Source organism: Miniopterus natalensis, chromosome X, assembly GCF_054644295.1.
Source record: "Miniopterus natalensis isolate mMinNat1 chromosome X, mMinNat1.hap1, whole genome shotgun sequence".
In the NCBI taxonomy this organism is placed as follows: Eukaryota; Metazoa; Chordata; class Mammalia; order Chiroptera; family Miniopteridae; genus Miniopterus; species Miniopterus natalensis.
Window position 1 is genome coordinate 27,440,872 of NC_142103.1, and position 72,089 is coordinate 27,512,960.

Here is a 72,089-nt window from a genome sequence, read left to right on the forward strand (position 1 = left end):
ATGATCTGTAGATTAACATGACTAATAGAAAACTGGCTGTAACTCACATTATTAAGTGTTGCTCCATCCAGGAAAGGGCAACAGTGGAAATCATGTAGGAAGGTTAATGCTGAGATAGCAATGGATGGTATTCAGGAGTGAAAATGGATAACTAATGTTAGCACCTGTGTTCCCCTCTCTAATGTCTAGAAAAGAGAAGCCAGCACTGGGTTTCTCAATTGGCACTGCTCTAACTTTAATATGCCTTACCTGGGGATCTTATTAAAATTCTAATTCCTATTGGGTGGGTCTGTGGTGAGGCCTGAAGTTCTTCATTTCTAACAAGCTTGCAGATGATACTAACACTGCTGGTCCATGCACCCACACTTTGAATAGCAAATGTCTAAAACAGAGATCGGCAACATATAGTGCTTGTGTTTGTACAGCCTGTGAGCTAAGAATGGTTTTTTGATTTTTTTTTCAAATGGTTAGGGGGGGAATCAAAAGAAGACTAATATGTTCTGACGTGAAAATTATGTTAAATTCAAATTTCAGTATCCATAAATGGAGTTTTATTTTAACACAGCATGCCCATTTGTTTACATATTGTGTATGGCTACTTTCTAGCTGAGTTGGGTATTTGCAACAGAGACCTTATAACCCACAAACCTAAACTACATGGACCTTTACAAAAAAAGTTCCTTGACCTCTAGTCTAAAGGATTAATGAAGGTGATTATGCTGTATCAGTCCATGGAGAGAAGGGCTTTGAGTTAGGGAGAGGGAAGCCACTGAGCCTGAGAAAGAGCTTATACTCCCTCCCACTGAGACTGGAAGAGGTCAAAGAAATGAATGACAAAGTCAGTGCACTGTGTGTGGACACAGTACCCCAGACACATCAGCAGTTAAAAGGGCAATATCTCTGGGCAGTATCTTTGAGCAGCAGCGCCTAAACACAGTTAACAGGTACCTGTCAATGGCAACCTCTGGGAGTCCAAGCAACAACAATGAAGGTGAAACCACAAAGAACTAAGAACCAGGTCCTCATCTGATTTTCTGGCACAACAAAAACCCAGGACTCTTCAGTAACCTCATGAAGGGATGTAGGAAACCCCCAAAATAACTGAGATTTAATTTCCTGCCCATACAACATGTTGGGGGCTCTGAAAAGATTATATTTCATTTATAAGACACAGCTTGCCTGTATTAGTTGGCAAGGGCTGCTATAATAAAATATCATGAACCGGGTGCTTAAACAACAGAAATGTATTTCCCACAGTGCTGGAGGCTGAGAAGTCCAAAATCAAGGTGCTAGAAATATAGGTTTCATTCTGATGCCTCCCCTCTAAGCTTGTAAAGAGACCTCCATCTCACTGTGCACTCATATGACCTTTTCTTTGTGTATATTTGTGGCGAGAGGTAGGGAGGGAGGGGGCAGATGGAAGCGGGAGAGAGAGAGGAAGCAAGGGAGAGAGGGAGACAGGACAAGGGAGAGGGAAAGAGGGAGGGAGAGGGAGTGGGAGGAGATCCCAAGGGCACACTCCAGCAAGCACATGAGTGAAAGAGCGCTCTCTAGTGTCTCTTGTTATAAGGACACTACATCCTAACTGATCAGGATCTCATTTAACCTTAATTACTTCCTTATAGGCTCTATCTTCAAATACTGCGACATTGGGGGTTAGGGTTTCAACATATGAATGGGGGGACACAGTTCAGTCCTAACATTGCCCTTAGTGATGTGAACTAAAACTCATACCTACTATATCCGTTTATATCCCTGATCTTATAAGTAGACAGAGATAACTAACTTCTGGTCTGATTTAATATGAGGATGAAAAGAAGTACCCTTATCTTAAGCTATCTCCTCCATTGACCTGCCACTCATCCCCATATCCGATATCAGAATTATTACTTTAAGTGAACATTACATGTTCAAAGGTCCAGGTCAAACTATAAATCCACTAAATAGAAGAATTGCAGTTGACCCTAATGGCAGAGAAAACTCCCTAGATCTGGAGGGCACAGCCCAATGTAGCCTTGATAGAAAATACAGTATTACAGATAAGAGCATGCACTCTCAGCCAGACTGCCATTTGCCCAGCTCTTTGACCTTGAACAAGTCATTAACCACCTTGTGCCTCAGTTTCTCATCTATAAAATTGGATTAAACATAGTAACCTGTTAGGGTTGTTGGAAAAATTAACCAAATTAATATGTACCAAGTGCTTAGAACAGAGCCTGGTATCCAGTAAGTACTCTGTGGCCATTAGTCATTATTTTATCTTTTTTTAACTTATTGGGGTGACAGTGGTTAATATGAACATATAGGTTTCAGGTATGGGTTTCTGTTTTACAAGATCTGTATATTGCTCTTTGTGTTCACCACCCAAAGTCATATCTTCTCTCATCACCATATATTAAGAACCCCTTCCCTCTGGCAACCACTACACTGCTGTTCATTATTTTATCTTAAAGATTTGAGGGAATATTGCATTCTACTCCAGAATGTATTCAAATTAGTTGCCACCATAAAAAATGACAGTACAAGGGGAAGCTATACAAACTCCCTGACACACTGCCATGTACATCCAAGATTTGCACAGTCCTGGCACCACACTGCAAAGTATGAAGCCAAAGACAACCTTGGGAAATTGAGGGAGAGATACCAAGGAAGCTCAGGCAAAGGAAGGAGATCTGAGAAAAATGTAGATCTTGGAATGTTGTCCAGAAAGGCCCAGTCTAGATAAAACAACTGCTACAAGGTGGGGACAGTGTAAGGGCACTGTGAGCCTGGGAAGAGGGCTGTGGTTGGAGAGTGCTGACCTTTCTTGTCAGTCCCAATGTCTGAGTTTCTCTGGGGCAGAAAGCTCTTTCAGCAGTCCCAACCCAGACAAACTCCGCCCCAAACAACTTTTTCTGAAATATCCAGATACTAAAGAGTTTGCCACCAAAAAAAAAAAAGGCCATTTTCTTTTTCTGGAAAAAAGTGATGTGATCCAGAAATAGCAGCCGAGATGCTGTTGTCTTTCATTCAGAAAAAAACAAAGAAAATTATCCTTAGGAGATGCAAGCCCATGTACAATAGACTTATGGGCAAAATATTTGCCGGGCTGAGTAGGCCCTTAGCTCAGTATGCAAATGAGTTGAATCAAAAGGGAGAGAGAATCAAAACAGCTGTTCTGTTTTATTTCTCTCTGCGTTGACCAGGAGTAAACGATTTTTCAAGTGGTTAAAAAAAAAATACATTACTCTATAGCTATATTGCTCCTGCTGCAAAGGCAGCCTTCACACTTAGATTTCTTATTGTTCCATCGTCCTGAATACATGTAATTATTCTAAGTCTGGTATTATCTGTTATGCACAAACAGCAGAGTATCTTTCTGAACTTCTGTCCTGTACCACAATGACCTACCAAAAATAAAATCCACAAAATAGCATAAAGTGAAATGGTACTTCCATATCTGGTGCAAATTTGGGGGGGGGAGGCTACATCCCCAACCTCTCTCTGCCCCCACTTATGTACATGGACACACGCACATGAGTGCATACATTCACTCACAATCACACACCTCGAGAGCCATATACTTCCCTCAGGACTTGAGAAAGGAACATAATTACAGTCCCCGAAACTCCTTGCACTACATCATGCTTGGACTGGACCGTAGGCATGAAGCCTGGAAAGCAATAGGCTTGCCTTAGAACTGCCTCAAGAGCCATATGTGCCTTGGTTGCAAAGCCAACTATGATTTCCTCCTGTGCACATTGTTCAATACATGTTTTTGCACAGGCAGCCGTGGATGTGAAAGTCATTTTTCAAGATCTCAGATCCTCAGATGTACGTATTTATACTCATAGCAGTGCTACAGAAGTTTCTATTGAGAGAGGGACATCTTGTGGATGATCTTAGAACTGAACATTTTTGGAAGGCAAGCCAGTAGTAGGAACAGCACCTGTGATGATAACAGCAGCCACCCTTTTATAAGCACTTTCTATATGCCAGGCATGGTACTAGGAACTTCATTCTCCTTGTCTATTTCAGTTAGCCCTCAGAGTAAGCCTGGGAAGTAGGGATTCATTTTCCTCATTATGCAGACAGAAAAACTGAGGCCTAGAGAGATTAAATAACTTACCCGAAGCCTCACCTCTGGTAAGTGGAAGAGCCAGGATTCAAATTCAGGCTTTACTGGCTCAAAAGTTAACTTGCTTTCCTTACGTTATAAAATCCCCACTACATTTAGCAGAAGTGTGAGAATTCACACTACATAGTTTATTGGTTAAGAGAGTGGGCTCTGGAACCACACTGTTTGAGTTTGACTCCAACTCTCCTGGATGTCCTTGACAGAAGACATATGCAGATGACCCTAGATGCTTATTTCCTCCCCCCTTTTGGTAGTTTGACCAAGAGCTGGCTCAGCTGCACTGAACCTGACTGCAGAGAGGCAAGGCCTTTGGCTAATGTTGCCATTCCTGGTAGGTAAGGCTATTCCCAGGGCCTTTGCTATGCAGATCCTGGTGTTCCATATGCCTGTTCCCCAGTGAGGTCCCTAGGCTGAGAGAGTCTTAATTATATTCCTTGTCACTTAAAAAACTAGGTGTTCCCTAGCTCCTCTTAAGCTAGCCTATGAATATGTAATGTGAGTTGGGGACAGAGTTCACTCTCATAACTTGGAGTACTCTCTGTCCCAAGTATAGGGTGCTGACCCAGGCAGACCCTACCCCTGCTGGAACCTTGGCCACAATACATACAAAACATCTATGCCCAGCCTGTCCTGTGGCATGATGAGAATTCAAAGGACTGCTTACACTGATACTTCTTCGTTTGTAAATACTGCCGACACAGAAACCCTATGTTTTATCTGTACTGTGTGGTAGTAATGGTATATGCCCATGACCCCATTACATGACAAACCCTGAACGTTTTATTTGACCTTCTTGTATATTGGTTCCCTCATCCATAAAAGGGATGATATGAGAATATGTATATTGTAAGGGTTGTTAAGTGAATTGATAAGTATACAAACTATACAAGAGTAAGTACTCAATAAACATTAGCAATTAGTATGGCTATATTCAAAGTAGGATCTTAGAGATCATTGACTTCAGCCCTCTCTTTATAGATGAGTCCTAGAAAATAGAAGGAAATTTAAATAAATGGGCATAACTCGTTAGTGATAAAATGAAGACCTCAGATCCTTCTCTCCTAGTCCATTGTGATTCAAAATGTATACATGTAAACAGAACTTTGTAAATTGAGTCAGATACTAAACATCCTAAGGGTGTCAACTACTTAAAAGAATCCTCAATGAGTCTTTTTCCAATGTGATAAGCACCTCTCACTTACCCTTCCTTCTACCCAGCCAGATCTCCCCCATCCTTTAAAACCCAGCCCAGAACATCAACTCCAAGAAGCCCTTCCTCCCTCCAGCCTCCCTCCTCTCCTCCTTCTCTGGATTCTTGCAGCAGCACATATCATCTCTGCTACACCACTTAACACTTAATACTCCCTTGTACTCTTTTGTTGTTTCATACTGCTGATTTCTTCTGTCCAGCCAGACCGTAGGTTCCCCAAGGGTAGAGACCATTTCCCCTTCTTCATCTGTATTTCCACAGGCCCTAGTATTAAGCCAAGAGATTCTTGGTAGATGTTCATTATTTCCTTACTGGAGAGAGAGAGAGAGAGAGAGAGAGAGAGAGAGAGAGAGAGAGAGAGAGAGAGAGAGAGAGAGAGAGAGAGAGAGAATAAAATCAAAGCAAAGTACACCTGGGCCACACTACACAGAGAGCTGGATGTACACAATGCCAAAACACACATGTGAGTCAATCAGGCACTCACTCAGGATGGTCTTTAGATACTGGGCTGGCTTTTAGGCCACATTTATACAGGTGTCCCCCACTCACATGACATTCCTATATTCTGTAAATCCTATTCATTCAATGCTTTTCAACAATTTCAAAATAAAGTGTGTCAGGTTCTGTCCCAAACATTTTACACATATTAATTCATTAACTCCCTACACTAAAATACTACTATTAGTTCCATTTTTAAAATGGAAAAACTGAGGCTCAGAATGGTAAATAACTTTTGCAGGATCACATAGCTAATAAGTGACAGAATCAGAATTCAAATCCAAGGTACCTGGTTCTAGAGACCACACTTTTATCCATTTTGCTAGAGGGCCTTAAACACTATGCTATATTTGTGATTTGGTTTTCTGCAGGCATAGACAAATTTGAGTTTGTGTTTGCACACTAAGCTGGTTGTACTGGCATCAGGTTAGAGAGTCTGAGTATTATTTTCCACTTGGGACAGCCACAGAGCCAGGATCACTAGACAGGGAACAAGTAGAGACAAGAGCTATGCAGTCACTAAAACTCAGAGCTTGAAGCACATAAGGATTCTGGGACAGACAAACTGATGGTAGCGTGAAGGTATGGCATAGACCAGCAAAGTACCATACAGCGTGGTTATCAAATTTGAGTGGGCTTCAGGATCCCCTGGAAAGAATGTCACAACACAGATTGCTGGACCCTTACCCCAGATTTTCTGATTCACTAGGTCTTGGGTACCACCTGAGAATTTGTATTTTTTACCAGTTCCCAAGTGATGCTGATGCTGAAGCCCCAGGGACTACACTTTGAGAGCCACTGAGAATTCCAGGTAAGAGGCAAAGCTCTAGCCTATCCATGAGGATACGAGATAACTGACAACTTTCAGTTAAAAAAGATGGAGATGGTGAGAAGGCACCAGCTAAGAGTTTATCCTCACATCATATATTGGGCCTTACCTGCTTCATAGCCTCTACTTTGTACCTGAAGGTTCTGTCCTACTCCTATGTAAAAGACAAATCCTGACTATGAGTAAGATGGACTTAATTAAAGGGCTTCCTTCATCAATATCCTGGGCATTAACAATAAGTAACACTGAGAAATCAGTTTCTGTCTTAGTCTCAATTCCTGTTCTGTGTAATCTAATATCCCAAACATCTATAAAGGAAGTCCTGCTTTGTTGATATCAGCCCCACCCAAGAACTGGGACTTCTGTCTCTGACTCACCTCAGTAACTGATGTGATGCTACCTACTGTCTGGCATGCCCAGTGTTGACTGTGGGTCAAACACTTTAACTTCTAGGAGAGCAAAAGTCTACTTTTTCCCATACTAAGGAGAAGAATCCCTTGTATAGATCAAGATATTGTCAGCACCACAAAAATCTCCTTTGGCAGGATTCCCAAATGCAAAGGTCTCTGGTGAGAAGAGTGAAGGGATTAGTTTTCACCTTTTCTTTTAGCCTCAAAAGGTTGGTACAGAAAGATAGAATAGACAGTCCTCCTGCTAGAGGCCTTTGGAAGGCCAAGGGGAAGAGGGTAGGGTCCAAGAGAAAGGAAAAAAGGCACAAACTGCTTACATTTGCTCTGCTCTTAATCTTCAGGAAAATCTCTCTCATTTTCTTTCTTCCCTTCCCTCATTTCAGAATGGTGGGAACTAGATGGTTAAATGGATTGGACTAGGAAGATGTTGGCAGGTAAAAGAGGCCTAGAGTACCCTTCCAGTGGAGGCTTCATGCTAAACCAACAGTTCTCAAGGCTCATGAATGGTTCAAGCCAACTCTCCCAGAGTCATATAGCACAGGAATCTGGGGATAAAAGCCCCAGCAATTAGTGAAGAACATGCATTTGCATATAGTGTACCTTCTATGTTTTATATTACTTAAAACCCTAGCAGAACAAAAGCAGTAGGTGACTGGAAGAGATTTGGAAACCAGATTCAAGATATGCTGAAGTCAAAGTAGCATTGACTATTTAAGTGACATCTCTAAGCTTTAGTTTCCTCACCTCTAAAATAAATATAGTAATATTCCTTATCTCACAGAGTTGTTGAGAGGGTCAAATAATACATAAAAGTATTTAGCTGAGCACAGTATTGAGCACATAGTAAGGGCTTTATAAGTGGTGTCTGTTGCTATTTATTATTATTATTTTTTCTCAGTGCTTTTGGACCGAGATGGGCCCCTGACTTGCTATGTGATATTCATCTTACTCTAGGTTTCAGTTGTTTTATCTCCATCAAGGAATACAAATATTTGCTCTACCCACCTCCCCAGTATGTGGTAAGAACAAATCCAACTGTACATATGCTTAGAAAAAAAAAGAGAAGAGCCCAATCCGAATGTCAGGTAGTAAGGAATGTTGTTACTTGACTTCTAGTAATCATTCTCATGAAAAATAATTTAATAAAACAGTGAACCCAGTATAGGTCAGTACCATTGCCCTGTTATCTCCATAAATCATCTTAAGATGGCAGGTTTCTGTGTTGATTTGCAACTCATTTTATGTTGCCTTTCATAGACTTCTTAATTAAAAACTTCATTAAGCTAGAGCTCCAATCTCATTTACTGAAAACTGGGCAGGAAACTTTGTTCCAACTCTGAGTAGGAAAAAACATGCTATGAAATGTGGCTAAAGATGCAAGCAGGGGCCAGAACAGACCATTCAGGCTCTTACAGACCATAGGAACTATTGTCTTTATACTAAGGGCAATGGAAGGTAGTGCAGGGTCTTAATGTGAAGGAGAGAGGGGAATGGTGACAACATGATTTGCTTTACTCTGGATGCTATAAGGAAAATGGATTTAAGGGAAGCGTGAGTAGAGGTCAAGGGACTAGTTGGTAGGCTACTGCAGTTGTCAAGGTGACAGATGTTGGTGTTTTGGTCTAGAGGACATTAGTGAGGATGGAGAGATTTGAGAAATCATCTAGAAGGTAAAATCAACAGGATTTGGTGAGGGGTTTCATGTAGGTGGGAGGGGAGAGAGACCAAGAATGACCCCACCAGCAGCACGAGGTTTCTGGTTGGAGCAACTAGATAGATCATGAGATCTTTCACTGATATAAAGAGCACTAAAAGGGAAACAGGTACAATTTGGACTATACTGAGTTTGAGGTCACTGTGGAACTCTAAGTATATAGGTAGATATATAGGGATATAACTCAGAAAAGAGAGATCTGCACTGAAGGTATGTTTGGTATACATTTATTCCTGTCACCAACTATTTTCCTGAATCATAACCTGGGTGTGCTGACTGTATTTACTTCCCACTCTCAACTATACCCTTCTAGTGCCTATACCAACAAGTGTTTACATCTAATCCAAAGTGTTTGCCCCTCCCAGGCTTTTACTGCTACAAAAGTTAACTAAGCCATGGCCAATTGTGCCCACTAAGTGTGTCCATATCATGATGTCTACAAGACAAATCAGGATGAGTTAGGGTAGTAAGTAGTGATGGTTAATGTTCTATACAAAAAAGTGATCCCAAACAGAAGTTAACTAGCAGTTTAGAGTGTGAGGCATATGTTTATACATCTTGAATTCTGAAGCTAAACCTGACATCCAGAAATCCAAAGCCAGGAAGAAAGGACAAGCAGAACCTTAATGAGCATACACATTGGTGGTGGCTTCAACAGGGACACATAGGGAATGAGGTGAGAGCAGAGACCAGGTAATAATGTCTTGGGCATCAGTGTATGCTAGCACCTTTTGCTAGTAATTTATTTTAACTATTGAAACATCTTTATATTGCATTATTATGCATATATTTACATGAATCATCCTAAGACCCTGAATAGAATAGCATGATAACTCTATACTTTCTATAATAAAAGAATATGAGTAGACAGGAGGGACTCAGGCATGTCCTAAAGTTGCATTTACCTGAGTGCTGAGTACTCAAATGACAAGGAGTGATTAGCAGAAATGAAACAAAAACAAGGACATAATTAGCAACACACATGCACACACAAGCAGAGATGTGCACCCAAGGACACATGCACAGTACTTAAGAAGATTTTATCAAAGTGGACTGTTTTCCTTCCAAAAGTCAGTCAATTATTCCAGTCTTAGATTATAGCAGAACTTCCCAACCCTGAGTTGTGGGGACTTAGTGTGCAACAGAAGTGTTACAGTTTTGCTGAGATATCATCCTATCCACCTTCAAGACACTTGGGGGGAGCCTGCGGCTGGGAGCAACCTCTCTTATTGACATCACTGTGCCCTACAAATATTCTTTTGTTTTCTGTGACATTAAAAGACTTGGGAAGCACTGGATTATAATGTATATTCATTTTCTTCTTTCCTACAAATTATCAGCCTGAAAGTCTTATACACACACTTAGCTGACATATTCTTTGTATGTATTGATTTTTTTCATTTGGGGCTGTTTTGGGGAAGGCTGATGAACATGCAAATTGGCTCAAGCACCTACCTGCTTTCCCTTTACTCCTCAACTGATAGTACAGTGCAATGTTTCCAAAGAATGTATAGTGCAGGAGTAGATTTGAGATGGTACCCAGATGAATAATGTATGTACACACACACACACCCCTCCAAAACACATGATTTTCAAGATATCTTTGCTTAAGTAAAGGCAAAAATAGTTTTAAAAAATATTATTAGGAAAAAAATCAGGTAAGATAGTAGAGGCAGTAGCTAAATTACAATGACTGAATTTTGGAGGCCCTAAGCTAATGTAAAGTGCACATAGGCTTTCAAGTCAACAGACCAGGGTTCAAATACCTAGTTTGCTACTTAAAAGCTGTGTGCCGTTGAACATATTTCTTCAGCTCTCTGAGCCTCGGTTTTGCCTTCTACAGGTTAGTGGTAATAAGATTGTTGTGACAATTAAATAAAATAACATACATAGTCCATAATATAGTACCTAGCATATAATAAGAGTTCAGGAAAAGTTGGTTCCCTTCTCCTAGTACCTAATCGTGTTATTTTACTTAAATCACTCACTCATTGGAAATCAAAGCTGACCCCAATAAGAAAGCACCCAAAACTCTGACTGGGTGCTTCAAGATAACAACCTCAGGGCTTAAAGTGCTGTATACAGCAAATTTAGATCTGCCTAGATAATTATGTTCAAACTTCGACATTTTAGGTAGGAAGTTTTTTTAGCCGAAAGTGAAATTTAAAATTTGAACTTGGCTCTGGATAAGAAATCACTGAATTTTCCTTCTCTTTGGAGAATTCTCTGTTTGTTTTCATCAAGCCTTTCCATAGATTTGTGAGTTCACAAACTCTCATGAGATAGTAGCTATTTGCTTTTTAGGAAATTTTTCACATTAATGACATAAAGGCATCAAGAACTCAAAGGAGAAAATTCTGACCACTTTGGGCCTCATAAGTCCCTATGCAGTATCATCTGGAACCTTGATTTCCTTATGAAGCAAGTCAGAATAATAGCTTACATGTTGGGAGTGCTTCACATACACCATCTCTGTCTGACTCCATCTCCTTTGCAGGGGTCCAGGGAAACCTTTGCTGGTAGATCCTTTTGCCCAAAACATCAAGAGACACCACACTCCAAGGAGCAAGCAGAGCTGAGAATTAAGTGGAGAGTGGTGCCTTATAAACCAAGAGAATCCAGGAAAGATTATCAAAACCTATGAAACCAAATACAATATTTGTAAAAAAGAGCAATGCCAGAAATTGGAGGGCCAGTCATATAAGAGTGGGGCGTTAGGGACAACAATGGAAAGGAGGGACTGGACCTGGACAAATGAATAGGAAAAGTGCTGTTTTCGTGGCTAGGTTTAAAGGGCTAAGGCCAAATATTTTCTGTTAACTTTACCCCACTTTTTCTGTTGTATTCAATATCTGAAATGCTCTGTATATAGTAGAGAGATGGAATAGTACAAGCCGCCATGTACACCTTGAGATCAGCCTTATGCAATATCAACTTGACTGTGAGTTCCTTGAAGACAAGGCTGCATCTCATTTGATACCTAACCAACTGCCAGGATCAAGATCACTTCTGTTGGTCTCCCATCTTTCCAACAATCTCACTTTCTGCTCCCCGCCCCCCCATACATGCCAAACATACTGCATCTCCACTTGTACAGTGCATGGGTGATTCAAAGTTATTAATTCCAAAGCTGAACTTATATCTCCACCTTAAAAGAAACCTGCTCCTCCAACGATTCATGCCAGAAACCGGGGAGTCATCATTGAATGCTCTCTCTCTTTTACCTACCATTTCCAAGAAGTCGTTAAAGTACTATCAACTCTATCTTTTCCTTCTCTCTTTCTTTCAATCTCTCCTCTCTCCCCCCTCCAACAGTTCCCAAAAGTAATTGTGCACCAGAGTAACCTGGGAGGACATTTTTTTTTTTAATATATCTTCATTGATTTCAGAGAGAGGAAAGGAGAGGGAGAGAGAGAGATAGAAACATCAATGATGAGAGAGTCATTGATTGGCTGCAGCCCACAACCCGGGCATGTGTCCTGACCGGGAATCAAACCCTGATTGCCTGGATCCTAGGTCGAAGCTCAACTGCTGAGCCATGCCCAGCTGGCCTGGGAGGACATTTTTAAAATGCAATTACATAGGCCCTGGCAGGTGTGGCTCAGTTGGTTGAGTGTTGTCCCGTGCACCAAAAGGTCACTGGTTCAATTCCTGGTCAGGGTACATGCCTAGGTTGCAGGCTTGATCCCCAGTATGGGGTGTGCAGGAAGCACCCCATCAATGTTTCTCTCTCATATTGATGTTTCTCTCTCTCTCTTGCTCTCTCTCCCTTCCTCTCTCTAAAATCAATAAAAACATATTTAAAAATATAAAATAAAACAAATGCAATTACATGGGTTCCACTCCAATCTTACTGACTCATATTTTGTAGGGACAGGACCTGAAATCTATATTTTTATAATCTCCCCAGGTGATTGAAAATCTGATGGTCTACAGATCAAACTTTGAGAATCACTGTTCTGATCCATCCATTCTTCTCCAGTCCCCCTTCCATTGACATAGTTCAGGAATTCATCATCTCCTCTTCTCTATATGCTTTGCAGTTCCTGTGAGTATGGCCCACATCTGTTATGCTCATTATTGTATCCACAGTGCCTACTTAGCATAGTACCTGGCACATCTTAAGCCCTCAATAAATTTTTGTGGAATGAATGAATGAATTAGGATAAGGAGGTAGCAGTAATATAGTCATGGTAGAGTTGTATACATCTTATTGCCATTCAGTTCAAAAATTCAGTTTAGCCAAAGATACAACTTATCGAATCATAACACTATGAAGCGCATTTTACCCAAGAATCTCGAAATGCCATGCATGTTGGTTAGGGTAATGCTAACTGCTATAACAAATTAACTTAATGGGTTAACACAATAGAAATGTACTTCTTGCTCACCTAACAGTCCAATGTGGATGATCCTGGTCAGCAGGTGACTTTTTAGATGGAACTAAAGGGATCCAGGCTCCTTACATCTTGTAGCTCTTCCATCTTCAATACACTTAATTCAAAGATCACTATGGTTGCCTATATCAAGAAATGCAAAGAGAGAGTGTAGAATGAACACTTGCTTCTAAAAGCCACATGAGTCGGTTCTGCTCACATTCCATCAGCAAGTATTAGTCACATGGAAACATCTATATGCAAAGGGAACTCAGAAATATAATCCCAGTGACAACTTCATAGAGATGGAGAATGTTAATTTATTGGTGATTAATTAGTCATCTAAGTGGACTCTGCAAATCCACTTAGCCAGTATACTTAATTGAACTTTAACCTTAGAGACAACTTACAAAATAATTTTTATTTCAGAGATTTGCTGCACTGTTCAACTGTACCAGAAGGAATATAGTGGTGTTTTATAGCAGCAAATGTCCCTGAGGAGGTTTGCTAGGAACAGAATCAAGAGCCAGATGAGCTAAAGGTGCCAATTGGCTCACCTCTCCTAGTTTGCTCTGCATCTCCTTGCTGGCAAACTCTACTAAAACACAAAGTACAGTTATTTTCAAATATAGGCTTTGACCTCAGAGCTCCAAATCCCTCCTGAAGGGATATAATGCCCAAATGACAGCTCAGCTAAGACAAAGAGTTTGCATCTGAAAGATACCCCTAGAAAGTTGCAATGGCACAAATTCATCTCCATCAAGATTTTGCTGCCTGAACACACATGGGGGGAGGAGGGGAGTTTGCGTATATTTATGCCAGTCTTCTAAACTATCACAGAAAACCTCTGGAGCATGGACATTTAATCATTCTGGAGTGGAATGGCTTTTGGGGACAGCATGTCTTTGGGTCTATTTCTATTCAAAGTCTTAAAGTGCCTCAAGTGCCTGGCAGGCCTGATGGATTAGGTACTGAACCCTGAAGCTCTTGAGGTCAATGATTTATGGCAGCTGAAAGCTGTGAAATGTCATTCTGCTGAGAGGGCCATGCAGCATTCAGTCGATAGAATTAGCAGACACTTGAACACGTATTTTAGCACCAGCTGCTAGGCTCTCTAGAGATATTCAACATATCCAGATGCAAGCTTCTCAGAAAGAACCATCTCAACAGCAGCCAGAGCCAAGGCTAGTCGAGCTACATGTGACACATTTCTAATGTTGCAGGAAATGATGCAACCAACTGATGCCTCATTATAGATCCCCATTCCTCCTAAGTCCAGTGAATGAACAATGTTTGAAGAGGAAGAAACAGAAATGATCATCAACCCAGACCTAATAACTACTCCCAACTCTTTTCAAGTCATTGAAAGAAGAAGAGCCAAGTTCCATTTCTCAGCCCATCTTGGCCCAAGTGGGTCTAGCTCATCCACATAAGATTGAGTCAGAAACACAAGAGTCTTGCTCCTTGTGTGTGCCACTGTGTTTGTCATCAGCAAACACAACTGTGGAAGGAATCCAGGCCAATCCACCCCTCCTTTTGCTGGGCCACTCTGTTCCTCACACTAGTGTTCCTGGTCCTTTAGATTAGCTTTACCTCATCTAACAATATGTTCTAGACTTGCCTTTTTGGCTCAATGGCACTCTCCCTATGTTCCCTCCAGTCCCAACCATAGTTCTTCACTTGGCTCTGAGCATCAGGCACTTTGGAGTTAATGGCCCTGGTACTGTGGGACCAATCAGCTGAGATGTTTCCTGCACTATTTCCCACACAGAGAAGGGAAATAGATACCTCTCATCAGTACACACAGAACAATATTTCATTGAGCATTTACCATCCAGGATTGTCAGTGGCTGACACATCTCAGCCCCATTCCAGATGCTTGGAATAAGCATTCAACTACCTATATACTACCCTATCCCATCTTGGCTTTTCCCTAGCACTAAGCCAAGGTGTCACATAGTTTCACAATATAATCAGGCACTGGACAATCACTGTATTAATAATTATCTACTGATGCATAACAAATGATCCAAACCCTTATCAGCTTAAACAACAAACATATCACAGTTTCTGAGGGTCAGGAATCCTGAAGCAGCTTAGCTGGATGGTTCTGGCTCAGGGTCTCTCTGGAGAATGCAGCTATCGGCCAACTCGACAGTCATCTGAGGGGTCTGGAGAAGCTCACACTTGCGATTTCTGGAAGGAGGCTTCAGTTTCTCCCCACAGGGAACTCTCCACAGGGCTACTCATGACAACTGGATTCCCCCACAGCAAGTGGTCTAAGAGTCCCCATAATGGAGGCCACAATCCTTTTATAACCTAATCTTGGAAGTGATACTTCATCATTTCTGTTCATTTGAAGCAAGTTACTAAGACCAGCCCACATTCCAGGGGAAGGAAATTAGTCTCCACCTCTTAAAGGGAGGAATATTAAAGAACTGGAGCAGATATTATTAAAACCAACATAGCCACCAAACACCTCTGGAAGAGAGGACAAGATTTTCTCTGGCCCTTTTCTGCCTACCTCTATTGAGCACTCAGGGCATCTCCATTCTCACGGAGTGTCTTAAGTATTGTCATAAGTAGTCATAGATTGCCACATATTTATAACTGTGTATCTATTATTTTTATTCTGCCTTTTTCATTTAATATTACTTTAGATACAAATGTGCATAGATCAATATAGTCCCCACATTTGTCATTTTTAATAATCATGGGGCATTCCATCTCATTGACATGCAAGGTTTTGTTTAGCCACTCACCTCTTGCTGACTAGTTGTTTCCAGCTTTTAATGGTTATAGCAGAACTCTCATTAACATTTCTACAAATTATTTTCCTTTGTTTTAAGGTTATAAATTAATTTCTTTTGTCTCAAGATTACTTCAGTTGAAATGCTCTGAGCACATTTCAGACTCTTAATCTAATTTATACCTTGCCTACATCTAAAGAGATTCTAGAAGGCTTCCAATAAAAGTGCATACACAAAGACATGGAAACAACCAAAGTGCCCTTTGATAGAGGATTGGATAAAGAAGATGTGGTATATATGTACAGTGGAAAACTACTCAGCCACAAGAAAAGATGAAATACTGCCATTTGCAACAATATGGATGGACCTTGAGAATATTATGCTAAGCAAAATAAGTCAGTCAGAAAAAGCTAAGAACCATATGATTTCACTCATACGTGGGATATAAAACTGAAACTCATAGACACAGACAACACCAGAGGGGGGGGGTAGGTAGTAAAGGATAAAGAGAGCCAAATATATGGCGACAGAAGATTATTTGACTTTGGGTGGTGAGTACACAATGCAATATACAGATCATGTATCATAGAAAGGCTTACTTGAAATCTATATTATCTTATTAACCAATGTCACCCCAATAAGTGTAATAAAATTTTTTAATTTAAATATTGTTTAAATTAAAATATTTTTTAAAAGCACATATAAATACATGGCAATATGTGCATGAACACTGATAGGATTATTAAAGTAGAGATGTAACTAAAAAGGCTTATGTGAGGGCAACAGACTCTAAACCATATGATTCATGTTTTGAGATGGAATGATGATGTCTATGAGTTCAGACTTCAGTTTCTTCCTATGGTGGTATTTGTTTCTGCTCCACAGAGGAAATTTTAAAACCCTTAAAATAATCCTTCCCTACTCTGTCACTTAAGGCAACAGATTATGGTGATGACTTGCTGCCTGTATGACCTGGAACAAGTCACTGAACCTCAGTGTTCTTCAGTTCCCAATATTTCAAAGAGATATTTCTTCTTCTCCCCCCAAAAGAGATTTCCCCTCTTTTAAAAATCTGTTAAATCTCTATCTCATGCCACTACCAAAATAAATACTAGATGGATTGAAGAGTAAAAGATAAAGAAAACTAGTTTAAAACTAGTAGAAAATATATGTGCATGTTATATAATCCCAGTGTGGAGAAAGTCTTCCTAAGCCTAACTCCAAGGGCAGAAAATACAAAGGAAAAATTGATTTATTAACTAAACAAATATTTATAAATTCTGTCAAAAATTTCATAAATAAAATGTAAAGGCAAAAGACAAGCTTGGAAAAAATATTTCCAATGTGAATGTCAAAGAGTTAATATACTCATATGCATAATGAGATCATTTAAAAAATCAATAATAAAAAATAAATATCCTAATAGAGAAATAAGAAAATTATATGAATAAGCATTTCACAAAAGGAGCAGTGCATATGGGAAGTAAATGTTACCCTCTCCAATAATCACAGAAATGCTCATTAAAGCAATGATAAAATAACATTTTTCCTGTGTAAATTGGTAAACATATTAAATGTCTCATGAGAATGGGGGAACCACATACTCTCATATCTTGATGGTGATAGTAACCATCACTCCTGAAGGAAAAGAAATACAGGACAAGCAAAAGCCTTTAAAATACACATATCCATTGACCCAACAATTCCATTTCTAAAAAATTATCATAAGGAAATTAGCAACAATATGCACAGGATTAGTTCTGAGTACATATAATTTCAACAGCCATATGATGGAAGAATAGAGAAACCATTAAAGATTATATGACTAAAGAATGAATGAGGACATATATAAAATAAACTACCGAATTTAAAACAAAAAGATTACAAACCAGTATGTATTGGAAGGACAGGCCTTTTCAAGCCCTTGCTTAAAACCATTCAGTGCTTTTCCACTGTTCTTAGAATGAAGTTTAAAACCCTTAACCTGCACAGTCTGGTCCTTGCCTTTGATTCAACCTCACCACCACACACACACACATTCCTCCTTTCCTGTTATGTTAGCCTTCTTTTAACTCCCACAATAGGAGTCAGCAAACTTTTTCTATAAAGGGACAGTTCATAAATAGTTTGGGCTTTACAAGAGGGTGTCTGTTGGAACTATTTAACTGCAATTGGAGCAAAAAAAGCAACCATAGACAATATGTTTATGAATGGGCATTCTGTCTTCACATAGAACTTTATTTACAAAAACAAGAAATGCTCCAGCAAATCTAGTTTGCCCACCCCTGTCCTATGATATCTCATATTTCCTGTAGTCACTGGACTTCTGCTTTTTCCACAGGCTTTCACCTAAACTTGAAAGGATCTTCCCATCTCAGCCTTCTCTCCCCTCCTCACTACCCTATCACTCAAACCTCCTTGGCCTTAGTCCTTCCTAATCATATTTCAGATTTCAACTCAAATGCCACTTCCTTGGGAAAGCCTTCATTGATGTCTAAACCAAGATCAGTCCCCCACCCATACCCTCTCACCATACAATGTGCCTTTTCTTCCTGGCCTTTTACACAATGTGTAACTGCATATTTAATTTGTGATGATGGAAAAATCCTCATTAGACTCTGAGCTCCATGGAGACAAGGACACTGGTCATTTTGTTTACTATTATAACTCCTAAGCTTACAAGAAAGCCAAAAATCCTTGCTCAGTAAATCATTGCTGAATGAATGATGAATGAGTAAATGACATACACTAAATAGTTATCCTTGGGTATTAGGATTTTAGGTGATTTTTGTTGTTTTTTTCCTTTTAACTTAAATATGTTTTCTGTTTTCCAAGTTGCATTCAAATTGGTTTTATAATTAAGAAAAATAAAAATAGGAGGAGAAACAAGATGGCGGCATAGGTAGCAGCTGCACCCACCGACTCCCACAACCACATCAAAATTACAACTAAAATACAGAACCACAATGACTCAGAGCCTCCTGAGATCTGGCTGAACAGAAGCCCCGCAACCAGGGAGCTGAAGAAGTACTGAGACCTGTAGGAGAGGCACAGACGCGGGCGGATCGGGGCTGAATCATGGAGACTCGGCCGCTGGCCCACGCCAGGTGCCACAGTTTAAATCCAGGAGGGCATCTCCATGGCGGAGGTTTCCCGGAGGAGTGAGGGATCCCAGCCCCACAGCAGGCCCCCAGCCCAGGGCTTCAGGGCCAGGAAGAGACATCCCCACAACTCCAGGCTGTGAAAACCAGCAGGGACTGTCCCTGAGGATCACAGAGCCTGCAGGAGCCCCAGGCAGCTCCTCTTAAAGGGCCTGCGCACGGACTCACTCAGACGCTCCCTCTGAGCCTCAGCGCCCAGCAGCAGCTTGAAAGGACCTGGGACACTTGGGGAGGAACTAACCTGCCTGAAATCAGGGCGAGAGGTGGAAGGGCAGCTTTCTCCCAGGCAGGAGAGCTGGCAGAGGCCATTGCTCCTTTGGTGAGTCCTCCCCTCACACAGCCAGCAGGCAGGCGCCATGTTTGAATCCCCAGCACCTGGCTCACACCTTTGGCCCCGCCCGGGTGATTCCTGGAGGCCCCGCCCCTCCCCACCTGCAGCTCATCCAGGCCATTTCCAGGGGCTTTTCTACGGAAGTGGCCTCTCGAGCCTCATGCTTAGGACTTTTCTAAAATCTCTCGAACAAGCAGCAGTGTGCCCTATATGGCTTGATAAGTGGCCCCAGGCCTGGCACTAGTGGCAGCTGCATTGGCTCATAGCCTGGCCTCTCCTGGACACCTCCAAGCCCAGCACAAGTAGCAGCCAACTACAGTTTGCTGAGTAGCTCATGCTGGCTGGCCCTGGGCAAGGCACTGGCAGAGGCTGACTTTGCACCTCCCGAGAGGCCCCAGAGACAGTGCACCTGGTGGTCAGACTTGACCACACTGGATTACAACCCTACCACATCCACGAGTAACACACTCAAGGAGCACATTTGGTGAACACCAAAGGCCTACTGAAGTAAATACTGATCCATAGGGCTGTCTCCATCACAGCAGCTCTTTGGCTGTGGTTGCAGTTGGTCCTCACAGCTGATTGGCCAGGGGGTCAATTCCTCCCAGTGATGCCAACAGCAACCAAGGCTCAACTACAACAGGACAGTGCACACAGCTCACACAGGGGAGAACCTAGAAGGCCCAGCTCAGGTGACTGGGGAGGCTGAGCCACGGGACCCTACAGGACACCTACTACACAAAGCCACTCTACAAACTCCAGGAGACATAGCAGCTCTACCTAATACATAGAAACAAACACCTGGAAGCAGCTAAAACATGGAGGCAAAGAAACATGTTACAGGAAAGAACAGAAGAAATCTCTAGAAGAGGAATTAAATGAAATAGATCCAAGCAAGCTAACAGATACAGAGTTCAGAATTTTGTTTATAAGGATGTTTAAGCATACTATTAGGGAAATAACTGAGAAAATCGATGACATAATAAAGTACCAATTTGAAATGAAGGCTAAACGAACTGAAATGAAGAATAATTTACAGAGAATCAACAGTAGAGTAGAGGACACTGAGAATCAAATCCAGAATTTGGAACATGAGGAAACAAAAAACACCCAACCAGAACAGCAAAAAGAATCCAGAAATATGAAGATAGTATAAGGAGCCTCTGGGACAACTTCAAGAGGCCCAACATTCATATTATTGGGGTGCCAGAAAGAGAAGAAAGAGAGCAAGAAATTGAAAACCTATTTGAAAAAATAATTATAGAAAACTTTCCCTACCTGGGGAAAGAAATAGACTTACAAGTCCAGGAAGCACAGAGGGTCCCAAACAAGAAGAACCCATAGAGGCCCACACCAAGACACATCATAATTAAAATGCCAGAGGTTAAAGACAAAGAGAGAATCTGAAAAGCAGCACGAGAAAAGCAATTAGTGACCTACAAGGGAGCACCCATACAACTGTCAGCTGATTTCTCAACAGAAACTTTGCAGGCCAGAAGGGAGTGGCAAGAAATATTCAAAGTGATGAAAAACATAGAACTACAACCAAGATTGCTCTACCCAGCAAAGCTATCATTTAGAATTGAAGGTCAGATAAAAAGCTTCACAGATAAGGAAAAGCTAAAGGAGTTCATCACCACTAGACCAGCACTACAGGAAATGTTGAAGGGTCTTCTTTAAGAAGAAGCTAATGAACAAAAGAATCTGACAAACTAAATAGATCCAGAGACATTTACGCATGCAACAGTCGATCATATTTCAGAGTAAAGAGGGGAGGGGGGATGGAGAGTGGGAAGAGATTATATGCGTATATAATCTGGGAAGAGTTATATGCATATATGCATAACCCATGGACACAGTCAATAACGGGGTGAAGGCCTGGGGAGGGAGTGGGAGCGAAGTGGAGGGGCTCAATTGGGGGGGAAAATGGGACACCTGTAATACTTTCAACAATAAAAATAAATTTTAAAAAAAAGAAAAAGAAAAATAGAAAATGTGAATTTTTAAAACATCATAAGAGCAGTGCATCAATACATGTGAAATGATGACAGACATAAGACTTTGAGTAAATGCATTATCAGAATGGGTGGAGTTACTCTGAAAGGTCTCCCTAGAACTAGTTTTCAAGCCAGGTCTTCAAATTGATGGCAGTATGTAAACATACATACATACATACATACATACGCAGAGCAGGTAACGTGACTAGGATGTGCAAAGACATAAAAGTAGGAAGGAACATGTGCTCCTGCACTATTACATGAAAATGAGAATGGAAAATCACAAAACCAAAAAATTCAGGAGAGATTGGAAACAAACAACATAGAGGAAAGTTAATGGTTTCCATTGAACTTTTTCCCTCTCTTCTCTCTTCTTCATCCTGCTTTTGAAAGTGTACAAAATGGCAAAGCCCCACGAGTGTCTCTGATGTGCTTTCTGACAAATCCAAAATAGTTCACATTCCCAATCAAACTTGAATGCTCCAGCTTAGCTGGGGCTCACTCCATGGAGACATGTGGTCCCACCTAGGTGACGCATCAAATTAAATCCCTTATTACAGAGCACCAGTGATAATTTAGCTACTTTTATGAAGTGCACTGGAATGACATTTTCTCAGAGATTATCTGCAGGTTCCTGTCAGCCCCTTGAATTTCAGCTCTTGCTCCTTAGCTATCAAAAAGACTCACTCCCCAGCTAGGAATGCACCAAACATTTTGACCAAGTACTTATCTGCACAACCACAAAACCAATATCATCAGTTAGGGGAAAACAATTTCCTCTGGCAAGTAGAGACAGCCTAATTGCTTGATCTGACAGGTTATTAATGGTTCAAGCCAACCAAAAGCATAATGGATATTGATAACCACTGGCAGGTTGGACATTTGACACATACACTATTGCTGGAAATTACTTACACCAAGGGTTGCAACTGACCGTCAGACTAAATTGTCCAATCTCCATGGGTTTCATTAAACAGTTCTATCAACTTGATAAAGTGACAAGCCAGAAAGTTAGCCCATTAACTATAGCTCTGGGGAGAAAAAAGGCTGAGAGGGTGGAGGATTTTTACAGTATTTATGTTCCAAATCTACGTGAAAATAAATCTCCTCGGCAATATTGCACTCTGGGTGTTAGGGATGGTTTTCTCCCCCTCTCTATTTGGACGGTTTGGGAAACCAGGCCTAGACTGAGCCATTACCTGGAAATGACTGTGATTTGGGGGGAGCTGACAGTGGCACTGAGTTTAATGTTCCAGGATGTCCAGGGCCTAATTCATTACCCACTAAGCTCTTCTTGAAAAAAAGCTGAGCTTCAACTAAAGCAGGCATCGTTTCCTTATGCCCCATCTCTCTTTTGCAGAGCAGAAGGGATGAGCTAACATGTAGACAGAAACTGCCACTGCCCTGGATCCCACTCGTGGGGACTGAATGCAGCTCTGAGCCTTATTGAGTGGAAAGGGCTTTGAAGAGGCTTGGGGAACCCAGGAATCACTGCTGGGCTACCACAGAGAAAATAATTCACAGCACACTGAGAGTTCCAACCTACATTCTTCCTTCTTGTACATTAATACACCTCTTCCATAGAAAGAAAACCAAGTCTGAAAGATTAAACTGGATTAGAGGTTTTAAAGAAGAGAGATGGCTCTATTAAGTGCAGTAGATTAACAGAGAGACTAGGAACCAAAACAGCAAGAATACCATCAACAAAAAGAAGCCCTCACAATCCTCCAGGGGAGAGATGATGTAAACCTGAATTAAAACAGTGGCAAAGGCAGTGCCAATGAAGAAGAGGTGATGGATATAAAAGATATTTAGAGAGTAGAATTCACAGGAATTCTACTAGTTACTAATGGAGAAGGGGGTCACTGAAGGAGGATTCTAGGATTGTCATACTAACACAAAATCCTTCAAATAAAATTAAATGAATCAATGTTTGTAAAGCACTTAGAATAAGAACTATATAGGTGCTTGCTCCATCATTATCTTCTCAGTCAAACCTGAAGTGTGAAATGCCGGACTAACCAGGATGTGAGAGAAGTTCCACATTCAATAAGAGATTCTGTACGCCTGTGAAGTTAACAATTTGCACTGTGCCCAATCTTCCTATGCCTGCCCTCCCAGGCATGCAGGTCACTGGCTCAGGACTGGGCTATTGCTATTATAACACCAATAACCAGCATCCATCTACCATTCTACCTTGAACCAAGTGCCTTGATGTATCATTTCATCTGGCCCTCACAATAACCCCAGAAGGTTGGCAAAAGTGAGATGCTGGCTCTTCACATCACTATGCTTAGTGCTTTCTCCAGCTCCAACTCGGGCTCTGTGAAGGCAAGATCTATGCCTTTTTTGCCCTTATCATCCCCCATAGAACCCAGCACTGGGCAGGTAATTCCAGGTGGTCAGTTTAGTACAAGAGGAGGGTATAAAATACTGGCTCTGGAACTAAAAGACCTGAACTTGAAGCCTAACTACACCACTGTGTAATCTTGAGATGTTAGTTCACCTCTTTAAGCCTCAGATACCTCATCTGTGAAATAGGAACAATAATAGTGCTTTCCTTGAATGATTGTTGGGGGGATCAAAAAGATAATACACATAAAGCCCTTAACACAATGTCTGGCCCCAAAAATGAGAGTTACACCTGGTATGGGTTGAATACATGGGAGCACAATTAATAGAATGGATTTTGAAATAGTGAAGGCAAGAGTTAAGGTGTAAAATCATGGGGCTTTTTTTCCATCAAAAAGAAAGTTAAAACAATGTGCGCACAGGAGGAGATCTGCACAGCCATAGGCTTAGTTCCAGGAAAGGAGCAAAGAGTTCTGAGGGTGAAGAGGAAAAGGTACAGGGAAAAACAACCCAAAATAGATTCAGGAACCCATTGCTTGGCCTGGAAACCTGAAAACTCTGAAGTGGGCTCCTTTGAATATTATGTCCTGATTCAAAAATGTGAGCTCAATTGCGTTCAGATCAAAAAACTCTGGCATGCACTGCAAACAGCTGGGCTCTTGCTATAAATTCCTTACTGTTACCAAAGCATAATGAATGTGGGGCTTTTTCATGTGCATGTTTTAACCTGAGTGAGAAAAATATAGCTCTAGAAAGTAAAGAAATGCAACTGCCCCTGTTAGACTCTATTTAAATATATTCAAATCCAAAAATAGTAAGCCCTTGCCAGTCAAAGTTAAATGACTTCTCAAGATTCCCAGTTGTGCCAAAAGGGGGCACAGTGGCTTAGCAAATAAGACCATGGTTGTGAAAGGCTGAAATACCCACTTAACTCCTCCAAATTTTGGGCCTCAGGTACTTACTCCACCTCTCTGCAGTGCTCTGTAGAGACCCTCCTATAGCCGGCCTGGGTGGCAGCCAGGCTTGGTACAAGAAAGGCACCAAGGTAAATGCATCTTCCCCTTCACTCAGTGGCTTTTCTTGGTGGCTGCCAAGATATAGTTTTTGAGGACTTTCTTCCTTTAATCTGGTATCTTTCTTGATCTCAATGAATCTGTCAAGAAATCATAAAGTGCTGAGGCAAGCCCTGGCCCTGGGAGGAGAGGGAAGGGTGAGAAACGCTCTCTGAAACAGCAGTGACACAGTACTGCCTTAGGCTTGAGGAAGGGCTCAGCATATGGGCCATTTAAAAACAATAGCCTAAAACGAAGGGGTTCTTGGCCAACTCAAAATATTTCACCCAACAATATACTGGTCATATTTTTCCTTCATCTCACAGTGATTTCTGAAAATTGGGGCTGTCTCTCACAAAGTGTTCATGATGACAATGAAAACAGATTTCTCAGCCCAATATTACTGATTAGCTGGACTACATATAAAAGACCCTGTACCGGTAGCTATCTTTTCGTGTATCATACCTCACTTCTGCAATTATGCTGTAAGCTCATGGAAGTCTGAAGTTGTGTCTTGTGCTTTCTCTAGAAGAAAGTCTCCAGAGCCTGAATGGCTGTGATGCATCAGAAATAATCCTTGAGTTCAAATCTTGCCTCTACATATGGTAGCTCTATGACACTGACCCAGTTTCAAGACATCTCTGGATTCCAGGTGGCTCATCTTTGTAAGAGAGATGTTTTTATAAGGGCAGAAAAATCCTTCTAGAACTAGAGGAAGTAAACTTGGGATGCAAGAGGCCAATTGACTTTAAACAATTTTGGTAATTTGTTATGGAAGCCCTAGGAAACTAATACAGCCAGAAAAGGTCTTCCTGAAATTATTTTTTATCTGAATTTCAAGCGATGAAAAGTAATATGTCACAGAAAGATCTCAGGAAAGTGCACTTCAGACAGAGGAACAGTAAGTGCAAAGTCCTGAGGCAGGAACAAGCTCAAAATGTTCAAGGAGTAGAAATAAGACTAGTACGGCTAGGCATTGAGCAAGAGAACAGACGCTAATGAGAAGATAGTGCAAGTGGGTAGGCCATAGTAAAGAATTTGGATTTTGTTCTACATGTGATGGGATGGTTTCCATCATATTTAAAATAAAATCCAAACTGGCCAGGTATGGCTCAGCGGTTGAGCATCGACCTAGGATCCAGGAGATCAAGGTTCGATTCCGGGTCAGGGCACATGCCTGGGTTGTGGGCTCGATCAATGACTCTCTCATCATCGATATTTCTATCTCTCTCTCTCCCTCTCCCTTCCTCTCTCTGAAATCAATAAAGATATATTAAAAATAAAAAATAAAAATAAAATAAAATCCAAATGCTTTATTATAACTAAAAGACCTCCAAATTTTGGCCTATGCCTACCACTATTAATCACTTGTTATTTTCTTTTCCTTTTTTTTGTTAATGAAAATCACTTCATTCAACATCTAGAGACAGTTGCTCTTACTTATAGTGTATATTCTAGCTCTTTATATAAACACATATATTCAGCCACATACACATAACTTTTCTTAAATTTATCTTTATTGTTGAAAGTATTACAAAGTCCCCTTTTATCCCCCATTGACCCCTTCTACCCCTCCCCAGGCCTTCACCGCACTATTTTCTGTGTCCTTGGATTATGTATATATGCATATAAGTTCTTTGGTTAATCTCTTCCCACTCTCCCTCCCCCCTTCCCTCTGAGATTCGTCAGTGTGTTCCATGTTTCCATGCCATAGGTTCTATTAATCACTTTATTTTGTTCATTAGATTCCACATATAAGTGAGACCATGTGATGTTTGTCTTTCTCTGACTGGCTTATTTCACTTAGCATAATAATCCCCAGGTCCCTCCATGCTACCTCAAAGGGTAAAAGAGCCTTCTTTTTTACATCTGCATAGTGTTCTTTTGGGTAAATGTACCACAGCTTTTTTATCCACTCATCTACCAATGGGTACTTGGGCTGTTTACAGATTTTAACTATTGTAAATAGTGCTGCTATGAACATAGGGGTGCATATATTCTTTCTGTTTGCTGTTTCAGGCTTCTTAGGATATATTCCTAGAAGTAGGATCATTGGATCAAATGGAAGTTCCATTTTTAATTCTTTGAGGAAACTCCACAATGTTTCCCATAGGAGCTGCACCAGTCTGCATTCCCACCAGCAGTGTACTAGGGTTCCCTTTTCCTCACATCCTTGCCAACACTTGTCATTTGTTGATTTGTTGATGGAAGCCATTCTGGCAGGTGTGAGGCAATACCCGATTGTTGTTTTAATTTGCATCTCTTTGATGATTAGTGACCTTGAGCATTTTTTCATATGTCTCTTGACCATCTGTATGTCCTCTTTGGAGAACTGTCTATTGAGGTCGTTTGCCCATTTTTAATTGGATTGTTTGTATTCCTTTCATTGAGTTGCATGAGTACTTTATATTTTTTGAAAATTAGCCCCTTATCAGATGTACCATTGGCAAATATGTATATAGTGGGTTCCCTTTTCATTTTGATGCTGATTTCCTTCACTGTGCAGAAGCTTTTTAGTTTGATATAGTCCAATTTGTTTCTTTTTTTCCTTTGTTTCTCTAGCCCTCAACGATGTATCTGTGAAAATTCCACTATGTGAGATGTCTGATATTTTGCTCCCTACATTTTCTTCTAGGATTTTTATGGTTTCATGACTTACATTTAAGTCTCTTATCCATTCTGAGTTTATTCTTGTGTATGGTGTAAGTTGGTGGTCTAGTTTCATTTTTTTGCATGTACCTGTCCAATTTTCCCAACACCATTTATTGAAGAGACTGTCTTTACCCCATTGTAGGCTCTTGCCTCCTTTGACAAATATTAATTGACTATAATGACTTGGTTGATTTCTGGGCTCTGTTCTGTTCCATTTATCTATATGCCTGTTCTTGTGCCAGTACCAGGCTGTTTTGATTATAGTGACTTTGTAGTATAACTTGATATCCAATATTGTGCTCCCTCTAAGTTTGTTCTTTCTGAAGATTGCTGTGGCTATTTGGGGTCTTTTTTGGTTCCATATAAATATTTGGAGAGTGTGTTCTAGAACTGTGAAATATACCATTGGTATTTTAATAGGGATTGCATTGAATCTATAGATTGCTTTGGGTGGTATGGACATTTTAATGATATTAATTCCACTAATCCATGAACACGGTATATTCTTCAACTTCTTTAAATCTTTTTCTATCTCCTTTTTCAATGTCCTATAGTTTTCTGAGTAGAGGTGATTTACCTTCCTGATTAAGTATATTCCTAAGTATCTTAATTTTTTTTGTTTTTGCAATGGTAAATGGGATTGTTTTTTTACTTTCTTGTTCTGAGAGATCATTACTGGTGTATAAAAATGCCATTGATTCCTGGGTGTTAATTTTGTATCCTGCTACATTACCAAATTCATTTATTAGATCTAGTAGTTTTTTGCTGGAGTCCTTAGGATTTTCTATGTACAACATCATGTCATCTGCAAATAATGACAGTTTTACTTCCTCCTTTCCAATTTGGATGCCTTTTATTTTTTCTTCTCCAATTGCTGTGGATAAGACTTCCAGTACTATGTTGAATAAGACCGGTGAAAGTGGACATCCCTATCTTGTTTCTGTTCTTAGAGGAAATGGTTTTAGTTTTTTAGTTTTTGCCCATTGAGTATGATGTTGGCTGTAGGTTTGTCATATATGGCCATTATTATATTGCAGTATGATCCCTCTGTTCTCACTTTTCTGAGAGTTTTTATCAAAAATGGGTGTTGGATTTTGTCGGATGCTTTTTCTATGTCTATTGATAAGATCATGTGATTTTTGTCTTTCAATTTATGTGATGTATCACATTTACTGATTTGCAAATATTGTACCAGCCTTGCATCCCTGGAATAAATCCTACTTGGTCATGGTGTATGATGTTTTTAATATATTGCTGGATCCAATTTGCTAATATTTTGTTGAGGATTTTAGCATCTATGTTCATCAGGGATATTGCCTGTAATTCTCTTTCTTTGTAGTGTCTTTATGTGGTTTTGGAATTAGGCTAATGGTGGTCTAGTAAAAGGAGCTTGGAAGTGTTCCTTCCTCTTGGATTTTTTGGAATAGTTTGAAGAGGATAGGTGTTAATTCATCTTTGAATGTTTGGTAAACTCTCCTGTGAAGCCATCCGGACCAGGGCTTTTGTTTGCTGGGAGTTTTTTGATTACTGCTTCACTCTCATCAATTGTTATTGTCCTATTCAGGTTTTCTGATTCTTCCTCACCCAGTTTTGGAAGATTGTATTTTTCTAGGAATTAGTCCATTTTGTCCACATTGTCCAGCTAGTTGGCATATAGTTCTTCATAGTATTTTCTTAAAATCCTTTGTATTTCTGTGGTGTCGGATGTTACTTCAGCTCTTTTGTTTCTGATTTGATTTATTTGGGTCGTCTCTCTTTGTTTCTTGATGAGTCTGGCTAAAGGTTCATCAATCTTGCTCATCTTTTCAAAGTTCCAGCTCATGGTTTCTTTGATCTTTTGCATTGTATATTTTGTCCCTATTTCACTTATTTCTGCTCTGATCTTTATTATTTCCTTCCTTCTACTTACTCTGTGCTTTTTTTGTTGTTCTCTTTCTAATTCTTTTAGTTGTAGTGTTAGATAGTTTATTAGAGGTTGTTCTTGTGTCTTAAGGTAGGCTTGTAATGCTATGGACTTCCCTCTCAGAACTGCTTTTTCTATATCCCAAAGATTTGGGGTCTTGTGTGTTCATTTTCATTTGTTTCCAGGAAATTTTTTATTTCTTTCTTGACCTCATTGGTAACTCATTCATTGTTTAATAACATGCTATTTAGCTTCCATGTGTTTGAATGTTATTGAGTGTTTTTATTGTAATTGATTTCTAGTTTCATGCCACTGTGATCTGAGAAGATGATTGATATGATTTCAATCCTCTTGAACTTGTAGAGACTAATTTTGTGCCCTAACATGTGGTCTATCTTTGAGAATGTTCCATGTGCACTTGAGAAGAATGTATATTCTGCAGCTTTGGGGTGAAATGTAATTGTCAGTTAAAGCCATTTGATCTAGTGTGTCATTTAATGTCTCTGTTTCCTTGTTTTTTTTGTCTGGAAGATATATCCAGTGATGTCAGTGGGGTGTTAAAGGCCCCTACTATGACTGTATTGCTCTCAATCTCTCCCTTAAAGTCCTCCAAGAGTTTTTTATATATATTTAGGTGCTGCTATATTGGGTGCATATATGTTTAACCAGGGTTATATCCTCTCATTGTAGCAATCCCTTTAGTATCATGTAGTCACCGTCTTTGACTTTATAGCCTTTGCTTTGAAGCCTGTTTTGTCAGATATAAGTATTGCTACCTCCGCTTTTTTTTTTTTTCCCCGTTTTCATTTGCATGGAAAAATTGTTTCCATCCCTTTACTTTCAATCTGTGTGAATATTTTGTTCTGAGGTGGGTCTCTTGTAAATAGCATATATATGACTCATGTATTTTTATCCATTCAACTACTCTGTCTTTTGATTGGACCATTTAATCCATTTACATTTAAGGTTATTATTGATAGGTACTTATTTACTGCCATTTTTTTCTTTATACCTATGTTCCTCTCTCACAATTTATTCTTCTTTTAAAAGCACTCCCTTTCTCATTTCCTACAATCCTGGTTTGGTGGTGGTAATAAACTCCTTTAGCCTCTTTTTTGTGTTTGTTTGTTTGTTGTTGTTGTTTTTGTCTGAGAAGCTCTCTATTTCCCTTTCAATTTTAAATTATAGCCTTTCTGGATAGAGCAGTCTTGGGTTCAGGTCCTTGTTTTTCATTACTTTGAATACTTCATGCCAATCCCTTCTGGCCTGAAGTGTTTCTGTTGAGAAATCAGCTGACATTGTAATGGGTACTCCCTTGTAGGTAACTTTATGTCTCTCTCTTGCTGCCTTTAAGATTCTTTTTCTTTAATGTTTGTTATTTTGATTATGATATGCCTTGGAGTGGGTCTCTGTGCTTCCTGAACTTGTGCAACTTTCTTCCTTCACCAAGTTAGGAAAGTTTTCTGTCATTATTTCTTTAAACAGTTTCTCTATTCCTTGCTTTCTTTTCCTTATATGGCCCTTATAATGTGGATGTTGTTATCTTTCATGGTACCTCAAAGTTCCCTTAAACTATCCTCCTGTTTTTTAGTTTTTTTCTTCTTGCTGCTCTAATTGGGTGTTTTTTTCTACCTTGTCTTCCAAGTCACTGATTGACCTTTTGCCTCATTTAATCTACTTTTGATTCCTTCCAGTGTATTCTTTTTTTTAAAAATGTCTTTATTGATTTCAGAGAGAGGAAGAGAGGGGGTGAGATAGAAACATCAATGATGAGAGAGTCATTGATCCCCTGCCTCCTGTCCCCCTCCCCCCCACACACTGGGGACTGAGCCCACAACCCAGGCATGTGCCCTGACCAGGAGTCGAACCGCAATCTCCTGGATCCTAGGTCGATGCTCAACCACTGAGCTATGACTGGCGGGACTCCAATGTATTCTTGATGTCAGATATGTTATTCTTCATTTCCAACTGATCCTTATTTATGGTTTCTATTTCTTGTTTTGTGCTGTTTCAGTTCACACTAAGTTTCTTGAAATTCTCACTAAGTTCTTTGAGCATCCTTATAACAATTACTTTGAATTCTGTATCTGATAAATTGCTTGCCTCCATTTTGCTTAGCTCTCTTTCTGGAGTTTCCTTCTTTTCTTTCATTTGGGGGTTGTTTCTTTGTCTCCCCATTTTTGCTGTCCCTTTGTATTTGTTTCTATGTATTAGAGCAAATTGCTATGCCTCCCAGTCTTCATGGGGTGGTCTTATGTAGTAAGTGTTTTGTGGGACCTAGTGGTGCAGTTCTCTTAAATGTCCCAAGTTGGGTGTTCTCTGAATGATCCTTGTGTGATTTATTTGAGCTCTGCTGTTATAATTGGGTCTTGAATGTTGTTGTCCCATTTGTGGGAGGAATCTCCTCTCAGGCTGGCTGACTGTGAGGCTCACTCCCGACCACATCATGCAAGCTGTTGTGCAGGTGCCGACAGAACAAAACAAAACACAACAAAACAAAACAAGAAACAAAACAAAAACATACACAAGACCCCAACAACAACAAAAGTAACCACAACAGAAGAGAAAATTAGGAAGAAAAAAAGAGAACAATAACAGAAGAAAGGAAAATATAAGGAGAAAACAGGGGGAAGAAAAAGAAATATGAAAGGGCAGAGATGAAAGAAAGAAAATAAGAATAAAGAATAAGGGAAGGAAAATGGTATACAAGAAAAGAGGAAGAAAATAATTATGAAAAGGAAAATAGAGGAGAAAGCAGATAGACAAAAAATAAGACAAGGAAAAATGAAGAGAAAGCAGGAGAAAGAAGAAAATAATAGGGTAAGAAAAGGGAAGCAGGGAAGTAGATCTTTGAAAGAAAAAGGAGAGACTAAAATAATAACAAACCAATAAAGAAGATAAAGAAAGAAAAAAAGTGAAGTGGTGTTTGTTTCAGTAGAGTTTAGTGCCTCCTGGGAGCTCCCTTTGGATCCTGCTCTTCTGATGACTGCAGATGACTGTTCTGTCTGCCAATTTTGGACTTCCCAGGAGGTACTTAGGTGGTAACCACTGTCAGAAACTGTCTTCCTTTGGCTCTCAGCAACCTGTTTGAAGTTTCAAGTGATCCACAGTTTGTGTCTGCCTCCAAAGGACTTGGCTGCATGCCAGAAGCGCCAACTGCACTTCAAGGCCAGTTTGTTAGCAGTGTGGGGCCCAGTGATGCCTCAGCAAACTTCCCCAGGTTCCCCGGACTCCACCTCTGCTTGCCTTTGCCTGTCAGCCAGCTGTCAATCTTAATCACTCAAAAGTCTTTTTCTGAAAGGGCCTTAGGTGGAATCAGGAGTATAGAGCTCTGGGTCTCCTGTGAGGGGGAGGTGCTGTTCAGATTTCAGGGACAGTGGTGGGGATGTTTCCTGTCCCAGAGCTACCAGAATAGTACTCTGCCCTTGGCTGGGCAGAGATCTTTGTATGCAGTCCAGTGGGATCAGCTGGATACCAGGAGTTTTTATCAGCTCTCCCAAGGGGGGAAGTCCCAGTCAGGTTGCCTGGTCAGTGGAGTGGTTGGCCCCACCCGCATACCAGTGACTGACAGTTCCTGAGATTGTTCAAACCCATAGGCTTGGCTTCTGCAGCAGTCTACTCAGCAAAGATTGAGATGCAGGGTGTGGCAGGTAGGGCTCCTGAGGGTGTGGCAGGCTGTATCACCTAGGGTAGGTTTTTTCCTTTTCCTGAGCTGTGAGTTCTGGGAGGGGCTAGCACCTCTCAGGGAAAATGGCTGTTTCAGTTTGAAGGAGGCGTGGGTAGGACCAAACGCAGGCCTCCCGGCTGCCTCTTTTCCACGTCTCACCCCAATGCTTCCTACCTCAGCCTCTCCTCAGGCACCTTCAGTCAGCACCGCCCTCCCTCCGCCAAAGCCTCGAATGAGTAGCTACAAACAAAAATCCTGTGCTCTGGGTTTAAAAAAGAAACTGCGGCTTTAACTCCAACCGGCTCCAGACTCTCCTGCTGCCAGCAGTCCTGCTGCCTTTCACCCTTTCATGGCTGGATGTTACGTGGGCCACTGGTCTCAGCTCTGGTGCTCTGCCCATCCTGGGTTCCTGGCCATGGTCTCACAGTAGGAAAATAACCTTACCGTGAGAGGTCTCTCCTGGCTCTCAGCCTGCGGCCCATGGAAGCTGGGTCAACTCCTCTTGCAACCTTGCAACCTTGCCCTTTCTACCAGTCTCCAGGTGGTTTCTATCCCTCCTTGATATACATCTCCTCCTCAGCTGGACCTCAGTTAGTAATTCCAGGTGAATGTTCCCCAATTTAGTTGTATTTCCTGTCTGGCCCAGAGCAGAGACTCAGGCGCAGAAACAGCCCTGAAGAAAGGAAAGTATTTACAGGTTATCAAAGCTGACTCATGAGCATAAACCCACATAACTTTTATTCATTGAATTTATTTGGGGTGACATTGGTTTACAAAACCATACAGGTTTCAAGTGTACAACTCAATAAAATATCATCTGCACACTGCATTGTGCACCCATCGCGCCAAGCAAAGTCTCTTTCCATCCCCATTTCCCCTCACTTGCTATTTTTAATAATCATAGTTATTCCTTCCCTCAGAGTCTTTGCATTTTCTGTTTCCTCTGTCCTGGAATGTTCTTCCCCCATATCTTGGCTTGCCTGGCTCCTTCAAATAATTTATGTGTCAGCTTATGTCACCTCTTAGAGAGGCCTGCTCTAGTGCATGGTCAATCATTCTTTCAATTAATCCTCTTATTTTTTTTCATGTCACTCATCACTTTTGAAATTATTTTATTAATCTCTCTAGTTGTTTGAGGTCTATCTTCCTCATGTAATTGTACGCTTCATAAATGCAAGAGTATTTGAACTGTACTTTAGGATTAAAAGGAGTTTGCTTAATGTACACGCGAAAAGGGGGAATGGCCAAAAACTGAAAAACCAACTACTTCAGAACTGCTGGAGCAAATAGGAGGGTAAAGTAAGGAAGATGGGGAATGGGGAGAGACAAAAAATTGCATTTTTAAAAAATATCACTTTGGCTGTGGAATTGCAGTGGGCCAACAGTGTAAGATGAGAGACCACTTAGTCATTCAAGAACATGTATTGACCACTCACTACTCAGCAGGTACCTTTTTTGATCTCTCTGCAAGCAAAACAGACAAAAAATTTTGTCCTCTTGGAGCTTGCAGTCTAGTGGGGACAAGTTATGTAGCTGTTTCAGATGACAAAGACTAGCACCGGTGGTGAGAGTGGATATAGAGAGAAGTGATTGGATTTGGGATGTGTTTTGGAGGGGAGTGAAGTAGATAGAATTGATGATGGATGGACTAGATTGGACATCACTTCCTCCACAAAGTCTTCTTTGGACCCCCCTAATATTAGATTAAGTATCACTACACTTCAGGTTTACCTTATTGCTACATACCCTGTACTGTAAATGTTCATTCACTTGTCTGTCTTACCTATATCTTATCACATTATATCAGAACCCATGGCACAATGCTTGGCACAGAACAGGTACTCAATAAATGTATTAAAAATGTATTTAATATTAATAATATGTATTATTATCAAATAAATGTACTGAATATATAAACCAGGTCCTTTATCAAGATATTATTCATTGCCCATCCAGTGGAAATCTCTTTTAATATGCTGTGGTTTTATTCTGGTCTTTGATGCAAAAATTTCCTTTTTAGATTGATATGATAAGAGCCTCTATTTAAACTATGAAAACATTTGTGCAAAGACTGGAAAATTACATTGCCTCGTTATGACAGTCGCACCTGATTAAACATTGCACAATGTCAGAAAACTAAAAGTTCAAGATTATAAATATAGTGCCAGGAAGCACATTTATAAGAAATCAAATATTCAATCAGGCTGTTACAACATTTAAAAGGTCAGTAGCCAAAAGCACTCCACATCTTTAGGTAATGGTCAATGCAGCTCTATAGCACTAGTCACAGCTACGAAAATGCTTTAGAAGTAATTTTAATGAAGTTCAAACTTACAGGATCCCACACAGTCAACAAAATTCAACAAGAAAGAAAAAAAAGTTGCCCAGCTGGGCATGGCTCAGCGATTGAGCCTCAACCTTGGATCCAGGCAATCGGGGTTCGATTCCCAGTCAGGGCACATGTCCAGGTTGCGGGCTCAATCCCCAGTCGGGGGTGTGCAGGAGGCAGCGGATCAATGACTCTCTCATCATTGATGTTTCTATCTCTCTCTCTCTCCCTCTCCTTTCCTCTCTCTGAAATCAATAAAGATATATTTAAAAATAAAAATAAATTTAAAAAAAGAAAGAAAAAAAGTAGCATTCAGCCACACACCAACGCCCAGAAAATAATGACTGTTACTTTAAAAACAGTCTCTCCACAATTCTAGCTATAAATATCTAGTACTATAATCCTTCTATTGTTACCCACTTGAAGTTTAAAACTCAGTGGTTGATATTCAGTGATTGGTTTCAACTCTACATTTTCATTATAAATGACCACATATAAATGGCTTTGTGCTCTCCAGTACTTGTGAGTCCCCCATCCAAAGTCGAGAACTATATGGAGATTTGTTACATCTAATTGTAGTAGCCAAAAAGACCCTAGGAAAAGAAGGAGTTCAGTTAGTTCACACGGAAATCTGGCTCATGAACTCATGACTCCAGCGGTTTCTCTAGCCAGAGCTTTCAAAGCAGTCTTTTCCTAAGTGAGTGACCATCATTTCAAAGGTTAGGCGACCAGGAAAGGGTTGTTTCCCAATATCACAGAGCAACTAAACTCCTGCTAAGACTAAAACCCAGTTGCCCTGCCTTCTGATTCTCAAGAGAGGATTGGGTGGGGGGGAACCTAGGCACTCAATAATCGATTCTCACATATCAAAATATTCCCTGAAAAAATGTCATTTTTTCTCAGCCCAAAGTTCCTGAAATCTCACCCCTTCCACAAGGTATTCCAAACTGATCAGATGAAAGGGAGAGGTTTCTCAAAGTTCCTTGCTTTTGTCCACAAATAAAATTCCCATGAGCCTACAGGAAACCTGACCTTATTTGAATGTGTGGTGTTTTCAACATTAATTATTCTGACATCTGTGTGTCAAAACCTCTGGTCAAAACAAAGGGACATCATGTGCATTGAGAAGGACATAACACCACTTCTATGATACTCCCACCCTAAATGCATAACCTGGACTTCATCATAAAGAAACATCAGACAAATTCAAATTCAGGGACACTCTATAAAACAATTGTCCTATATGCTTTAAAATGTCAAGGTCATGAAAGACAAAGACTGAGTAACTATTTCGGATTAAAGACTAAAGAAGCACAACAATTAAATGCAGTGCGATGAGTGACACAAGATTGGATCCTGCATTTATATTTTCTATAAAGTACATTAGTGGGACAATTTGCAAATTTGAATCAAGTCTGAATATTAGAGAATAGTATTGATTTTATAATTTGTTGTGGTTATGTAAGCAAATGATCTTGTTTTTAGAAAATACACACTGAAGTATTTAAAGATAAAGGAGCATAATGTGTGTAACATTCTCAAACAACTCAGAAAAATATATTCATACGTATAACAAGAGAGAACAATAAAACATAATGAGATAAAATACTAACTTGGGAGAATCTGGGTGACGAGAATATGGAAATTGTACTATCTTTGCAACTTTTCTGTAAATCTGAAATTATCCCAAAATAAAAAAAAGTTTAACATATCTATGGTCATCCATCTTTGTTGCTCTACTCTGTTTTAGATGGAAAATCCATACAAAAATCATCCTATTTTCCTGTAGAGGTATCTTCAATTAATTTAAGGAGTATATAATAATATTTAAATCTAAGAAATAATTTAAGTCCACTTCAATTTCAAAAATAGACCTGTAAGAGGAGGCGATGCAGGGATTCCAAAATAAACCTGGAAGTATTATTCCAGGAATGCTACTCCACTCAGCTTGAGAATTGGCACCCTAAAGGGAAGAGTGCCATCTCTGCCCTGCCAGGTGCCTACCAACTTGCCAAGCATCAGTGCTTATTCCAAGATGTTTGTCCACACCAACTTCCATTAAAAGCCATTCCGCAGTATTTTGTTTGACCACCTGAGGGCGTGCTAAAATTACTTTTGCTAACTCAGGGATTTCTAAGCTCTGGGAAGGGAGGTGTGGGAGAGGTCTGAGTCCTAGGTGTCTTCAGGTGCCTTTGCAGACTCCTGGTGGGCAGAAAAGAGAGGGAATGGTAGTTCTAACCTTAGAAAAACTGTGTTGTCTTCAGAGTTCAGCTTCAGTGTCTTCTGCCTGCATTCCCCTTTCTCTTCTCTGTATATCCAAAGCCCTCTTGATCTTTCCTTTCACCTTCCTCCAACTGTTTGGCCTCAAACTCATCTCCACTCAGGTGTAAGACTGATAATAATGATAATCACCATAGCAGAGGTCTCAACTGATAATAATAATCATGTTAGCAGACTGTGGCCCCTCTCAAGAGAGATTTACAAGTTGACAGGAATCCATGCCTTAAACTGTATATAAGATTAGGCTCAGATTAGAAATTCAGGCCTCAAAGCTAGTGGAGGAGAATGTGGGACCCCATAGGATCCTTTATTACTCTCCTAAAATCATACTTTGATACTTAAAGGGAGCCTGGTTGTAATCCAGCTAGGCAAGGAAACAGAGTGCTTAGGATTTGTGGGGGCTGGAAGGGAACATTTGCCTTTCAGGGTTGAAAACTGGACTGTAGAGAGTTACTGGCTGGAAGATAGAAAGGCAGATAAAGTGAAGAACAGTAACCACTAGGGAACCTGGCAAATCCCATTATCACAACCTTAAAAAAAGTTTGAGTAATACAACCGTAAAGCAAAGATTGCAGATCCTTTTGTAGTTGCCCTTTTTATAACCCCAAAAAGCAGAACTCTATTTTGAAACAGAGAAGAAAGTTGGGTGTGATATACCAATGCCCGTGGTTAAGCCTTCTGGGGGAATTGCTGGTGTCATGAGACTAAGTCTATCAAAGGGAACATTTTCTAGAACAATGTTCTTTAAAACACCTATTGTCCACCATCTATCTTAAGAGAAATTGATTATCAATACATACCTGAAATCACCAATTTAAAAACTATAGACATCTATTTATTCATTCAATAATTATAGACCTGGACTTTAGATGTCTTTTAAGAAGTTTGATTTTAGGACAGTCTGTTTTATCTCAATTGTCTCTGTGAATAAACTGTTATTATCCATCAAATTCTGAGCCCCAGGCTGGTGTGCCTCTGCCCCAACTTCCTAGCCCAGGCTGAATTGCCACCCTACCTCAATCTGTTGAGATTGGTCTCCAGTGAAGCAAACAAATGTCTATGTTCACCCCAAATCATGAACCTATAGGGTGAAATGTTCTGGACCACCAACTCCTGGGAAGCAGAAGGTGTGCCTCTTTCATTAAGGAACCTGTACCTTGTTGTCATTGGGTTCCCTGTGCTCTACACATCTCTGACACTGTGTATTTTGAATAAGTAAATGTGTAAATACATTTTTTGTGAATTTGTGGTGTTTTTTAAAGGATTTATGAAGTAGCACACCACCCAAAGCTGGCAAATGTCTATCACATACTCAACTCTGTAATTTCAAATCTTTATTTAAGTCTCAGTTAAAATCCCTTTTCTAAAATCATAGAGAGGCAAATAGCTAAAATACTGCCAAAGTTAACCTTTGGGAATGTACTTGCTTCTGTACTACAATTTTCTGTATTATATACCTCACACTTTACAATTAACTTTCAATTAACTAATAACATCAAGTGTGCCCTTAAAATCTATGGCATGAATATTCTTTTATGCCTAAAAGCAATGTGATGTTAAAAAGCAAAACACCCACAACTTGCCTCAGGAGACCTGAATGTAAATTATCACAGTGTTTATGGTGATGCTGAGAGGTGAGGCCCCTGTGCTTTTTCTCTCCCTTTCCCTCCAGACTGCCAGGAGGACACCACTTGTCTTTCAGGACAGTTCAAGGGTCACCATACTCTGTGAAGCCTTTCCTTCTTACAGAACTTTCCCTGATGCCAATATATTTTTCCAGTACTTTCCTCTGCCCATCGCCCTGCTGTACCACTATATTCAGACAAGACCTTAGGACAGCCCCCCCAAACACACACACACTAGTCACACTTGTCTGTTCACACATCTGTCTCCTTTGCCAAAGATCAGACTGTATTTGGTTTTGTAAGTGCTCTTCTTAGCTCAGCACCTGATATCCCATAATCCATTGGTATAGATCCATATATTTGTATGTCTTCATAATTATGCATTTTATTCTGCCACTTGTCTTCTCCTTTTATACCAGCCTTGTGATTGATTCTACAGTTGGACCTACAGCAGAACAATTTTAGGACAAGCGGAATTGTCCAGCAGAGGGAGCCCCAAAGCCCTGGTCTGTGCTGAGGTGGCTGGGGATTCACCTCTCCAAACTGCAGCCTGGGCTTCTCCTTTCCCAATGCCAGCTTCCCTCTGTCAGGAAAACTTGTCTATTGTCAAGGCCTGTACAACTCAATGCCTGGACATAGATAGACAAGGGCAAGCCACAGGGGCTCTTTCAGAAAGAGAGGTATTCTGTTTGTAATCTAAGAAGCTGAAACAGCAAGTGGGTAGGAGCACCAGCAATGAGCACTAAATGAGGCACCAAAACCCCAAGAAGAATAAAAATTCTTGTTCTTGTTGTTTTTGATAGCATGACATGAGCACTGACTAGGTGCCAGGCACTATGCTAAGTACTTTGCCTATGATTTAATCGTCAAAACAACCCTATGAGGTAGAGGCCATTATCATCCACATTTCACAAATAAGAAACTGGAAGCTCAAAGAGGTTAATGGAACTTGCCTTTCATCTAGCTATTAAGTAATGAAGCCAGGATTCAAAATCTATTTTGTATAATGTAAACCCCCACATGTATCCAGTGTGCGATAATTCAAGGAAGAAATTGAGGCCAGGAAATGTGGTTAAATAGGAAATGAGAACATGAGTTGGTAACTGAACAGTTGATTTTTAGAAAGTTATTCAATACACCATCCAAAATCATCTCTCATGCCACTCTGGGAAACACTGAGTTTAAAAAAATAAAAATAAAAAATCATTATCTCCAGAAGGCCACTGGTTCGATTGCAAATATATAAACTTAGCATACTTAACTATGATAGTGCTGATTGTTTACTGTACTAATGGGCTTTCACAAATACAGTTTTGAGAGGACAGGACACATGGCAGGTATCAAAAAACATGGGGAGCCTTTAATATGCCATTGGCAGAAAGTGCCCTGAGTGAACTGGAAGGATTTGTAACAAAATCATTGTGCTGCTCAGTGGCTAAACCTAGGCTCTTTTCTCCTGATACTTGATTCTGTTTACAGGTCCCCAAGCTCAGCTGGCCCACAAAGAAAAGTGGTACACTTATAACTGGGTGTAACTCTTTAGGACATGAATGCTGATATTTCACTATTGCCTGATGATACCGTTCATCTATTTCATCTCTAAGGGTAACTATATTGTTGCATGTCTCACCCCAAGGAGGTCTGATTCCCATTGATAATCAATTTCTTATAGAGTTCCAAACAAGGAAGACCCCCTTTTGTGCCCAAGAAGAGCCTTCATGGAGAGGACGTACAAAATTTGCACACCCACTCCCACAGACATATGGCAATCAAGCAGAGTGGAAAGTTGCCAGTCAAAACCTTTTCCAACCCAACTGAAGTCACAAATGTTTATCTAGATGGTATAACCTTTTGTCTCAAAGTGACTTGAGATGTGTCATAGGGACACACATTTCTATCAAATGTACTCTTCCTAAGTGAAGCCTGAAATAAAAACTCCACAGCAAACTGTGCCTAGTAATGCTATTATTGGGGCTCCTGTGCCTCTCACTCTCAGGCAAACCCCATTGCCACTGTTTGGAAGGCCAGCCTCAGTGAGAGTATAACTAGCACATCAAACCCATGATAACATGGATATTATGTGTGAGTACAAGGCTGCAGTTAAAAGGTAATTAATTCCATTTGTATACACCAATAATGAACTATCAGAAAGAGAAATTAAGAAAACAATCCCATTTACAATTACATCAAAAAATAATAAAATACCGCCCGGCTGGGCATGGCTCAGCGGTTGAGCGTCGACCTAGGATCCAGGCAATCGCAGTTCGATTCTGGGTCAGGTCACATGCCCGGGTTGCGGGCTAGATCAATGACTCTCTCATCATTGATGTTTCTATCTCTGTCTCTCCCTCTCCCTTCCTCTCTCTGAAATCAATAAAGATACATTTAAAAAAAAATAATAATAATAATAATAATAATAATAATAATAAAATACCTAGGAATAAATTTAATCAAGGAGTTAATAGATCACTACTCAGAAAATTATAAGGCCTGGCCGGGCATGGCTCAGCCGTTTAGCATCGACCTAGGATCCTAGGCGATCAGGGTTCGATTCTCGGTCAGGGCACGTGCCCACGTTGCGGGCTGCAGCCGATCAATAACTCTCTCATCATTGATGTTTCTATCACTCTCTCTCCCTCTCCTTTCCTCTCTCTGAAATCAATAAAGATATTTTTTAAAAAAGAAAATTATAAGATATTGAAGAAGATACAAATTTTAAAAAGCATTTTCCATGTTCATGGATAGGAAGAATTAACATCATTAAAATGTCCATACTACCCAAATCAATCTATAAATTCAATGCAATCCATATCAAAATACCAGAGGGAAGGCAGGGGATTGGGGGTGGGAAGAGATTAACCAAAGAACCTATATGCGTATATGCATAACCCATGGACACAGACAATAGTGCGGTGAAGGCCTGGGGGAGGGGGCAGGGAGGAGGAGGTCAATGAGGAAAAAAAGAGGACATCTGTAATAATTTCAATAATAAAGATAATTTTTTTAAAAAACCAATAGTGTTTTTCACAGAACTAGAACAAATAAACAAAAAATTTATAAGAACCACAAAAGGCCCTGAATAGCCACAGTAATCTTGAGAAAAAGGAACAAAGTTGGAGGTATCATGCTACTTGATATCAAACTATACTACAAGACTATAGTAACGAAATCATCATATTAATGGCACAAAAACAGACATATAGATCAATGCAAAAGAAGAGAGAACCCAGAAATAAACACATGCCTATATGGTCAACTAATCTATAACCAAGCAGGCAAGAACATATAATGGGGTAAAGACAGTCTATTCAATAAATTGTGCTAGAAAAATTGGACAGATACAGGCAAAAAATGAAATCAGACCACATTCTTATACCATATACAAGAATAAGCTCAAAATGGGTTAAAAAATTAAAGGTAAGACTTGAAAATATGGAACTCCTGGAGGAAAACATAGGCAGTAAAATCTCTGAAATTTCTCTTCGCAATATTTTTTCCAATATATCTCCTAGTGGAAGAAACAAAAGAAATAATAAACAAATGGGACTACAACAAACTAAAAAGTTTTGAACAGCAAAAGAAACCATCAACAAAACGAAAAGACAACCTACTGAATGGAAGATGTTTGCCAATGATACATCCAATAAGGAGTTAATATCCAAAATTTATAAATAATTCATACAACTCAACACCAAAAAAACAAACAATCCAATTTAAAAACGGGCAGAGGGCCTGAACAGACACTTCAAAAAGGACATACAGATGGCCCAATAGACATATGAAAATATGCTCAGCCTCTCAAATATGACCTCCTCCTCCCCAAACCCCGCCCCCAGGCCTTCACTGCACTATTGTCTGTGTCCATGGGTTATGCATATATGCCTATAGGTTCTTTGGTTAATCTCTTCCCACCCCCAACCCCCTGCCTTCCCTCTGGTATTTTGATAGGGATTGCATTGAATTTATAGATTGATTTGGGTAGATAAATGCAAATTAAAACCACAATGCGATATCACCTCATACCTGTTAGAATGGCTGTCATCAGTAAATCAACAGACAGTAAGTTTTGGTGAGGATGCGGAGGAAAGGGAACCCTTGTGCATTGTTGGTGGGAATGCAGATTGGCACAGCCACTATGGAAAACAGTATGGAGGTTCCTCAAAAAATTAAAAGTGGAACTACCTTATAGCCCAGCAACTCCACTTCTGGGTATATATTCGAAGAAATCCAAAACACTAATTTGAAAGAATATATGCAACCCTATGTTCATTGCAGCCTTATTTATAATAGCCAAGATCTGGAAGCAACCCAAGTGTCCATCAGTAGATGAGTGAATAAAATAACAGTGGTACATATATACAATGGAATATTACTCAGTCATTAAAAAGAAGGAAATCTTGCCCATCCCGGTGTGGCTCAGTGGTTGAGCATCGACATAGGATCTAGAAGATCATGGTTCGATTCCCGGTCGGGGCACATGCCTGGGTTGTGGGCTTGATCCCCAGTCAGTGGCATGCAGGAGGCAGCCAATCAATGACGACTCTCTCATCATTGATGTTTCGACTCTCTCCCTCTCCCTTCCTCTCTCTGAAATCAATAAAGATATATTTATTAAAAAAAGAAAGAAAGAAAATCTTATCATTTGTGACAGCATTCATGGACCTAGAGTGTATTATGCTTAGTGAAATAAGTCAGACAAAGACAAATACCATATGATTTCACTTATATGGGGAGTAAAAAGAACAAAATAAATAACAAACAAAACAGAAACAGGTTCATAGGTACAGAGAACGATCTGAGAGTTGCCAGATGGGAGGGGGTTGGGTGGCTGGGGAAAAATGGTTAAGGGATATAGAAATACAAATTGGCAGTTACAAAATAGTCATGTGGACAGCATAGGGAATATAGTCAACAATATTGTAAACTATATACGGTGCCAGGTGGGAACTAGAATTATCGGGAGATCACTTCATAAATTATCTAATTGTCTAACCACTATGCTGTACACCTGAAACTAATATAAAATAATATTGAATGCCAACTGTAGCTGAAAAATAAAATTTTTTTAAATATATACCTTTATTGATTTCAGAGAGAGGGAGGGAGAGAGAGAGAGAAACATCAATGATGAGAGAGTCATTGATTGGCGGCAGCCCGAAACCCGGGCATGTGCCCCGACCGGGAATCGAACCCTGATCGCCTGGATCCTAGGTCGACGCTCAACCGCTGAGCCACGCCCGGCTGGGCTGAAAAATAAAATTTAAAAATAATAAAAAATAAAAGCAACAATAACAATAAATAAATTAAATTAATTAATCCCACCTCAGTAATCCAAAATAAAAAGATACACAGAGACATTTGTTTAAAGGTGATTCCATTTGAAATCAATTTAAAGGAAAACATTTAGTAAATGGTATTGGTAGTATCTAAAATGGCAAAAGTCTGTAAAGGAGGCCCTCATATGACCAATACTGGGGGCCCCACACTCCCAGAGGAGTACCACAACAGTGGAAATCCCAGCCACCAGGGCAGGCCTATTGGGGAAGGGGACTCTCTAGGGGCAGACCTTTGTTCCCTCACCCTTGACTTCCTAAGAGTTGGCTTATCCTGCCTGTAATGGACAAAGATGCACACATATTCTGAAGGCAGGAAGAGGGAAAGGTGCCTCATGCTTATTTGGGGACTAGGTCCATATTCTACCTGCCCTGAGCAGGCCTTCGGGGCTGAGTCTCCCATCAGCCCAGAGATAGGATGATGGGTTTCAATAAAGCATTGAAGCAAGTCTTAATTTTTTTTCTTTTCCATTTTCCCCCTTTTAACCCATCCTATAAAAATCTACAACCTTGTTAAGACAACTATATAATTTATTCGAATTAGTACTAAGGGATTCCTGGGTCGCAGAGCATAAATGCTTAAAATGAATGGATTGCTTAGTTAGCTTAGGAAATGTTTTCTTTAACAGGATGGGTAAATCTGATGAATGGGAAAAACAGATGCTTCTTGCTAACCTCCCAATAAAATAGACTCAGAGTGGTAAAAAGGAGGCAGTAATAAGAGGAATTACAGCTCAGAGATGGAGGCTGATCCCACGCATTGTTATCAACAGGAATGATGAACATGCTTCATGTCAGAACACATGAAGCTTCCATCTAATCCTAGTATGCCCAAAAGGTCCTCTCCCACCAGTAGAGAAGGCCCCTCGAGTTGGAAGCATTCTAAAATAGTGCCAGCTGAACAAAGGTACAATCAAAATATACCAGAGAACATATTTTAAAAGCCCCAAACCTGTAATTCACCCTGCCTGTGAAAAACCACTCATAGACCTCAGCTCTTGGCTCTGGCTCCTCCTTAGCAGAACCCTGTATCCAACTCATTGGAATAGGAGTATAATACCCAAATCTTTCCCTTTGGGGTAAACAAGAGCACGGCTAAAATGAGTTACAGTTCCCAATTCCACCCTCCTTCCCCCAAAATACCACCATGGCCAAAAGTATAAATCGAACTCTGGTTCAGGCATTTCTAATTCTTCTTGCCAGAAATAAAAGCACATAAAAAGTAAATTCTTTAGCACTAGATTTTAAAAAGGGTCCACATACATTTTGAGTTCATTATCTGTACCCTTCTTCATTTGCATCAGCCATCATATAATTACTGCCCAACTCTCAAGAAACCAGTTTGCATACCCCTTGCCCCTTACATCCCCACCTGTGAGCTAAGTGATGGCGCCAGTGACCCTTTGCAAGTTATTGGCGCTCTGGAAGTTAAGTTTCCACTCTTGAGGGCCAAGGTTATACAGTTTTAGTTCAAATGATAAAAAGGGCGAGTTTGAGACAGATAACAATATGTAAAGCACTAATTTTCCCGTAGCTTTTGACTCTATATTCAACATCTGAAAGGTCTCTGGCACCCAAATTCACAACATCTTGATTGAATTCATCCTCTTTCCCCAAAACTCAGTCCTTCCATATTTTATTTCTCTTAGTAAGTGGTGTCATCTTCTGGCTCAAGCCGGAAACCCAGAAATTATCCTTGACACTTTCCTCCTCCTTAATCTCTACATTCAGTCCATCAGTAAATTCTATTACTTCCACCTAAAAGATAGACCACAAAACAAGTTTTTTCTCTCCACCTCCATTATCATCATTTCCTACCTAACTGACTGCAATAGCTTCTAAATTTATCTCCCTGCCCCTACAGGTTCCACCTTCAAGAATTCTTTCTCCATACATTAGCCAGCAGGATTTTCAGGTAATACACATCAAGTCATGTTACTATCCTACTTCAAACACTCCAATGAGAGACATAGTGTTCATGAATTCAAAGATTCAATATGGTAAAGATGTCAATTCTCTCCAAATTGATATAGAGCTTTAATGCAATCCTTATCAAAATTTCTGCAAATTTTTTATAAATATAGATAATATTATTCTAAAATTTACATGGAAAGGCAAAGGAGCTGGAATAAGACAAATAATTTTACAAAGAATAAAGTAGGCAGAATCAAGCCATGTACTTTCAAGATATAACTACAGTAATCAAGATTGTGTGGTATTACCAGAGGGTCAAACACACAGATAAGAGAAACAGAATAGAGAAACTAGAAATAGACCCACACAAATATACCCAACAGATTTTTTTTTTAAAGGTACAAAAACTCAAACGGTGCTGCAGCAATTGGACATTCACAAGCAAAAGGATGAACCTTGACTCAAACCTTACAACTTATATAAGAATTAACTCAAAATGATCACAAACTTAAATGTATATCATAAAACTATAAAAATTTTAGAAAAATAGGAGAAAGTTTTCAGGATCTGGGACTAAGCAAATAGTTCTTAGATATGACATGATCCATAAGGGGAAAATTCAATGAATTAGGCCTCATCAAAATTAAAAACTTTTTATTGGATAAGGGTGTTCAAAAGGTATAAACTTCCAGTTATAAGATAAATAAATACTGGGATGTAAAGTACAACATGATGACTACAATTAACAGTGCCGTATAGAATATTTGAAAGTTGTTAAGAAAATATATCCTAGAAGTTCTCATCACAAGGAAAAAAAATTTGTAACTATATGAGATGGATGTTAAACATATTGTGATCATTTCACAATATAGGCATGTTATTATGCTGTACACCTTAACCTTATACAGAATTGTGTATCAATTATATCTTAATAAAACTATAAAAACAAAATTTAAAAATTGTTAAAACTTCTGCTCTTTCAAAGACTTTATTAAGAGATGAAAAGACAAGCTACAGCCAGCCAGTGTGGCTCAGTGGTTGAGCATCAACCTATGATCCAGGAGATCATGTTTTGATTCCCGGTCAAGGCACGGGCCCGGGGTTGAGGGCTCGATACCCAATGGGGGACATGCAGGAGGCAGTCAATCAATGACTCTCTCTCATCATTGATGTTTCTATCTCTCTCCCTCTCTCTTCCTCTCTCTGAAATCAATAAAGATTTTTTTTTTAAAAAAAAGACAAGCTATAAGCAAAAAGAAAATATTTACAAACCAAATAAATACAAAGAATCTAGAATATATTTTTCAATTCCACATATAAGAGAAACCATACAGTATTTGTCCTTCTCTGTCTGACTTACTTCACTTAGCATAATATCCTCTAGGTCCATCCATGTTGTCACATGGCAAGATTTCATTCTTTTTTATTGCTGAATAATATTCCACTGTATACTTAATTTTTTTAAAAAGGAAACTAAAATATATAAAGAACTCTCAAAAAACTCAACAAGAGAAACAATAAAATCCATTTAGAATATAGAAAAAAACATTCACAGATATGCACCAAAAAAGATATATACAGGGTGTCCCAAAAGAATTTATACACACTTTACAGCTGATAGCTCAACTGATGTTTCTTTCTTTTCAGGTTTAACCCATTGAAGTTAATAATTACTCAAAGTGTATATACATATTTTGGGACACCTTGTAGATGGAAAATAAACACATGAAAAGATGTTCAACATCATCAGTCATTAGAAAAATGCAAATTTTTTAAATATATATTTTTATTGTTTTTTTTTTAGAGAGAGGAGAGGGAGGGAGAGATAGAAACATCCATGAGAAACATCAACATGCATCAGCTGCCTCCTGCATGCTCCCTGTTGGAGATCGAGCCCTCAACCCGGGCATGTGCCTTGACCAGCAATCGAATTCGGGACCTCTTGGTGCATGGGTAGACAACCCTCAACCACTGAGCAACACCAGCCAGGCAATGCAAATTTTCTTAATGAGATAGCCACCATGAGATATCACTGTATACCTATGAGAAAAAAACTAACAACATCAAATGGTGCGGATGCAAAGAAACTCTAATAATGACATTGGTAGGAATGTAAAATTATACAGCCACCCCCAAAATATGGGGGCAGTTTATTTTAAAATTAAACATAGGCCTAGCCAGGTGGCTCAGTTGGTTGGAGCATCCTCCTGTGCACCAAAAGACTGTAGGTTCAATTCCCAGTTGGGGCACATGTGGGAGGCAACCAGTCGATGTTTCTCTCTCACATCAATGTTTCTCTCTCTCTCTCTCTCTTCCTCTCTCTCTAAAATCAATAAAAACATATCCTTGGGTGAGAATTTAATAAAAAAAAAAAACTAAACATACAACACCATAAGATCCAGAAATCACATACTTGGTTTATAGCAAAGAAATAAAACTGATGTTCACACAAAAACCTGTACATAAGTGTTCACAGCAGTTTTATTCATAATAATAAAAAACTAGAAACAACCCAAAAGTCGGTAACAGGTGAATGGTTAAACAACACTACTAAGGAATAAAATGGAACAAACTATTGATAGATTCAACAACCTGAAATAGATCACAAGACAATTATGTTGAGTGAAGGAAAAAAGCCTGTGTCAAATGTTATATATGTATGATTCCATTCACATAACATTCTTAAAGTGACAAAATTAGAAAGAGAAACATGGATGTGCGAGAGAAACATCTATCAGCTGCCTCTCGCATGCACCCTGACCAGGAATCAAGCAAGCGACCTTTCAGTGCACTCAACCAACTGGGCCACACTGGCCAGGGTGAAAATGTATGATATTTTAATATAAAGTAGAATAAGGAAAATGCCACAAGAGAGGAGAACAAAGCAATCTTATGGAAATTCAAAGGAGAGTGAAGTCACATTCAGGACAAATATGGAAACATATGAAGGAGGTGAAATTTAAGATGACTTGAAATACTGTTATGAGTTGTTTTTTACTTTTTAAAAATAAATGCCTTTTCTCTTCTAATTACAAAGGTAATGAAAGATTGTTGTAATAAATTTGGAAGATATAAAGAAGCCAAAAATAACATAAAATAAAATAAGCTCACCCATAACTTTGTCTATCATCCAGAGGTGATAAGGATGACTTTAATTTTTTCTGTACTTTTTACAAGTAATACATTCCATTTAACTATCTGATATTTTATTTTACTCACTTATCATTATATCACAAGTATTTTCTACATTTAAATTTTTTAAAGCTTTGCAAATGATTACATAAAACTAGTCTGTTATTCATTCATCCATCCTGTCATTCAATCATTCCACCCATACTTATTGCCAATCATATACACTATTGTATATCAGTGTCAAGCAAAGTGCCTGACACTTATTGGATGCTCAATAAATATTTGTTGAACCAATGAATGAATGAATAGGTTTCAGGCACTAAGCAATTTTCTTGATCACTTTCTCTAATGTTAAACAAAAGATTCTCCCCTCTACTTAAAAACCAGTGCATTTTTGTGCATGAATTATTTTTGGGAATAATTTCAATGGGTAGAGTTCAGAGATAGGGGAGAGAGTCTAGGCAGGTAGTTCAAAATAACGATGACACAGAAAGAGCATATTTGTGGAAGAGCAAATAGTTCAGTTTGGCTGGAGATGAGCTAGGGGAGACATGGAAGCCAGGGTTGAGAAGTGATGATAAGTTTTCACATTTGTATAGCAGTTCCTAATTTAAAGAGTGCATTCATGAACATTAGTTTATGTAATTCTTACAGTACTATTACTTCCGAATTATAAATGAGAAAACCAAGAATTAGAGAGATTGAGTTGCCTAAGTTTGCACAGCTAGTAAGTTGTGGAAATAAAATTGGGTTTTGAAATATGTGTTTAGGAGTTTGGGCTTTATATTCAGAGCAATGAGAAGTCATTGGAAGGTTTTAGTAGCAGTAGTAGTAATTGTTGTTGTCATAGTAGTAGTAGTAATTAGTATAACTTGTTATTCTAAAATAGCTTGACTCACAAGAAGTTGCAAAACTAGTAGTACAAAGAGTTCCTGTGTACCTTTCAATCAGCTTTTCCTAATAATAAACTTATTTAACTAGAGTACTTGTCAAAACCAGAAAATTGATATTGGTATAATACTATGAACTTAGGGTTTCTCAACCTTGGCAGTATTATTATTTTGAACGGAATAATTCTTTGTTGTGGGGGGCTGCTCTGTGCATTGTAGGATGTTTAGCAGCCTCCCTGACCTCTACCCACTACATGACAGGAGTGCCACCTCCCCTCAATTTTCACAACCAAAGATATCTCCAGACATTGCCAAATGTTCCCGTGGGTGGGGGCAACATCATCTATGGCTGTGAACCACTGCGTTAAGTACAGAACTTAATAAGAGTCAGTGTGTGTGTGTGTGTGTGTGTGTGTGTGTGTGTGTGTAGTTCTATGTCATTTTATTACTTGTATAGATCCATGTAACCATTGTGACAATCCAGATACAGAGCTGTTCTGTCACCCCAAAGAAAACTCCTTGGTATTAACCCTTCATAGTACCCTAACTCCTGGCACCCACTGATCTATTATCCTTTCTTCTCTCTCTAAAATCAATAAAAACATATTTTTAAATATATATTTTCTTTCTTTCTATGTCTTGCTCATCTCTGTGGCCCTTGTACACACTACCTGATACTGAATTAGAGTAAACACACTCATGCACACAGATGGTCAAGAGGAAAAAGATGAAAATAGTGAAGAATGATGAAGGGACAGGATGGAAGAGCCTTCTCAAAGGAGACAGGAGTTCTGAAAGCCTCCTCAGTGCTCCAGATGGAGAGGAGAGTGTGGTGTAGACTAGTTTCTCAAACCACACCTGAGACCATCAGGTAAGTTCCAGACCCTTCCTAGGGAGAACTTTCCCACCTCAGGGTTTGTCTCTTAGGAATGCCAGATGAGCTGAGAGGAAAATGACAGGATGGAGGCAACATTGGACAAACTAAGCTAGTAAAAAAGTCTGCAGAGTCTTGGCCTTGGGCAAGACTAGCCAGCCCTACTCATATTCTTCATATTTAACAACCAATCAACAAATCTTTACTGAATGTCCGCTATGTACTCAACACTGATTTGGGGAAAACTAAGAAATGTATTAAGTGTAAGGATTTTACAGTCTAATTGAGCAATCGAAACACACATCCATATACATACATCCCAACACATTATTCCTGCACTTGCATCTGCATAAATTAAAGGTAACGCACATTCCAGTAGTGTGTAATGAGAATCAAATGAATACTTCAGACTGCAAGTGCTATAAAAAATTGGAAGACAAGAGTAGTGCGGGTTAGGTGGAATGGGAAGACTTCCTACATATGGTGGGAATTGAGCTAGAACTTGAAATAGCTGGAAGCCAGTGGTAACGGGCACATTGTAGTTATCTTTCACTGTAAGGTAGACCGAAAGCAAATTACTTTCCCAGATCATAGCAAGTATCAAAAGGGTCATGAAAGGTTTCCTTCTGTAGGATCCCAGGTTTGAGCCCAAGGTGCCTTAGATAGATTAAAGAAATCCTTAGAGGTGGTATCAGATTCCTGCATCCTCGCTTATAGCCATTAACAACTGTTATTCTATAAGTTATCAGGTCACAATGGCTAAAGAAATTAAGCAGAATTGAAAGAAAAATCATGGAATTTTATCCTAGACTTCTGGTTACAGCAAAGAGGCCCAGCCTCTGGATGGGATTTTGTACAAATGATTCCGTTTCATGGACTAAATCTGAAGGATCCATGATGTTCCAAGATGAGATAGGAAATGCAAAAATCAGTCAATTTTATTCCCACATAAAATCACCAGCAGTTGCAGATATCTCCAGGTTGTCTTTCCTTCCCTCTGGTCTTCTCTAAAGGCTAGGACTAGATATGCAAATAGCCTCAGTGAGTTTTCCTCTCACTTTGTCAGTATAGACACAGTCTCAAGAGTCTGTGGTTCTCCTAAAGGTAAGTATGAAAAGCCACTATATGCCCCTTACATCTCTAAGAAGTAATGCCTATTTTTTTAAAAGCCAAAATTTTGGCTTCTGACATGAATGAATAATTTATTAATGGTATTTAATAAAAACAGACATCTCCTCACTGGCGTTTCATCAAAAGCCACCCCACTTTTCCTATCAGTCTTTCTGTGGTGGATTATCAGGAGTAGTCTGCAGGGCCTTTTGGTCAAGGACTGAAAAAGTTTTAAATCCCTAGCTACAGAGTCTTCTTATGAGGAGAAGAATTATAAACCATGCAGTGCTATGAATGGGCTCTCGCAGGCCTTAACAACCAAAAAGCTTCTCCACTCCTTTCTCAACACTGGCCACAACTGGGACAGGTGACTCTAACTTGCAGTAGAAGCAATCTATAAGAATGAAACTTTCATAATATTACAGCTCTCTTGACTGCAAAGATCCTTAAAAACCATCTAGAGATTGACTCAGTTTACAAATCAGAATAAAAACCTCTGGTAGCTAGGGATTTAACAAAAACCTCTGGTTTTTATTCAAAGATCATTATTAGCTCCTTCAGGAAGGGATCATTGCCTAGTAGGACTCCTCATGGGAGTCTAAGCCTGCATCAGCCAGCTGGCCTTCAGCAAGGGAAAGGAAAGTAAGTGTGCCATCTTGATGTGGCAGTGCCAAACACAACTAGGGTACCCCAAGCCTCTGTACAAAACATCAGCTCCAGATTATCCTAGCCTTAGTTCCTGGAGGCTAGCTAGTACCTAATGCCTCCAAGTAAGTGGAATGAAGTACTGATTTATGCCACAACGTTGATGAACTTAGAAAACATTATGCAAAGTGAAAGAAGCCAGATACAAAAAGCCACATGTTGTATAATTCCATTTATATGACATGTCCAGAATAGGCAAATTTATAGAGACAGAAAGTAGATTCAATGGAAATTGAATACTTAATGGGTAAAAGTTACCTTTTGGAATGATGAAAATATTCTGGAACTAGAGAGTGGTGATGGTTGCACAGCACTGCTTTAATTGTACACTTTAAAATGGTTATTATGGTAAATTTTACATTATGTGCATTTTACCACAATGAAAAATAAAACAATTGCATTAATCTTTTAATTCCATTTTTTAGAAATTATTTGTTTCTTTTTGATATTTAGTTATTTCTTCCTTGTGCTTTGTATATCCTCTTATTTATTTAAACATGGTAAACGTGTTTTTAAATAGTTTGCATCTGATAATAAGTCTGTGGAGATCTACATTATTGGTTTACTGTTTGTGCTAATGGTGGCTTTTAAATAAATAAAGATATATATATTTGATGGGCCTTTAGCTGTGAGACCCCTCCAGGAAGAAAAGGATGAGATTTGGTTTTGCCATATGTCTGGGTTTGCTACCAGGAATGAATTGGACTATGCTGATAGTGTTCATTTGAACACTAAAGCCACATGAGGGCAGGCTTGTGATTGTAAACATCAAGAGACACTATTGCCCGGCTGGGTGTCGCTCAGTGGTTGAGCATCGACCTAAGATCCAGGTGATTGGGGTTCGATTCCTGGTCAGGGCACATGCCCGGGTTGCGGACTCGATCAATGACTCCCTCATCATTGATGTTTCTATCTCTCTCTCCCTCTCCCTTTCTGTCTCTGAAATCAATAAAGATATATTTTTAAAAATTAAAAAAAAAGAGAGACACTATTAAGAAAGTGAAAAGAACACTTACAGAATGGAAGAAACTATCTGCAAATCATAAAGAGTCTAGTATCCAGAATATAAAAAGAACTCTTACAACTCTACAACAAAAAAACACCCAATTAATAAATGAGCAAAAGGCTTGAATAGACATTTCTCCAAAGAAAATATACAAATGGCCAACAAGCAAATTAAAAGATACTCAATATCATTAGTCATTAGAAAAATGCAAATCAATACCACAGTGATACCACTTGACACTAATATGGCCATAATTTTTTTTAATATAGAAAATAAGTGTTGGCAAGGGTGTGGATAAATTGGAACCCTCATACATTGCTGGTAGGAATGTAAAATAGTATATATAAGCTGCTGTGTAAAACAGTTTGGTGGTTCCACAAAAAGTTAAACATAGAATTACCAAATGATCCAGTAACTTCATTCCTAATATATACCCAAAAGAATTAAAAACATATTCAAATAAAACTTGTACACAAATATTCATAGCAATTAAAGTAGGACTATGCACAGTCACAAATGGTGTAAACAACTCAAATGTCTATCAGTTGATGAATGGATAAATGAAACATGGTATACCTGTACAGTGGAATATTATTCAGCCATAAAAAGGAATGAGGTGCTTAGACAACATGAATGAATCTTAAAAACACAATGCTAAGTGAAAGAAGTCAGACACAAGTGGCCACATATTGCACAATTCCATTTTTATGAAATGGAATTCGTAATTCCACAGAGATAGAAAGTATATTAGTGTTTACTAAGGGCTGCAAGGAGTGGGGACTGGGAAATGACTGCTAATGGGTACAGACTTTCTTTATAGGGTGATGAAAATGTTCTGGAATTAGATTAATAGTGATGGTTGCACAACTTTGTGAATATACTAGAAATGATGGGATAGTATATTTAATTTTTAAAAATCATAATAGCTACCATTATTGAGCATGTTCTCCCTACAAAGTATCACTCTAAAAAGGTTCAAATCCTAAGCCCAACACTTACTAGCTGCATACTTTTAAGTCTCTGTGATTCAATATAGTCATCTATAAAATGAAGATAATAGCAGAATCTACTTCCCTAGGGCTGTAATCAGGATTAAATGTGTTAATATATAGAAAGTACTATGAACAATGCTTGACACATAGTAATAATTAGCTATGTATTAGCTATGGTAATCATTTCAATTAATCTGCACAACAACCCCATGAAGTGGTTAGTATTAGTTATTCCCATTTTACAGATGAGAAAACTAAGGCACTGGGAGAATAAGCAACTCACCAGATTAGCCAGCTAGCAAGGATTCAGTCACCAGCAGTCTGGCTTTAAGTCCCTGCTCTCAACTATTGCCACGTTCTACCTCACATAAATTTGGTATATCATTTATCAAATTCTTGAATTCATAGCTATTTTTGCCTAAGATGGTGTTCAATTAGGTATTTAAGGTTTTCAAAAAGTGAATCAATTTAAGTAAATATGTTGAGTAAACACTACCATGGCTGGTACTCAGGTTTGGCAAACCTTGCAAGGGAAACATGACCAACTGGGGTTTAGAAAACAGTACAGTAAATAAACCATGAAAATCTAAGATGTTACAGAACACATCTGAGCTGTTACCAACATACTAGCTGGCTAATGCACACCATGCTTAAAACCTGTATGATTCTCTTGTGTAATAACTCAGTCCAGGCCAAAGTTGTTCACCAGTTATCTAGCCAAAAAGAGAGGGAAGCCTGCAGAACTCAGCAAGAGCCCGCCTGAGGAGGAAATATCTTGATTAAAGTCAGAAAGGTGCTGTGGAGTTGCCATCCCTTGATCTTTTTGAAAGTTAATTGGTTGCAATGGTAAATGAGATTGTTTTTTAGTTTCTCTTTCTGAGAGTTCATTATTGGTGTATAAAAATGCCATCAGCCTGGGGGGAGGGGCAGCTTGGGGGGGAGGGGGTCAATGGGGAAAAAAGGGGGGGCATCTGTAATACTTTCAACAATAAAGATGAATTTAAAATAAAAAATAAAATAAAAAAGAAAGTGAATTGGTCATCCAACCATCTATTAGCTAGTTTCCCACCCACCACCCTCAGGACTTCTCTATTAGGCACAGTAGTCGCAGTAACCATGATTTTTAGGAGCCCATGAAAATATTTTAATTTCTTTTGAAATCAAAAGAATAAATTAATATAATGAAGCCCAGATTATACTTACCTTTATACCAACAGTTGTAAAATATAATTTTAAAATATATATGACAATGTATATGACTGGCCCTAGCAGGTTTGGTTCAGTGGGTAGACTGTCAGCCTGTGGACTGAAGTGTCTCAGGTTCGGTTCTGGTCAAGGGCAGTACCTCAGCTGCAGGCTCTGTAGGTTCCCCCTGCCCGAGGTAACCAACTGATGTGTCTCTCTCATATGATGTTTCTGTCTCCCTCTGTCCCTTCCACTTTCTCTAAAAAGCAATGAAAAAAATATCCTTGGGTGACAATTAAAAAATTAAAAAATTAAAAATATATATGACCACTGGGCAAGTTGCTAGACTTTCCAGGGGCTCAGGGTTTTTGTGTAAAAAAACGGGGGGTGATGATAATGGCGGTTTAAAAGACAAAAGTAAGAAATTATGTACAGCGTCAGGCAGAGGGCCCATTATTAGAAGTTATTCTTATAATATGAAGGGCATTAACACATCCTGGAGCACCGCTAAACACTTCTTGGAGGAAGAACCCTAGGAACCTTCAATAGGAGCCGGGATCTTTTTTGTTTGACACATTTGTGGGGGCGAAACAGCTCAGGAAGATAATTCTACAAAAAGGGAGGGGGAGGGGAAAATGTGGTAGTGGGGCAGGCGGAAAGTTTTCCCGGGTCTACTTTACTGGCGGCGGAATAAGGAACGCTTTAGGCGCTTGCTAAATAAAGGGAAAGGCGCACTTTAGATGCCTGCAGAGCGTGGTGCAATAAGTAGCGCAGCAAACCGGCACAGCAAATGTTGCGTTAGCCAGGAAGAAAGAAGGGGCCCGTGCAGCATGCATTCTTGGATGCGCTAAGCATTTGGCAGATTTCTACACTTACACTCTGAAATGGGTTCATTAAATCTTAAGTCCTTGGAGCTTTCTCATGAGGCACCTGGGTTTCTTGCAGCGTGCATCTGAGCACCCGGACTGCTCCTCCAAATCCACCCACAAACTCCCGCTCCTCAAATGGCATGGGAACTGGTTTGAAAAACTCCGTGCCATCAGCCTCCAAGCTAATCATGTCGTCTTAACCGCTAGTTTGATACGTAGGTTGGGCGCGGTTTTTCAGTCCTATCCTTTGCTCACCAGTTTCTGGGAGGGAAGAATCGCTCTCAAAGCCCAGTGCAAAATTCACTAACTTCACTTTAAAGGTACTTAGGCTGCGGGGGACTCCGCGCTTTCCTCAGCCTTATCTCTCTTTTCCTCTTGGAAAGCAAGGCACTCCGCGCCATTCGCAGGCTGCCGCAATTGGGAGGTTGGGCGGAGGAATATTCGCCAAACACTTTTCGACGAGCTCCAAGAGGTAATGTGAATGCTGGCCCTCCCCCCGCCCCACAAGACGGCTTTCACAGTCCCGCAAGCCCATTCCTCGGATCAAACACTTGGTCTCAGTTGGGAGTAGTCAGTCGGTTAAGCTGCAAATTGGAGTCACTTTTCCTCACACAAGCATACCCACTACTGGCACCACTCTTGTACACACTCGCCGCCCTATTTTACTTAAACACCCCGTCTGCGAGGGCTACCCTGTGGTTCCACAAACACCGTGAGGGGTAGAGCGCACTCTAGTAGACGGAGTCTACCGACGCGAGTGCGTACACTTTGAACTTGCGGAAGACGACGTACCCTTATATAAGGTGCGCCAGCCCGCGACTCGACGCCAGCTTCAGTCGCCGCGAGCACCAGCCCAGTCTCTACAGAAGCGCGAGACTTCCTCGACAGCACTCCAGACATGAAATCTTATTTAGGGAGCAGCTACTATGACACCGGCTACCGCAACCTAGGAGTAGACGAACAACGCGGTGAGTGCCTAGACGGCGGAAAGGGTTCTGCAAACCATGAGAGGAATTTCCCTGGGCCAGACGGTGGGCGGGGTGCGCTACTCTTCCACAGTGGCCCCTCGCGGCCTCCAGCCCAACACCGTGGGCGCCAACGCCTTCGTCGCTCCCTTTTGCTTACATCCTTCCTCAGATGTGCCGCGTACCGTAACGGGGGGAGACCAGGAGCTTACGCCGGCCGAACCTGAGCTTGGAGTCGCAGCAGCGAACTACCTTGGTGGCGGAGGGGCCAGGCTGTTGGACGACCAAACCCGTCGGGGCGGCGGTGGCGGCGGCCGTGGCGGCGGTGGTGGCGGCCGGGAGCTCCAGCAGCAGATGGAACCTGCCCCCCCAGCCGCAGTGGGTCCACAAGTCATGGGTAGAAATCCGCGCCGCTACCGCACCGTGTTCACCGCGTTGCAGCTGCGGGAGCTAGAGAACTTATTCCATCACTGTCACTACCCCGACATTTTTGTGCGGTAAGTGGCTTGCGTCGGAGGCGTCGACTTCTCCAGGGGGCTTGGACTCATTTCGGAGAGCCTTAGGCTCTTTCTCAAGACCCTTTCCCTCCTCTTCTGAACCAAAAGCCACTTAAGGGGCTCAAGGCTGCTGGGGTCCGCCCTTGCTTTCCGAGGTTGCTGCGATGCCAACAGCGCTTGCGGGGTTGTGGAAACTGTAGCGGTACTTAGGTGAAAGGAATAAGGCAGAGTCTAATGAATCCTGCTTTTATTTTAAATTTTGGTAGTTTGTTTATCATTATTTTTGTAATTTGAATATTGTATGAAAGTATTTATCGTGATAACTTAGGTTTTTCGCGTCCTTCAATTTTTTTACACGAGAGCGCGCCACTGCCTCAACTCAGCCAGTAACGGCCGCGCCACGTGGAGCGCTGTTTCCCGGTGGCGGTTTTAATGGAAACATTATAAATAAATAAATATAGATGATTAGATAGATAGATAGATAGATAGATAGATAGATAGATAGATAGATAGATAGATAGATAGATAGATAGATAGATGATAGATAGATGATCGATAGATAAAAAATTAAAATTAAATTAAATTTAAAAATTAAATTAAATTTAAAATTTTAATTTAAAATTTTAATTTAAAAATTAAATTAAATTAAATTAAATTAAATTAAATTAAATTAAATAGCTTTCGACTCCTTCATTCCTCTTCGCTTGCCTTCCTCCAAACCCTGTGGTCCAGACCGCTGTAGTGTACCAAGAGGCAGTCCTATTCTGGCCCTGCAGGAATGTGGGACTTGGACGAGATGGTGTGAAGTTTAGGGGCACCCTTTCTGGTTCCGCTGAATTCAGCCTACGCCAGCCAAAGAGCAAAAAGAATTTCCCTTGAGTGCTCCAGGCCAAAATGGTTTGGAGTTTCTCCTTGAGAGTTTAGGGCTCCCTTTTACAATAAGCAAATATTCTGATTCAAAACGCTGCTTTAAAGGTGTTTTGGCGTTTCTATTTTCATGGAGGGACCTCCCAAGAGAAGATTCCCAGGGTTTTCTGCTGTTCCACAAAAAGGAAAATTGATTGAGTCTTATTTAACTAACAGACACACTAATATATTTCCTTTTTCTATCTTATTTAACAGACAGTTAGTTGTCCATGGGAAAACTCTCCTTAAAGCAAGCCTCAAGTTGCATTAGAGACAACTGCCCTGGGCAGTGGGGATAGAAATAATGTACATGATATATTTTATTTTCTCCACAACTCCAAATACTGAACATTTGCAATTTTTCCCCCTCAGAGAGCAGATAGCGGGACGCCTGAATTTGACTGCAACCAGAGTGCAGGTCAGTAAATCTTAAAAGAACAGTTGGCAGGGCAGCCATTCTAAAACATGCTTTAGGTTTTGTCCTGTACATTCACTTTCAAGTTGATGTGTTTTGTAGTCTTTTCCATTTTAGCAAATAAGTTCTGAACATTGGGTGCTTTGAGGACTAAAAATGGAGTAAGTAAATTTGAGGTTATGAAAATTGCCCATTACCAGAGAAAATATGATTTTCTAAAGGGGAAAAAAATAGCACACACCTTTCTCTCTACACACACACACACACACACACACACACACACACATTTTTTCCAATAAAGTTCACCTTCTAACACTGGTATCCTTTAGGAAGGATGTTAGCCCTCCCTAAAGGAATATTTCTGTGTGGAATCATGTTGGGCTCAGTCCCACTTGGGAAGTATTCAAATTAATACACTGAAGAGCTAGGTTATAAGAAGGTTCAACTGTACTAAATTATGTAAGATCAGGCATAAGTTCTTGGCTAAATGAGTAGATTTATAAATATTTATAAATTGACATGAGGGAGTAATTCACACAAAGAACACAGTACATGAATAACTACTATGTGTTTAAACTGAGATTGGAGATATAGCTTAAAAGTCCAAGTGCCTAGTCCTCCGGCCATTGTTTTGTTGTTGTTGTTTTGTTGTTATTAATCCTCACCTGAGGATATTTTTTCCATTGCTTTTCATAGAGTGGAAGGGAGGGAGGGGAAGAGAGAGAGAGGAATATCGATGTAAGAGAGACACATCGACTGGTTGCCTCCCATACACACCCCGGACTGGGGACAGGGAGCGAACCTACAACCAAGGTATGTGCCTTTGACCAGGAATCAAACTCGTGGCCCTTTGGTGCGCTGGCCGATTCTCTAACCACTGCTCAGGGCTTGCCATTGTTTTTAAGTGTTTTGCAAAGCAGTGTAAAGAGAGGCAGCCTTAAATTTTAATTTTTGGAAGACTTTGACGTTAGCCTGAAAACAGTGCCAAAATATAGTAATTATAGTGGTAATGGGGAAAGGTTTGCAAGCTTTAGAAAATTACCTTTAAAAATAAAACCACCAAAGAAAAGAAATTTTAAATTTTTATATATATGGACATATTTTTATTATGTATTGTATTATGTATATGTATATGTATATGTATCCATATTATGTATATGGATAGGTATAAAGTTTTTGTAAAACTGAGATGCTGTTTACACTCAAAAGTATTCAATTTAATAATTTACTTTCATTTAAATTCAATACAAGAAAAATGATTGTGAAATGGAAAGAATTGTTGAATTTTAAATAAATGTATCTTTACCACAAGACATATAATAATAAAATATTCCTTTAAGAACAGAGGAAAGAAGGGGGAGGGAGGGCAGGAGGGAGGAAGGGAAAGAGAGAGAATGAGAATTAAGTGGTTGGAGATTTTTTAAAGCTACATGTTATAGTTTTTAGCTAACAGAATTAGTTCTGATTATTTTTAATTTTCTAGGTTTATAACATTCACATCATTCACATTTAATTATAGAAATATATTTCCCATAATTCTTTTGTTCTTATTGTAAATTTTTTTCTTTCAATTTTATTTTGTACTAGTTTCAGTTGTACAGCTTAGTGGTTAGACAATCATATACTTTACAAAGTGTTTCCCCCTGATACTTTCAGTACCCCAACTGGTACCATACATAGTTATCACAATATTTATTACTATATTTCTTATGATTTACTTACATTCCTGTTACTATATTGTAGTTATCAATTTGTGCTTCTTGGTCCTTTCACCTTTTGCACCCAGTCCCCCAACACCCCTCCCACCTGGCAACCCCCAGTTTGCTCTCGGTGTCTATGAGTCTGTTTCAGTTTTGTTTGTTCATTTATTTTGTTGAGAAAGAACAATTTTGAATAAAGTTCCAGTGGCCTAAGAAGGGGTGAAAAGGTAGAGAAGAATTGTACACATTCAAATGTGTGCATTGCAGATGCCACACAAATTCAAGTTTATGAAACTACCAAATGCAGAAGTAAGAATATTCTTGAGGAATTTTTAACAGCTAAGATTTTGTTTCCTTTTTGGTGGTATTATTTTGAAGAGGTGGGTTTTCTGGAATTTTATTGGTTGTAAGGGTGCTCTCACTTTAGTCCAGATTCTTAGCTGCGTTAATTTAAAATATTTTTTCATTTACTCAGGCAGTGATTATTAATTTGTAGGTCATGGGATCAAAAAGTGACTACTGGAGTTCAGAGAAAACCATGGTTACATCAAAAAAGTATTTGTCCCAAATATATTTATATATATACAGGATGTCCCTAAAAATATATACACTTTAACAGCTGATAGCTCAATTTTGAAAATGAAATGTATGTTAATAAACATTGCCTTTATAATTATTTAAAGTGTGTATACATTTTTCAGATACTATATATATATATATATATATATATATATATATATATATATATATATATATTCAGATGGCTTAGTAGCTTGTCCGGGAGTGCATGCATGAGTGCAGTGATGGAAACATGCTACACATCTGCCAATGGTGTGCAGAAAAGCAGCCCAGCAAATCAGGTCACTGAGTGCTGGCATCCTAATACCATAAGCTGGACTAACAGTCAGGCTTTAGGGTAGGGAGGATGAGTCCTCCACTTTCTCAGGCAGGCAAAGTGAACTCAGAGGAAAAGAAAAACAAGGTTTGCTGATTTGCTTTTCTCCCTCCCTGGTTTTACATAGTCCTCTCAATGGATTTCTGAAGAGAAAATGGTCCAGGAAACACAAATAAGGAAGAAAAAAAAACTATGTTCTCATATAATTCCAAACTCTGCAGCATGAATTACCCCCAAGATACTAAATAGACACTGTCCTGCCCCTTTTTCAAATATAGTAGACCTGTTTTATGAAACCAATATTGGGAATATGGACCTAATAGCAGCCCATACCAGAATTTGCCAGATGTGGGGTTTGGTTATGTTTAGAGAGGTTTGGTGACAGGTACTTTTGAATCATTCCAAAGTGAGCACTTTACACTGGCCTCCTTCACACTATACATTCATGCAACAGAAGGTCTCCAAATTCTAAGGCAGGAGATAGAAAAGATGGATTTAGGTGGAGAGAAGAAGCCTTAAATTTTGCAGCTTGGGAACTTCCAAAAGGATTAAATGCGATGGAAACCCTGTCAACTAGTATGCTAAGAGAACAGTAAAGTCTAATAGACAGATTTTGTCTATTTATTAATGACTGGCTAGCACTTGAGGAAGAGCCTCTTGTGACCCCTAACCCCACATTGTTGATGAATATCTTCCTAAAATGCATAATTGTACCTTCTGTAAGAAGGAGTGATCGGGATTTGGGGTGTCCTGGTTAAGGAATGGAACTAGCAGAGCCTAGGGCACCCCACCACTCTGGGTAAGAACAGCCTCTGTCCATCCAGGATCCTAAAACTATAGCTAGAGCCAAATGAGCTGACCTTGGCCTGAGTCTAGGAATGTTTGGAGGGTAAGGCAGATTGTAGTATAGAAAATTGGCAGTGTTGACAGTGGGTTGCCCAATCTCTTATCTGGGAAAAGGGATTTTGAGTTTAGTGAATTTGGATTCAGTTAGGTTAAACTTTTCCTTAACACTAATGGCTAAAATATCAAGGCAGTATCCAGGGCTTCAGCAACTCTCAAGTCCCAGCAAGACAAGCCACAAAGCCCCTAAGACCCCATAATCAAGCCTCCCATACATACCACCTATTTAATTCTTAAGAGATGCCAGAGAAAGAATGATCCCTTAAACACCATTGAAGGAAAACTTCTGTCTAAAAGGGCAACATGCTCCTAGGGATTAGTTACTTCAGACTGAAGATGGACTTTTTGAATAGGGGGTGGTTCCCCTCAGTATGACTTTAATCAGGTCCACCTTTGTGTAGTGCTGAGCTTCACCCCCCCCCCTTCAACCAGGGTGACACAATCCCTGGTGAGAAAGGGGTGGAGGCAGCTGGACAGCTGATGGTCCAATGTTTCTTTACCCTATTACCAGACATGAGCATTAATAACAGGAACCTGGTGCAATTCATCAGTTAGACCTGCATCCAGATCTGGAAAAAAACATTAAGGAATACTAAAAATGAGAGAAGAGAGACAAAGCAATATGTCAAGCTTTGGACCAGGCATGACTGATTGAGAGTTAGCTGGAGGAGAAGGTGTGCTGTTTACTTTCCTGAGCTATTTTAGCAATAAAGAAATAGCTTATCTTGTTGCAGTGTAAAATCGCAATGGCAGCATTGCATGCTGTGTGTTTCCTATTATATTAACTGTTCAAAGTACTAAACCAACCCCCCTTTTCCCTCTGATTCAAGGTTTGGTTTCAGAATCGAAGGACCAAGTGGAGAAGAGAACAGAGGGCACTGATGTATAGAAATATGGTCCCCATGGCCATGGGCCCCCCCGTGGGGCCAATCTATGATGGGCACTATGCAGCCATCCCTGTTCTGGAGCCTGCAATGAGATGTGTTCCTATGGTGCCATGTCCAGTTATGCCACCCGGGCCACCTCTGCCACCTGGGCCATTCCTGCCACCTGGGCCACCCCTGCCACGTGGGCCACCTGGGCCACCCCTGCCACGTGGGCCACCCCTGCCACGTGGGCCACCCATGATGCCTGGGCCACTCCTGATGCCTGGGCCACCTCTGATACCTAGGCCACCCCTGCCACGTGGGCCACCCATGATGCCTGTACTACCCCCACCACCTGTGCCTCCCATTGCTCTTGCTCCTATGGGTGTGGCATGGGCTCCTATGTTCGGTGGTAATTTCCCAGGTCCCCTTTGAAGTATGGCCTTCAAAACAGTTTTCCAAAATATTTTTCTGCCAGATATAAACTGTGCATAGCACATCAAAAGTAATTTGTTAAATGAACTTAATAAATAAAATTTTCAGTGCCTATTGTTATTGTAAGGCACATTGCATTTTCAATAAAGACGCAAGTTAACAATATTGGTTGTGAGTGATAAGTGGAATAAGTATAGTATGCATGGGAATGGCTAAGAGAATGCCATTCAAGCAGGATGTCAGAGGCCTTCTTTCATGTTGTGCATAGCCTTGAGTCACCATCAATAAGCCATGCACAACATATTGTTCTACAAGTGCCGATGGCAGATTTACACTGACCACACATTTTCCTTCCACGCTTCCCCCTGACAGCTTAATTCCCACCCCACCTCATTGGGAGCACATATACGTGCAAGATAAGGAAGGGTGAGTCTCCAGTGAGAAAACTGTATTTCCAGGCAGGGCCATGTTCCATTCATGCCAAAAATTCAACAGCCATGGACTCTAAGGGAAACTTCCTAAGAGGCTACTCATGGGGCTTTAAGAGAAAGTGGGAGCCAAACATCCATCCATACTCCAAATTCTGTTCACAGCCCTCCATGTTGTGGATGTGATAGAATAGGAACCATTCTGGTTCAGAGACACAAGAGGGGACTACATTAAGATTTTTAAAAAGGCTATTTTCTTACCCCCAGGCTAAGAGAGCCTATTATTATAGCATCCCCAGCACAGAGATGGACAGTCACACCATCAAGTGTATTTGTCACTTTCAACATCCAAGAGATGGCCCCCTGAACAATGTTCCAGAGTAAGCAGTCACTGAACGGAAACAGACCTTTGCTTTCATGCTGTCTTCTTCATGTAAAACTGCTAGGAGAGAAGAAAAACACAGTAGGTTGGGGAAGGAGACCAGGCCCACTATTTTTAAAACATTATTTTCAGTAGAACTTTGGCTTTTGCACAATCTCTAGCAATGTATGATAATTTTGTGAACACAGTCATGCTAGGAAATGACTGCAATGACTTCAGAGAAGGGTGTCACGGTGACATCGGAATTTCCTCTCCTAGGAGGTGGGTTGAGGAGAGGGGAGGTAACAAAGACAAGTTTCACAGCAGTTATATGTTCCTAGCTTCTAGGGAGGCTCAATTTTCTTGGGAAAGCATATGTTTTTTGCAGTGTTGTCCGATAATTTTTCTTTCCTTTCCTCATTTCACATATATGGATGCTAAACATCAGCAAAGCAGTTATATCTAACATGTAATTTCTGCAGCCAGGAGCTTATTGCAATCCCAGAGGTCCCAGCCCCTATCGGGAGTGAGGAACATCCAGGAAGGCACCTGTGCATGCAATTGCTATCCTCACCAGGTGATTTTATGTTTTTATCGATTTTTAGAGAGAGAGGAAGGGAGAGGGATAGAGAGATAAAAACATCAATGAGAGAAACATCATCGATCAGCTGCCTCTTGCACATCACCTACTGGGGATCCAGCAACCCGGGCATGTGCTCTGATCAGGAATCTGGGAATCAAACCATGACCTCTTGGTTCATGGGTCGATGCTAAACCACTGAGCCATACCGACTGGGCCTCACCTGATGATTTCACCAGGTGATTTAAAACCCAGCCATTCTTGCCCAGCTGGCATAGCTCGGTTGAACATTGTCCTGTGCACCAAAAGGTTGCTGGTTTGATTCCAGGCCAGGGCACATACCTGGGTTGCGGGTTTGATCCCTGGTCTGGGCACATACAAACAGCAACAAATGGATATTTTTTTCTCACATTGATGTTTCTATATCTATCTATCTATCTATCTATCTATCTATCTATCTATCTATCTATCTAATCTCTATTTCTCTCTCTTTCTCTCTCTCCCTTCTCTCTAAGCATGTCCTTGGGTGAGGATTTAAAAATAACTCACCCAGCCATTCTTATTTTCCAATGTTGACCACTTTCCTTCTTGTTAAATATCAGGTTCCTCAATGCTTGAAGTCCTCTTGGAACTACAGAGTCTGTACAAATAAAAGCTTCAGTACCCCATCCAGTCTTGCCACACTAAGACTCAAAATCAGAAACTACCTAGCACACAAATCCTGCAATATACTCTCATAACCATTTTGACACACACCAACAGAACATTTTTTTCACCTCTAGCTGCCTGGAAGAATACTCTTTCCCATGAGTGGATGGGGTCTTCATGAGACATACATACTATTTTTAAAATAATACCTACTTCTTCCAGATGCCAGATGCTTTAAGGAAGGGTGATTTAATAGAGCAGAGGAAATATGCAAAACATTTTTGCATAAAGATTCCCCTCAGTCTAGGTTTTAAAAAGGAGAGGTGTTCTAAAATAATCCCACAAAGAATATTCCTCTTAAAGTGCATTTCAAATATCCCTAGAGCCTGGATCAGAAATTAATTACTGTAATTTAAGGAAATTATTTTGATTTATTAAAATTTGTTAGAAACTGGCTATCAGCAAAAACACAATCCCAGGAGTGGTACAGGAGCTTCAGTATTTCACAGTAATAATTCTGGATGTGCTCTTTCTAAAGTTATTTCACATTGAAGAACACATGACAGGGAGCTTTCACAATAGTAACTTCCATGGTCAAATTAAGCAGAGAAGCTATGAAGTCTTTGGGGGAAAAATAAAGCTTTTTTGATTAAAACTAGATTATGTACCCTGGATCTTGTTTCAAAGAAACCTAATCAGTACTTTGGTGATCTAACCTAGAAGTGCCTGAGAATCAAATTTGCAGCCATTATTTGTACTACAAATACTTAGGGGGGAAAGGGGCAAGGACAGAAGGGACTAGAAATGATTCTCTAGCTGAGAGTACAAGGGCCTCCCTTGAAATAGGTGTGAAAAGTGACTTTTTAAACAAAGAGTTACTATAAATATATTAAAAATAGGGGAATTGAGTCCAATCTGAGTTGTTTTCAAACGGACAGACATTTGCCTGAATTCTGATCATAGAGTATTATACCTAAAATTAGGCATGCTCTGAGAATGGACATACTGTTTTCCCACCCAGCCATTTGGTGCTGGTATGACTCTAGGAAACGCTGAAAACCTGAAAGTAAAATAATGGTGCAAAATAATAGAACCCTTTCTTGAATTTCTTAATTGGTAAATCCAACTTTGTCTAATTTGAATCCTGCAGCCCAAGGCCTCCTGCTGATGGAGGTGGGGAGTTAGTATAAAGTGGTACCTGACTGAGGTTCTCAAATCTTGAGTGGACACTCTCTAGAGGAAAATGATATCATAACATAACCCTCATCACATCCCTTCTTCCTAAGAATGCTGCATGAAATTATTTTTATTTGAGGATTCATTTGAGGTCTTCTTAATGCTCTCCCCCAATTAGTCAAGAAAATAGAATGTCCCAAAGAGAATGAACCCTTGCCTCAGCTCCTTGTCTTAACAGACACTTTCTCATTTTTCTTTGAGGAACTTTCACACAACTTCACTTTAATTTGGCAAATGAGATGAATATATATGAGTCCTACAGTAAAAGGATGGTAATGACAGGGAACCAGTCCCATCCTTTCATGTCACCCTTCCAAGCAAAGTGCCATTCTTCTTCTGGGGACACTCAGCTCAGAGGAAGAGACCCTGGTATTCTTTCTAAACTGGAGAAGGCTTCCACCATCATCCTGTCCATTCCCTTCATTTTATATAGGCCCAGAGCAGGGAGTGGCCTGCCAGAGGTAGCATGCAAATTTCATCCTCGAGAAGGCCAACTTCTATGTGACCATACCCTCCCATGGATCCAGGATTTCCCAGCTAGGGACAGCACACACCAGCCCAAGGTCAGCTCTTCAGTGCTTATCACCTCCATCTACCCAGAACACTTTCCTTCAAGGGACTACAAACCCAAGGCTCCTCCGCAAGCCTCGGCACCAGGCCATTTCTAGGAAAAGTAAGCAACTTCCCCTGAAAGCATGCAGTGTCCTGGTGTCCAGTCTTGATCGCTAAACATCAGGGGCTTGAGAGAGTGATGAAGTTTGTACTCTTTTCACAAAAGGCTAAATGTGCTTCCACCACAATAACCCTCATCTCCTCAATCTCCTTGCAAAGCTGTGCTTGCTAACTGGCAGCACAACATGTAAGCAACAGCCAACTCTGAGCTTGTGTTGAATTAACTTTGCAAAGTAAGCTAATAGTTTGGAAACTGTCATTATGCAATTAGTATTCATTTTGAAATGTAGTTATTTATGTTTTGGTTTGATCAATGTCATTCCCTCTCCTCATACATCACTCCAACACTGTGGGACAGGGACCATGATGCAACGGTTTGAATTTATTCAAATGGGCTATCACCAACAAATCAACAAACGACTTGTGCTGGTGAGGGTGTGGAGAAAGGGGAACCCTAGTACACTGCTGGTGGGAATGCAGACTGGTGCAGCCACTATGGAAAGCAGTATGGAGTTTCCTCAAAAAATTAGAAATGGAGCTGCCTTTTGACCCAGTGATTCCACTCCTAGGAATGTATCCTAAGAATCCTGAAACATTAATCAGAAAGAATATATGTACCCTGATGTTCATAGCAGCACAGTTTACAATAGCTAAGATCTGGAAACAGCCCAAGTGCCCACCAGTAGATGAGTTGATAAAAAAGCTGTGGGACATTTACACCATGGAATACTACGCAGCTGTAAAGAAGAAGAATCTTGTACCCTTTGGGACAGTATGGATGGACCTGGAGAAAATTATGCTAAGTGAAATAAGCCAGGCAGAGAAAGACAAACATCACATGATCTCGCTTATATGTGGAATCTAAAGAACTTAATAAACTGGTGAACAGAATAGATTCAATGACATGGAAGCACAGATGAGACTGACGAATGTCAGAGGGATGGAGGAGGGAGGGTGGGTGGAGGGGGAGAAAGTAACCAAAGAATTTATATGCATATATGCACAACCCAAGGACATGGACAATGGCGGGGAGAGCGACCGGGGAGGGGGATGGGACGGGGTGGAACGGGTCATTGGGGAGAAAAAGGGACATCTGTAATATTTTAAACAAAAATAAAATTTAAAAAAACACACAAAAAAATAAAGTAATACATACATGATCAAAAGTGAGAAACTGGGAGATCAAATCAGTCACATAAGTAGTGGCTCAGTTGTTTTCATTGCCCTCTGCTGTACTGTGGACCCCTCTTTCTGTCTTGATATGTGTACTCATGGAGTCCTGTTGATAGATGACGTGATGATGTGGTCTGTCTTACAGTTAATACTGCATGATATTGAGGACCTATCAGAAATTGGACGGTTGCATCATGACAAAACATCTGTAAATATTTGTGCAGTACAGTGAGTAAGGGAAACCTTCACAATAGGCTGAGATTGAGGCAGTTCACAACCTCCTTTACTTTAGTTGAATGACAAATGACCAGATATAGGAATATATGCTGATTCATGAGTCAGGCCAATATTTTACATAAATAGCTAGGGACACGAAGAAACATGATTGAAAAATTCCTCACATTTCAATTTAGAGAGTTGTTTGTATACAATTTTCACTCAATGGGAAAAAATGTAAAAAATATATTTGGGTCTCTGGTGATTCTTACCACAGAGTAGTTACTAACTGAAGGATTTATTATTTTTTTTTTTTTTAATTTTTTAATTTTATTTTTGTTTAAAATGTTACAGATGTCCCTTTTTCTCCCCAATGACCCGTTCCACCCCGTCCCATCCCCCTCCCCGGTCGCTCTCCCCGCCATTGTCCATGTCCTTGGGTTGTGCATATATGCATATAAATTCTTTGGTTACTTTCTCCCCCTCCACCCACCCTCCCTCCTCCATCCCTCTGACATTCGTCAGTCTCATCTGTGCTTCCATGTCATTGAATCTATTTTGTTCACCAGTTTATTAAGTTCTTTAGATTCCACATATAAGCGAGATCATGTGATGTTTGTCTTTCTCTGCCTGGCTTATTTCACTTAGCATAATTTTCTCCAGGTCCATCCATACTGTCCCAAAAGGTACGAGATTCTTCTTTACAGCTGCATAGTATTGCAAAACTGAAGGATTTATTAATCAAGAAGTTAAATTGGCACATTCTATATTTCCTCTCACATGAGCAATGTGGGATTCAGAAACAAAACAAAGAAACAAACTAAATCTACATACAGATGAAATCATGGCAGTTACCAAAGGGGAAAAAGCAAGAGTGAGGATGAGAAAGGTAAAGAGGGTCAAATACAAGGAGTCTAATATTTGGGTAATGAGTACATAATGGAGTGTGGTATGCTGTATTATAAATTTGTAGAAATTAAATTTATATAATGTTACTAACCATGTCATGGCCCAATATTACACAATAAATGACTTTTAAATTTAAAAAAAAAATTATTCAAATGCACCCCAATGGTCTGTGTGCCTTTCCATGCAAAGTGTAGATTTTAAGGAGACTGTCTGGATTCCCAACATTTATATGTAAATATTTTTAGACTCTAGGAATACAAAAGACTCCTTCTGAAAGCACACTCTGTTGTGCTTCACAAACAAGGGGACACAAGTGATTGAAGGGGCATCACACAGGCATGGGCAGCATAATTGATACACCTGAAGCCTTCTGACACACAGCCCCCAGACAAAACTAAGGTCTCTATGAGAATTACAAAGTTGAAATACAATTTTATATCCCTGGTCCAAGAATTTTGGTTTAGGGAAAAAAACAAAGGGCAGAATAGAGACCAAGGGATAGCCTTAACTAGTTCCCCTTTGAACAAGGGAGACAAAGAGATGAACCAAAAGATGTTTGAAAATCAAGAGTGGGAAAGGAAGCTATGGCGACATAGCAGAAAAAGAAATCCATGTCCCTGGCTGAGCCCCGAGCTGTTGCTGGGTGTGTGTGTGTGTGTGTGGCGGGGCGGGGGTGCGGGGGTAACTGAGCTGGGTAGCGAGTGGGTGCTGGCAACTATATAGTGTCTCTGGGAGCTAGCCAGTGGGGGCACAAGGAGGTGGCCCTGGCCAGCTGAGCTTTACAAAAAAGAAGAAAGGTAAAACAGAAGTCAGGTTAATATGCCAATCAGTCCCTAACATCTTCTTTTATAGTCCCCATCATGAGACTGCTCTTTCTTTTCCTCTCATTTCTACTTTAACTCAACTGATCACCTTAAGGGGTCTCCAGGATTGAAATATTCATGAGGAAAGAGGGAAAGTCAAGACAGAGAGGAGGTCTTACTATGTGATTGTCCCTGGCACAGGTCTCCAGCCCCAGCAC